This window comes from Oryx dammah, unplaced genomic scaffold (genome assembly GCF_014754425.2).
Source record: "Oryx dammah isolate SB20612 unplaced genomic scaffold, SCBI_Odam_1.1 HiC_scaffold_17, whole genome shotgun sequence".
NCBI lineage: Eukaryota > Metazoa > Chordata > Mammalia > Artiodactyla > Bovidae > Oryx > Oryx dammah.
This window is the reverse complement of record NW_024070201.1, coordinates 76614032-76686120: the sequence shown is the minus strand read 5'-3', so window position 1 is coordinate 76686120 and position 72089 is coordinate 76614032. Positions and strand designations below refer to the sequence as shown.

The 72089-nt window shown below is 37.2% G+C and overlaps 6 protein-coding genes and 1 pseudogene across 6 annotated transcripts; 6 read left to right on the top strand and 1 right to left on the bottom strand.

Moving 5' to 3' along the window:
• Nucleotides 1-3617: 3617 nt before the first annotated feature.
• LOC120877034 (olfactory receptor 8K3-like) lies at nucleotides 3618-4559 on the top strand. Its single transcript, XM_040259337.1, has one exon. The coding sequence runs from the start codon at nucleotides 3618-3620 to the stop codon at nucleotides 4557-4559; it is 942 nt and encodes a 313-aa protein (XP_040115271.1).
• Nucleotides 4560-9589: 5030 nt separating this feature from the next.
• LOC120877033 lies at nucleotides 9590-10498 on the top strand (annotated as a pseudogene).
• Nucleotides 10499-25974: 15476 nt separating this feature from the next.
• LOC120877032 (olfactory receptor 1052) lies at nucleotides 25975-26913 on the bottom strand. The gene has a single exon (XM_040259336.1). The coding sequence runs from the start codon at nucleotides 26911-26913 to the stop codon at nucleotides 25975-25977; it is 939 nt and encodes a 312-aa protein (XP_040115270.1).
• Nucleotides 26914-40290: 13377 nt separating this feature from the next.
• Nucleotides 40291-41234, top strand: LOC120877031 (olfactory receptor 8K5-like). The gene is given in 2 exon segments (XM_040259335.1): nucleotides 40291-40576; nucleotides 40579-41234. Coding segments are annotated over 2 exon segments (939 nt in total). The 5' UTR covers nucleotides 40291-40293.
• Nucleotides 41235-45385: 4151 nt separating this feature from the next.
• Nucleotides 45386-46345, top strand: LOC120875994 (olfactory receptor 8K1). The gene has a single exon (XM_040257723.1). It carries the CDS (start codon nucleotides 45386-45388, stop codon nucleotides 46343-46345), a length of 960 nt encoding a protein of 319 aa, XP_040113657.1.
• A 14756-nt stretch (nucleotides 46346-61101) lies between these two features.
• On the top strand, nucleotides 61102-62025 carry LOC120877030 (olfactory receptor 8J3-like). The gene has a single exon (XM_040259333.1). It carries the CDS (start codon nucleotides 61102-61104, stop codon nucleotides 62023-62025), a length of 924 nt encoding a protein of 307 aa, XP_040115267.1.
• Nucleotides 62026-67591: 5566 nt separating this feature from the next.
• Nucleotides 67592-68524, top strand: LOC120877029 (olfactory receptor 8J1-like). The gene has a single exon (XM_040259332.1). The coding sequence runs from the start codon at nucleotides 67592-67594 to the stop codon at nucleotides 68522-68524; it is 933 nt and encodes a 310-aa protein (XP_040115266.1).
• Nucleotides 68525-72089: the final 3565 nt, after the last annotated feature.

The following is a 72089-nucleotide window of genomic DNA, read 5'->3' as shown; positions in this document are numbered from 1 at the left end:
TTTTATTTTTATCTGTATCATTTCTATTTCTTTAAAGAAACATTCAGGCTCATAATTTTTTTTTAATTTTTTTAAAAATACAAATTTATTTATTTTAATTGGAGGTTAATTACTTTCAGAGAAGGCAATGGCACCCCACTCCAGTACTCTTGCCTGGAAAATACCATGGACGGAGGAGCCTGGTAGGCTGCAGTCTATGAGGTTGCTGAGAGTCAATATTTTAAATTTAATAATTATCTACCTTAATCTGCCATCCACTTCTTACACTGGTATATTCTTGATGTGTGTATTATTAGAGACCTTCAGATATATTTTTATTTGATTATATAAAAATAACTATGCTTTATATTATAGTTTAAAGGAATTTCTTTGGCTTAAGATGTAAAAATTAAAATGATATGCAAGGATCCATGTATAGCAATTCTATAGTGTATTTTATCCCATTACTCTAGTACATTATTACTTAACATAGGAACTTTGAACATTTTTTTATCATACTGTGGCCCATTGTGCTGTTTCAGGTGACTGCGACCCCATGGACTGTAGCCTTCCAGGCTTCTCTGTCCATGGGATTTTCCATGGCAAGAATACTGGAATGTGTTGCTATTTCCTTTCCATGGGATCTTTCTGACCCAGGGATTGAACTCATGTCTCCTGCATTGGCAAGCAAATTCTTTAATCCTGAGTCACCAGGGAAGTCCCCTTTTAAAGTTTAGCATTCCTTTATCCAAAGCAAGTTATTGTGATATTCAAGATATGAGAACAATGCTAATGACTTCTCGTTCTTCCAATTTGCTCAAATTTCCTCATATTGCCTTGGGTTCTTGCATAATAAAGTACATTTGAATTCTTACAAGTCAGTAGAAGTCCATTATAGTGAAACTGCCCCTTGGGTCAGATTAATATTTTAAGGAAATACAGATCAAAATAAAGTTTTATTCACATTTTGCCAAAATAACTAAGAAATTTAGAAGATAAAAAAATCCAAGCACTCTGATGGCCCAATATTATTTCTGCAGAAGGGGCAAGGCTTGGAGTAAATTGCATGTATTCCATTGTACATTATATAATTCTCACCTGTTAATCATATTGCCTTGACAAAGAAGGTATGTCACACTGCAGATGAATTTACATACATAAAGAAGATCTCTTTGAGCTAAGCTATTGACTTCATTATATATATACATATATATATATGTATATATATATCAGAGAAGGCAATGGCACCCCACTCCAGTACTGGAGTACTAGAAAATTCCATAGACGGAGGAGCCTGGAAGGCTGCAGTCCATGGGGTCGCTGAGGGTCGGACATAACTGAGCAACTTCACTTTCACTTTTCACTTTCATGCATTGGAGAAGGAAATGGCAACCCACTCCAGTGTTCTTACCTGGAGAATCCCAGGGACGGGGAGCCTGGTGGGCTGCCGTCTATGGAGTCGCACAGAGTCGGATACGACTGAAGCGACTTAGCAGCAGCAGCAGCAGCATCTTACCTGGAAATAGTTCTCAAATGTCAAATGCATGGTTTTGGGGGGTTTTTTGTTTGTTTGTTTTTTTAATGTTTATTTGTTTCTAATAGTGATAGTAACTTACCTGAAGGAGATTTTCTTCACCATATAAACATATTCTCTGGACTGTGGTTTTATGTCTCTGTCAGGGCTATAGTGATGGGTGAGTGAGGAACTGGTCAAGTAGGATGTAATATATGTAATTTATTTCGGTCCGCTCCCCACCCCTACCCCATAACTAAATGTAGAATGAATGTCATAGAATTAAAGTGGAACTTGGCAAATGTCACTGAAATATTGTGGATGTTGGTAGCATATTGTACCACATGCAATATTATTTTTACCTGTAATGAAGTTTCTGTGTTGACTTCTTCCTGTATTTCTTACACGGCTGTGAGAACAATATATGGATTCCCTTACCTTTGAGACTTTCCCTGAGGAGATGTCAAACCATTTGTTGATTAGCCCTAATGCCTAGGAGAACACAACAAAATGTCTGGAGGTCTTTCAACAATTGTTAAGGACAATTTATATTCACCAGTGAGTAAATTTAGTACTGATTTCACTCCTATTTTTCACTCTCAGTTAACTTCCCACTTTTAGCACATGGGGCTCTAAATTCAAATGATGTATTAATACATTTAGGAAAGGCCCATTTCTACAATGGTCTTCTCAAAGGGGTGACCTGATAGAGAAATGTCAAAGTCACGACAGAAGTGACTTAGCAGCATATACACATATTTATATATTTAAACACACATTTATATATTTAAACCAATATGTACTTGATTTCCAGGTAACATAAAGACATTTAATTATTTAACCCTCATTTTCCCACCCAACAATCCTGTAACCATACTGGCTTTGTGTAAGAAAATAAACTTACAGGTAGGTTGAATTATTTGCCCAAACTAGCCCTTTTTATATACCATAAGGAAATTTAGAACAGAAATTCTATCTATCATCTATCTATCTTTCTATCTAGTTATTATATGTCTTATATGTTTCTTCACAGAAATACAAATAAGTCTCAGTGTGATCTGTTATAGTTTTCTTATTTATACAGCTGTCTAATATGTGTCAAGGGTGTTAACTGTTTTTGGCATATATCAACTGTGCATAGAACAATATAGAACTCTGTGTTGGAGTAGCAAGTTCTACACATTTTCTGAATTCTGGTTTTAAAATTTTATTATGGATAGTATTTAATTGCATCATAATTTATTATATAATTGGCATATGTATTATTAAATTTAATTTATACATGTCACTACATAATTGCAATTATATAAATGACTAGATAGAAATTATAGAAAGTTTATAAGAACAGCACAATAATAGTTTATATATGTAGCCCTCAAATTTATGTCTTAAATTTTTTCTTGTCATATATATGTCTGTATCTATTGTATTTCTTGTCTGTATCTATACATCTCTGTATGTATATATGTATCTGTCTATTTATCTATCATCTATCTATCTATAACATCCTGTTTTTTCAACCTTAGTACTACTGAGATTTTAGACAGATACGGTGATTTATAAGATAAGTTTAGAGGCATCACTGACCTCTAACCATCATATGCCAATAGCTTCCACATTCCAGTTGTAACAATTAACATGTCTTCTCAATTTTGACAAATGTCCTTTGGTTAGTAAAATAATTTCCAGTTGAGAAACAGCAACTATCTCTATCTCTATCACTATTTATATATTTTATTATATGTAGGAAAATTAAAATGTTAGTTGCTCAGACATGTTTGACTCTTTGCAACCCCATGGACTGTAGCCTGCCAGGCTCCTCTGTCCTTGGGATTCTCTGGGCCAGAATACTGGAGTGAGTTGCTATTCCCTTCTCCAGGGGATTTTCCCAATTCAGGGACTGAACCCAGATTTCCTGAACTGCATGCAGATTCTTTACTATCTGAGCCACGAGATGAGTTTATTTTCGAATATCCTAAACTGGTTTATTTTCGAATATCCTAAACTGGAAAGTTTTATCTGTTTATACTAGCTTTGCACAGTGAAACTCTTCCAGATGATGATACATAGAACCTATTGACTATGTTGATGTTTCTACCCAGAACAGGTTCTTTAATAAATCTGAATGGGAACACACAATGGAACAGTGATAAATGAATTCATCCTTATGGGAATTACCGACCACCCTGAGCTGCAGGCTCCATTGTTTGGGCTCTTCCTCATCATCTACGTGACCTCATCGGTGGGCAACTTGGGCATGATCATTCTTACCAAGATGGACTCCAAGTTACAGACACCCATGTACTTCTTTCTTAGACACCTTGCTTTTACAGATCTTGGTTATTCAACAACTGTGGGACCCAAAATGTTAGTAAATTTTGTCGAAGATCAAAATATAATCTCCTATTACTCTTGTGCTATGCAGCTAGCTTTCTTTCTTGTGTTTATTGTTAGTGAAATTTTTATTCTGTCAGCAATGTCTTATGACCGCTATGTGGCCATCTGTAACCCTCTTCTCTACCCAGTCATCATGTCACAAAGAGTGTGCTGGGTGCTGGTAGCCATCCCCTATGTCTACAGCACGTTTGTGTCTCTTCTCGTCACCATAAAATTATTTAATTTATCTTTCTGTGGCTATAGAGTCATCAGTCATTTCTACTGTGAAAGTCTTCCTTTGTTACCTTTGCTCTGCTCAAATACACATGAAGTAGAAATGATTATTCTGATTTTAGCTGGGTTTGATTTGATTTCCTCTCTTCTGATAGTCCTTGTGTCTTACCTTCTCATTCTTGCATCCATTGTCAGGATGAGCTCTGCTGAAGGCAGGCGCAAGGCTTTTTCTACGTGCGGATCCCACTTGACTGTGGTCATAGTGTTCTATGGGACTTTACTATTTATGTATGTGCAACCAGAGTCCAGCCATTCCTTTGACACTGATAAAGTGGCTTCCATATTTTATACTCTCGTTATCCCTATGTTGAATCCCTTAATCTATAGCTTGAGGAATAAAGATGTAAAATGTGCACTACATAGGATGTGGAAAAAATCATGCAACCTTTTTTATTAACATGCAATACAATTTCTATAAACCGGTTATGGACTCTAAATTTTGTTCTATATGCCTCCAAATTAAGTAGTGAATATAAATATGTTCAACAACTATTTATAGATTATATCATATATATTAGGCACTTTCAATTGCTGCAGAGATTAATGAAGAAAATAGTAAAAAAAAAATTGCCTTGAGCACAAAAGACCAATTTTGTATATAAATTAAGTAAATGTTAGGAGAATGTGTTAGGTGGATATAGATAAAGAAATGACTGTCCAGGTTCCTGAATGTTTTCTCATCTTTTAGAATAAAATTATGGCATGTTGTGTGTGCCTCTGAGTTCTTTATTTTCTTTCATTTTTTCCCCAGTATGTTTCATCTGTGTATTTGAAGTCATCAATCACATTTGTTTTCTCAAATACCCTATTCTTTACACTGAGATCCTACATTTTTTATCATCAATTCCTCTAATTTCTTATAAGAACCTATTCACCTATTAACTGAAAATATGTTCCAATTCAGCAATTCATAGGTCCGACTGAAGCCTGATTTTGTCTCAATTCATACATTTTGTTGAAATCAAAGGACATTTAAATCAAGATAAAATTTGGGATCCCTCAGTAGCTCCTAGATTGGTACTTCTTGTTCTCTCAAGTGGTAATTCTTTCTTCATAACTGGTAGTTTCATTGAAGGGATAGTAAAATAATTTTGTCTTTTTGAATAAAAATATTTATTCATGTTTAAAAGTAATGTTCTACTTTTTGCATTTTTGAGTAAGAGAAATGCTAATGAATTAACTGTGTTGGTTGTCTTTCCTTGGATTGATGTTTCCAATTTTTATCAACACTGTTTATGCAGTAAGTTTTAATTGACTTTCAGTATTTAACTGCACAATTCATTATTTTACTTGTGGGAAGCAAATGGAAACAATCTCATTGTTGGCACTATGCCATATTTCTAAGGCCTGATACATGACAGGGATGCAATTATCTTGCTTTTTATAAATGAGTTCTACATTTTCCCATGTGCTACCTTTTACTCTATTTAATAATCCTGCAACTTTTCTGAGGCTATTAGTCTACAATATATGCTTTGTTTAGTATCTTGCAATAAAATTATTTGTTTATCCAATGAATTTTTAATAAAAAATCTTCACTGGAATACAACTTTTAAACAACATGACACAAAACAACCAAGATTTCCTTTACTATGAGTATGGATAAAAAAAAGATGGTATATCCAGAAAATGGATGATAGCCTTTTAAAAACATGTGCTGACATTATTGGGAGTACAGAGACAAAAATAAACAAATTAATAAATAATGCTGACCCGAACCTTATAAAGATGCACTCAAAATGAAAAATAAATTAGGTGTAAAATGCTAAACCATAAAACATTCAGATAAAGCAATAAGGGAAAATCTATATCCAAGACCAAGGGCTAGTGAAAAGTTTGTATGACATCAAAACATAATCTAGATAATCCAATCAAAAATGATCAGAAGACCTAGTCATTTCTCAAAAATAAGGCATACAGATGGCCAAGAGACACATGGAAATATGTTCAGTGTTGCTGATTATTAGAAAAATCCAAATCAAAACTTCAATGAGATATTACCTCACATCAGCTAGAAGGGCTATCCTCAAAATATCCACAGACAGTAAATGTTGGAAAGGGTGTGAAGAGAAAGGAGCCCTCCTAAAATATTGGTGGGAATATAAATTTGGCACAGAAACTATGGAGAACAGTATGGAGGTTACATAAAAGATAAAAATAGAGCTACCATTTGACCCTGGAGTCCCACCCCTAGGCATATATATGGAGAAAAATATGATTCAAAATATATACACAACCAAAGGTCATTGCAGCACTGTTTACAGTAGTCAAGACATGGAAGCAACATAAATGTCCAAAAACAGAGGAATAAATAAAGAAGATAGAGCATTTTCCGGGCAATAGTAAGGCAGTGGATTGCCATTTCCTTCTCCAGGGATCTTCCCGACCCAGGGATCGAACCCAGATCTCCCACATTGTAGACAGATGCTTAACTGTCTGAGCCACCGGGGAAGTCCCTAGAAGATATAGCACATATATACAATGGAATACTACTCGGTCATTAAAAAGATCAAATAAGCCATTTGCAAAAACATGAATGGACTTAGGGATTGTTCAGTTCAGTTCAGTTCAGTCACTCAGTCATGTCCAACTCTTTGTGATCCCATGGACTACAGCATTCCAGGCTTCCCTGTCCATCACCAACTCCTGGAGATTACTCAAACTCATGTCCATCGAGTCAATGATGCCATCCAACCATCTCATTTTCTGTCGTCTCTGTCTCCTGCCTTCAGTCTTTCCCAGCATCACAATCTTTTCCAATGAGTCAGTTCTTCACATCAGGTGGCCAAAATATTGAAGTTTTAGCTTCAGCATCAGTCCTTCCAATGAATATTCAAGATTGATTTCCTTTAAGATTGGTTGGTTTGATCTCCTTGCAGTCCAAGGGACTTTCAAGAGTCTTTTCCAAGACCACAGTTCAAAAGCATCAATTCTTCAGTGCTCAGTTTTCTTTATAGTCCAACTCTCACATCCACACATGACTACTGGAAAAACCACGGCTATAACTAGATGTACATTGTTGACAAAGTCATGTCTTTGCTTTTTAATATGCTGTCTAGGTTGGTTACAGCTTTTCTTCCAAGAAGCAAGTGTCTTTTAATTTCTTGGCTGCATTCATCATCTGCAGTGATTTTGGAGCCCCCAAAATAAAGTTTTGCACTGTTTCCATTGTTTCTCCATCCATTTGCCATGAGTGATGGGTCCGGATGCCATGATCTTAGTTTTCTGAATGTTGAATTTTAAGTAAGCTTTTTCACTCTCCTCTTTCATTTTCATCATGAGGCTCTTTAGTTCCTCTAAATTTTCTGCTATAAGGGTGGTCTCATCTCTGTATCTGAGGTTATTGATATTTATCCTGGCAATCTTGATTCCAGCTTGTACTTCTTCCAGCCCGGCATTTTCCATGATGTACTCTGCATATAAGTTAAATAAGCAGGGTGATATACTCCTTTCCCGATTTAGAACCAGTCTGTTGTTCCATGTCCAGTTCTAACTGTTGCTTCTTGACCTGCATTCAGATTTCTCACGAGGCAGGTCAGGTGGTCTGGTATTCCCATCTTGATAATTTTCCACAGTTTGTTCTGATTTATCCAGTCAAAGGCTTTGGTGAATCAATAAAGCAGAAATAGATGTTTTTCTGGAATTCTCTTGCTTTTTCTATGATCCAGTGGATGTTGATAGTTTGATCTCTGGCTCCTCTGCCTTTTCTAAACCTGGCTTAGCAAAGGTTTAGCAAATTCATGATTCCCATACTGTTGAAGTTTGGCTTGGAGGATTTTGAGCATTACTTTACTAGTGTGTGAGATGAGTGCAATTGTGTGGTAATTTGAACATTTTTTGGCATTATCTTTCTTTGGGAATGGAATGAAAATTGACCTTTTCCAGCCCTGTGGCCACTGTTGAGTTTTCCAAATTTGCTGGCATATTGAGTTCAGCACTTTCACAGCATCATCTTTTAGAATTGAAATAGCTCCACTGGAATTCCATCACCTCCACTAACTTTGTTCGTAGTGATGCTTCCTGAGGCACACTTGACTTCACATTCCAGGATGTCTAGCTCTAGGTGAGTGATCACACCATTGTGGCTATCTGGATCATGAAGATCTTTTTTTTTTGTATAGTTTTTCTGTGTATTTTTGCCACCTCTTCTTAATATCTTCTACTTCTGTTAGGTCCATACTATTTTTGTCCTTCATTGTGCCCATCTTTCAGTATCCTATCATTTTGCCTTTTCATACTGTTCATGGGGTTCTCAAGGCAAGAATACTGAAGTGGCTTGCCATTTCCTTCTCCAGTGGACCACATTGGTATCTCTCGGATCCAAAGTGAAAGTGAAATTCGCTCAGTTGTGTCCAACTCTTTGTGACATGGAATTCTCTAGGCCACAGTACTGGAATAGGTAGCCTTTCCCTATGCCAAGGGATCTTCCCAACCCAGGGCTGGAAACCAGGTCTCCCGCATTGCAGATGGGTTCTTTACCAGCTGAGCCACAGTGGAAACCCAAGCATACTGGAGTAGGTGGAGTGGGTAGCCTATCACTTCTCCAGCGGATCTTTCCAACCCAGGAATTGAACTGGAGTCTCCTGCATTGCAGGCCGATTCTTTACCAACTGAACTATCATGGAAGCCCCAGTAAACATACAATTCTTTCCAGATCCTTTGATCAGGCAAAATGGAATTTCTAACACAGATTGAAATGTGGAAAGAATTAATTGGATAGTAACAGATTTTTAAGTACCCAGTTTTATGGTTTTATTATTATTTAATTGCACAATATAATCTGTTACATAATTGGCATATGCATTAAGTCGTATTAGCAAACATCATTTATACATGCCCCTATGTAATTGCAGTTATGTAAATGGCTAATAGAAAGCTTAGAAGAATAGCACAAAAATAGTTATACATGTGACCCAAAATTTTCGTTTTAGCTTTCTTCCTTTGCATATCTAAGTTTATATATTTGTATCTATATATCTATATTTATCTAGCTCTATCTATTCAACTATGTATGTACCTATTTATCTATCTAACCATCCTGATTTTTCAGTCTTGTAACTCTTCAGATATTGCACTGGTAAAGGGTATTATGAGGTTGAGAAGCATAATTGACCTCTAACCATTGCTGGCAAGTAGCACCAACTCGTAGTTGTGACAACCAACAGGACTCCTAGACATTGACAAATGTTCTTTGGTTAGTAAAATAATTTTCAGTTGAGAACTAATAAATATTCCTGACTCTGTCTCTACCTTTGTATGTATTATTATATGTAGAACATAGGTTTATTTTGAAATATCCTATTTTGAGACATTAATATGCATTTTCTTTAGACCAGCTTTACATTTAAAACTCTTCCAGGTGATAATACACGAAATCTGCTTGCTATGCTCATATCTCTATCCAGAATAAGTTTCTGATAAACGTGGATGAACAAACACAATATAACGGTGCTGAGTGAATTCATCCGCATGGGAATCAGACCGCCCTGAGCTACAGGCTCCATTGTTTGGACTCTTCCTCACCATCTACGTGATCTCAGTGGTGGGCAACTTGGGCATGATCATCCGTACCAAGACAGACTTCAGGCTACAAACCCCATGTAATTTTTTCCCTGACACCTGGCTTTTACTGACCTTGGTTGCTCTATAAATATAGGACCTCATACAATCTCTTATTATTCTTGTGCTCTACAGCTAGCTTTCTTTCTTGTGTTCATTATTGGCAAAAATTTTATTCTGTCAACAATGTCCTATGACCGCTATGTGGCCACATGTAACCCTCTGCTCTACCCAGCTATTATGTCACTAAGGGTATGTAGGGTGTTGGTGACAATCCTGTACCTCTATAGTGCACTTGTATCTCTTCTCATCACTGTAAAGACATTTAGTTTACCATTCTGTGGTTATAATGTCATCAGACATTTCTACTGTGACAGTTTCCCTTTGCTATCTTTGCTCTGCTCAAATACACATGACGTAGAAATAATTATACTAATTATAGCTGGTTTTGATATGATTTCATCCCTTCTGTTAGTTCTTGTGTCTTACCTTCTTATTCTTGCATCCACTCTCAGGATGAGCTCTGCTGAAGGCAAGCACAAGCCTTTTTCTACCTGTGGGTCTCACCTGGCGGTGGTCACAGTGTTCTATGGGGCTTTAATATTCATGTATGTGCAGCCAGAGTCTAACCATTCATTTGACACAGATAAAATGGCATCTACATTTTACACGCTCATTATCCCTATGCTAAATCACTTGATCTACAGTTTGAGGAACAAAGATGTAAAACATGCCCTACAAAGTACATGGAAAAGACTATGCAATTCTCTCTCTTAAGGCTTCTGTACAATATGAATCCTGTAATTTAGGTGGTGGGCTTCATACTGCTCTCTGTGTGTCTCTAAATAGAATAAAAAGTATGGAAATGTTCAGCACATATTTAGGAAATGCCTTCTAAAGTGAAAGTGAAGTCGCTCAGTCGTGTCCAACTATATGCGACCCCATGAACTGTAGCCCACCAGGCTCCTCCACCCATGGGATTCTCCAGGCAAGAATACTGGAGTGGGTTGCCATTTCCTTCTCCAGGGGATCTTCCCAACACAGGGATTGAACCCAGGTCTCCCGCATTGTGGGCAGATGCTTTAACCTCTGAGCCACAGGGCTGGTTATACTTCTATGTGCTATACATACATTAGGACCCAAAGGGGGAAAATATCTGCCTTTCCTGAGGGGAAGTGATGAATTACAAATATAATTAAGTAAATAGCACCATGTCTTAGAATGAGTTAGGACACTGTAAGGGCAAGTAAAGAGAGTCGAGTGAGGAAGAATAGCATATATAAAAGGATTCAAAGGATTATTGTTATTCCCAACTATTAGAATAAATTTCCTAGTGTCTACATGTGTTTGTACATGTACATGTGGTTTTATACAAGTGCATGCTTCTTCTTTTTTATTCACTATATTTTTCTAAGGCATGAATTAAAATTAAACTTGTGGTTTCTAGGAGGCTCAGTGTAGTACAATGATTTGAATTCATCAGTCATCTTAACTGATAGAGATGTTCCCTTGTCACGTGGAAGAATGTAGGATCCTGCTCTGTCCTCATCAGTGAAGTTGCTTTCATATATGAGCCATAGAAAGTCTTTAAACTCAGCACACTTAGCAACTCAGTAACTCACAACATCTTATTTGTCTAAGTCACACCGTTTCTCTGTAAATTCAAGTGCAGTCACTCAGTCATGTCCAACTCTTTGCTATCCCATAGGCTGCAGCAAACCAGGCTTCCCTGTCCTTCACACCAGTGATGCCATCCACCAACCTCATGCTCTGCTGTCCCTTTCTCCTCCTGCCTTCAATCTTTCCCAGCAGGAGGTTCTTTCCAAAGGATCAGTTCTTTGCAACAGGTGGCTAAATATTCTCTGTACCAGATACATTTTAAAAATGTCTTTAACAATATTCTATGCTTGAAAGTTGCTAAAAGAGTTCAGTTCACTTCAGTCACTCAGTCGTGTCCGACTCTTTGTGACCCCATGAATCGCAGCACGCCAGGCCTCCTTGTCCATCACCATCTCCCGGAGTTCACTCAGACTCACATCCATCAAGTCCACGATGCCATCCAACCATCTCATCCTCAGTCGTCCCCTTCTCCTCCTGCCCCCAATCCCTCCCAGCATCAGAGTCTTTTCCAATGAGGCAACTCTTTGCATGAGATGGCCAAAGTACTGGAGCTTCAGCTTTAGCATCATTCCTTCCAAAGTAATCCCAGGGTTGATCTTCAGAATGGACTGGTTGGGTCTCCTTGCAGTCCAAGGGACTCTCAAGAGTCTTCTCCAACACCACAGTTCAAAACCATCAATTCTTCGGCGCTCAGGTTTCTTCACAGTCCAACTCTCACATCCATACATGACCACAGGAAAAACCATAGCCTTGACTAGACGGACCTTAGTTGGCAAAGTAATGTCTCTGCTTTTGAATATGCTATCTAGGTTGGTCATAACTTTTCTTCCAAGGAGTAAGTGTCTTTTAATTTCATGGCTGCAGTCACCATCTGCAGTGATTTCAGAGCCCGGAAAAATAAAGTTTGACACTGTTTCCACTGTTTCCCCATCTATTTCCCATGAAGTGATGGGACCGGATGCCATGATCTTGGTTTTCTGAATGTTGAGCTTTAAGCCAACTTTTTCACTCTCCTCTTTCACTTTCATCAAGAGGCTTTTTAGCTCCTCTTCACTTTCTGCCATAAGGGTGGTGTCATCTGCATATCTGAGGTTATTGATATTTCTCCCGGCAATCTTGATTCCAGCCTCTGTTTCTTCCAGTTCAGCGTTTCTCATGATGTACTCTGCATAGAAGTTAGATAAGCAGGGTGACAATATACAGCCTTGACGTACTCCTTTTCCTATTTGGAACCAGCCTGTTGTTCCATGTCCAGTTCTAACTGTTGCTTCCTGACCTGCATACAGATTTCTCAAGAGGCAGGTTAGGTGGTCTGATATTCCCATCTCTTTCAGAATTTTCCATACTTTATTGTGATCCACACAGTCAAAGGCTTTGGCATAGTCAATAAAGCAGAAATAGATGTTTTTCTGGAACTCTCTTGCTTTTTCCATGATCCAGCGGATGTTGGCAATTTGATCTCTGGTTCCTCTGCCTTTTCTAAAACCAGCTTGAACATTAGGGAGTTCGCCGATCACGTATTGCTGAAGCCTGGCCTGGAGAATTTTGAGCATTACTTTACTAGCATGTAAGATGAGTACAATTGTGTGGTAGTTTGAGCACTCTTTTGCATTGCCTTTCTTTGGATTAGAATGAAAACTGACCTTTTCCAGTCCTATGACCACTGCTGAATTTTCCAAATTTTTTGGCATATTGAGTGCAGCACTTTCACAGCATCATCTTTCAAGATTTGAAACAGCTCAACTGGAATTCCATCACCTCAACTGGAATTCCATCACCTCCACTAGCTTTGTTCGTAGTGATGCTTTCTAAGGCCCACTTGACTTCACATTCCAGGATGTCTGGCTCTAGATGAGTGATCACACCATCATGATTATCTGGGTCGTGAAGATCTTTTTTGTACAGTTCTTCTGTGTATTCTTGCCACCTCTTCTTAATATCTTCTGCTTCTGTTAGGTCCATACCATTTCTGTCCTTTATCAAGCCCATCTTTGCATGAAATGTTCCCTTGGTATCTCTAATTTTCTTAAAGAGATCTCTAGTCTTTCCCATTCTGTTGTTTTCCTCCATTTCTTTGCACTGATCACTGAAGAAGGCTTTGTTATCTCTTCTTGCTATTCTTTGGAACTCTGCATTCAGATGCTTATACCTTTCCTTTTCTCCTTTTGCTTTTCACCTCTCTTCTTTTCACAGCTATTTGTAAGGCCTCCCCAGACAGCCATTTTGCTTTATTGCATTTCTTTTCCATGGGAATGATCTTGATTCCTGTCTCCTGTACAATGTCCCGAACCTCATTCCATAGTTCATCAGGCACTCTATCTATCAGATCTAGGCCCTTAAATCTGTTTCTCACTTCCACTGTATAATCATAAGAGATTTGATTTAGGTCATACCTGAATGGTCTAGCAGTTTTCCCTATTTTCTTCAATTTGAGTCTGAATTTGGTAATAAGGAGTTCATGATCTGAGCCACAGTCAGTTCCTGGTCTTGTTTTTGTTGACTGTATAGAGCTTCTCCATCTTTGGCTGCAAAGAATATAATCAATCTGATTTCGGTGTTGACCATCTGGTGATGTCCATTTGTAGAGTCTTCTCTTTTGTTGGAAGAGGGTGTTTGCTATGACCAGTGCATTTTCTTGGCAAAACTCGATTCGTCTTTGCCCTGCTTCATTCCACATTCCAAGGCCAAATTTGCTTGTTACTCCAGGTGTTTCCTGACTTCCTACTTTTGCATTCCAGTCTCCTATAATGAAAAGCACATCTTTTTTAAGATGTTAGTTCTAAAGGGTCTTGTAGGTCTTCATAAAACCATTCAACTTCAGTTTCTTCAGTGTTACTGGTTGGGGCATAGACTTGGATAACTGATATTGAATGGTTTGCCTTGGAGATGAACAGAGATCATTCTGTCATTTTTGAGATGGCATCCAAGTACTGCATTTCAGACTCTTTTGTTGACCATGATGGCTACTCCATTTCTTCTGACAGATTCCTGTCTGCAGTAGTAGATATAATGGTCATCTGAATTAAATTCACCCATTCTAGTCCATTTTAGTTCGCTGATTCTTAGAATGTCGACGTTCACTCTTGCCACCCCTGTTTGACCACTTCCAATTTGCCTTGATTCATGGACCTGACATTCCAGGTTCCTATGCAATATTGCTCTTTACAGCATCGGATCTTGCTTCTATCACCAGTCACATCCATAACTGGGTATTGTTTTTGCTTTGGATCCATCCCTTCATTCTTTCTGGAGTTATTTCTCCTCTGATATCCAGTAGCATATTGGGCACCTAATGACCTGGGGAGTTCCTCTTTCGGTATCCTATCATTTTGCCTTTTCATGCTGTTCATGGGGTTCTCAAGGCAAAAATACTGAAGTGGCTTGCCATTTCCCTCTCCAGTGGACCGCATTGTGTCAGATCTCTCCACCATGACCCGCCTGTCTTGGGTTGCCCCAAAGGCATGGCTTGGTTTCATTGAATTAGACAAGGCTGTGGTCCTAGTGTGATTAGATTGACTAGTTTTCTGTGAGTATGGTTTCAGTGTGTCTGCCCTCTGATGCCCTCTTGCAACACCTACCATCTTACTTGGGTTTCTCTTACCTTTGGTATGGGGTATCTCTTCACGGCTGCTCCAGCAAAGCATATCCACTGCTCCTTACCTTGGACAAGGGGTATCTCCTTACTGCTGCCGTTCCTGACCTTCAATGTGGGATAGCTCCTCTAGGCCCTCCTGTGCCTGCTCAGCCACTGCTCCTCAGGTTGCTCCTCCTGGCCACTGGCCCTAGCCTTGGGCGTGGGTGGCTCCTCCCAGCTGCTAAAAGAGTGGGCCTTAAATATTCTCACCTCACAAAAAGCAATTATAATTGTGTAATGTGAAAATGTTAAGTAGTGATAAATTGTAGCCATATTAAACTATATAAATGGGTCAAATCAACATGTTGTAGACTTTAAATTTACACCATATTAAATTATTTCATGGGAAATAGATGGTGAAACAGTGGAAACAGTGTCAGACTTTATTTTGGGGGGGCTCCAAAATAAATGCAGATGGTGATTGCAGCCATGAAATTAAAAGATTCTTACTCCTTGGAAGGAAAGTTATGACCAACCTAGATAGCATATTCAAAAGCAGAGACATTACTTTGCCGACAAAGGTCCGTCGAGTCAAGGCTATGGTTTTTCCAGTGGTCATGTATGGATGTTAGAGTTGGACTGTGAAGAAAGCTGAGCGCCGAAGAATTGGTGCTTTTGAACTATGGTGTTGAAGAAGACTCTCGAGAGTCCCTTGTACTGCAAGGAGATCCAACAAGTCCATTCTAAAGATCAGTCCTGAGTGTTCATTGGAAGGAATGATGTTAAAGCTGAAACTCCAGTATTTTGGCCACTTGATGCGAAGAGCTGACTCATTTGTAAAGACCCTGTGTTGGGAAAGATTGAAGGCAGGAGGAAAAGGGAACGACAGAGGATGAGATGATTAGATGGGATCACCGACTCAATGGACGTGAGTTTGGGAGGACTCTGGGAGTTGGTGATGGACAGGGAGGCCTGGCGTGCCTCCCTCATGGAGTCGCAAAGAGTCGGACATGACTGAGTGAGTGAGCTGAACTGAACTGTTAATTTCAATGGCAAAATTTGATGGCAACTCTATCAATTGAATTATATAAGCTATGAATTCAAATAAGATGAATTTTAAGATTAAAATAGTGATAGTGAGGGAAGAATGGAATAGGCCGAGCTGACTCCTTCTTGAAAAAGAAAGAATCTCCATCTTGCACTTTCCGCGAACTTTGGACTATGTGCCCGGTAGCCATGGGGATAGCATACCTACAGCCGAACTGGCATCCTGGACTGATAAGCACCAGATTCCATACCAATATTTCCCATAGCCAAAAGGAATGTAATAGTCCCCTATGTAGTCAATCACCTTTGTAACCTTTGTGGCACCAATTGGTGGAGGCTTCAATGTAAAACCAGCTGACCCTTCTGATTATGAATCATGGCTGTAACCTGATTGCATCTCCCTTTAATACTTCCCAGGCTAGGTTTAAGGAATTTAGGGATGTGGGCTTGAGTGGTACAGTTAAGATATATAAGGTTTTCACAATAGTTGGTTGGGGTCCCTGCCTAAAGTGGAAACTCTGCCTCGGACCCGCTGGTGTCATAAACTGCACTCCACTATCCATGCTGTCCTTCTGAGTGAGTTTGTTTCCTGGAGCATTTGGTTATAACAATAGAACTCTATCATGTTTCAATATTTTAACTATCTGCAATGTAGGCTAAATCTGAAAAGAATAAATAGAAAGACACTAATTTAACTTACCAAAGATAGAAAAGTTTAGGATATCAGTTTATGTAGGATACTCCTGTGTATATTTTCATGGTTTCTTACTGTCTTATTGGACATGAAATCAGTTAGTGTTTTTTTCTGAGAGTCAGATTGATCAATACATTAATGATAGATAACTGAAGATCTTTTCAGGTTAAAAAATGCCCAAATAAAACTTAATACAAAGCAAATATATTGGAAAAAAGAAACAACGGTTTTATGTCTTTAATTCTCTCATCAAAGAGAACAGATTGGAAAGAAAGGGCAGGTACACATATACACATATGCAGGTTTTTGTTTTAATGAGGTCCGTTTCCTGTAGTTGAAATGCTGATTACACTAGAGCAACAAGAAGAACACAACTGCACTTTGTTTATTTATTATTTTTTTCAGATTTTATTTTACTTTTATTTTTTTACTTTACAATATTGTATTGGTTTTGTATGTGAGACACAATTACACTTTGAATTGCATCCTAGTTTCTCAAGGGATCTTCTCAGTGTACCTCAGTGGAACTGTCTTTTCTTTTTCTTTTCTTTTCTTTCTTTTTTTTTTGACGATGTGCAATATAAAAAAATGTTACAAAGGGTGGAAATGGGCAAAGCCAAAGGTTAAAAAATAGTAGAATTATTGATTATAAATAACTTTTGCATAACATGGAAAGAATTTCATTAAGATATAATATGGACTAAACCTAACCTTTGCAAGGAAAAATTGCATGAGTAAAATTAGCTTTACAAGGCTATTGTGTCTAGAACTTCTTAGGAAGTGGCATCTTACCATCTATATCTATACAATTCTGTTTAGAGCCCAATTCTGCATTTGACATCACAGGTAGAATGAACATGTGTTACTCCTATCTGAAGTGATCTTTAGCTTCAATAGTCTCATTTATTTCACAAATATTTATTGAATGAAAAAGTCAAGCTGGACATTGTGTTAGGCACTAATAAGTCAGGGATTATCAAAATCAAAATTAAGCAAACATGGTTGGCTATCCATTACTAACAAATGGAAGACAAGTTATAACTCCATGCTCCTCAAAATTATTTTAAAAGATAACACATTGAAATGCTAAATAAATGTAAAATATTCTATAACATTTGCAGGTTACAAAAAATGAATGAAATGATCAGGCTCAAGAGGAAGAAAAAGAAGTAAATCAGAAGTAAACATAGGTGCTGACATCATGGCTCTCCTACGGGCATTTACAAAACTTTTTAACTTCATAATTGAGACTAAGTTTAAAACATGCAAAGCCTTTGAGAATAAGAGCAACATAATATCCCATTAAAATCTATATATAAATCCATTGCCTTTAAAAACTGACATTTTCATTATCAGTGTTAATTAAATAAATTTGCTTATCCACAAAAATCATAAATAACCTATCTATCATGGTCGGATATCTGGTTAGGAAAAAATCCTCATGTAGAATCAACTGTCACAGCGTTTCCTCACATGGGTTCAAGTTTGGATTTTGCTGTCTGCACAAGTGAGGCTTCTTCAAGCTAGAAATTAACATACAACAGATTGAGTTGGTAGCACTGAGGGATCCCTAAGAGAGGCAGTCTTCCAGGAATATCATAGAGAAGTCCTGTTTAATGTATATTCACCATCCAATTGCAAATCAAAATGAGAAAGAACATCTTCAAATTTCCGAGACACAAACGGAGAGCAAAGTAAAGGGGCTGTTTCTTTTTTTTTTTTTATATTTTTACTTTATTTTGCTTTACAATACTGTATTGGTTTTGCCATACATTGACATGAATCAGCTACAGGTGTACATGAGTTCCCAATCCTGAACCCCCCTCCCACTTCCCACCCCATATCATCTCTCTGGATCATACCCATGCACCAACCCCGAGAATCCTGTATCCTGTATCAAACATAGACTGGCGATTCGATTCTTACATGATAGTATACATGTTTCAATGCCATTCTCCCAAATCATCCCACCCTCTCCCTCTCCCACAGAGTCCAAAAGTCCGTTCTAAACATCTGTGTCTCCTTTGCTGTCTTGCATACAGGGTTATCATTACCATCTTTCTAAATTCCATATATATGTGTTAGTATACTGTATTGGTATTTTTCTTTCTGGCTTACTTCACTCTGTATAATAGGCTCCAGTTTCATCCACCTCATTAGAACTGATTCAAATGTATTCTTTTTAATGGCTGAGTAATACTCCATTGTGTTTATGTACCACAGCTTTCTTATCCATTCATCTGCTGATGGACATCTAGGTTGTTTCCATGTCCTGGCTATTATAAACAGTGCTGCGATGAACACTGGGGTACACGTGTCTCTTTAAATTCTGGTTTCCTTGGTGTGTATGTCCAGCAGTGGGATTGCTGGGTCATAAGGCAGTTTTATTTCCAGTTTTTTAAGGAATCTCCACACTGTTCTCCATAGTGGCTGTACTAGTTTGCATTCCCACCAACAGTATAAGAGGGTTCCCTTTTCTCCATACCCTCTCCAGCATTTATTGCTTGTAGACTTTTGGCTCACTGCCATTCTGACTGGTGTGGCTTTGTAGTAGAACCTGAAGTCAGGCAGGTTGATTCCTCCAGTTCCATTCTTCTTTCTCAAGATTGCTTTGGCTATTCGAGGTTTTTTGTATTTCCATACAAATTGTGAAATTATTTGTTCTAGCTCTGTGAAAAATACCGCTGGTAGTTTGATAGGGATTGCATTGAATCTGTAGATTGCTTTGGGTAGTATACTCATTTTCACTATATTGATTCTTCCGATCCATGAACATGGTATATTTCTCCATCTATTAGTGTCCTCTTTGATTTCTTTCATCAGTGTTTTATAATTTTATATATATAGCTCTTTAGTTTATTTAGGTAGATATATTCCTAAGTATTTTATTCTTTTTGTTGCAATGGTGAATGGAATTGTTTCCTTAATTTCTTTTTCTACTTTCTCATTATTAGTGTACAGGAATGCAAGGGATTTCTGTGTGTTGATTTTATATCCTACAACTTTACTATATTCATTGATTAGCTCTAGTAATTTTCTGGTGGAGTCTTTAGGGTTTTCTATGTAGAGGATCATGTCATCTGCAAACAGTGAGAGTTTTACTTCTTCTTTTCCAATTTGGATTCCTTTTATTTCTTTTTCTGCTCTGATTGCTGTGGTCAAAACTTCTAGAACTTTGTTGAATAGTAGTGGTGAAAGTGAACACCCTTGTCTTGTTCCTGACTTTAGGGGAAATGCTTTCAATTTTTCACCATTGAGGATAATGTTTACTGTGGGTTTGTCATATATAGGTTTTTTATTATGTTGAGGTATGTTCCTTCTATTCCTGCTTTCCTGAGTTTTTATCATAAATGGATGTTGAATTTTTTCAAAGGCCTTCTCTGCCTCTATTGAGATAATCATATGGCTTTTATTTTTCAGTTTGTTAATGTGGTGAATTACATTGATTGATTTGCAGACATTGAAGAATCCTTGCATCCCTGGGATAAAACCCACTTGGTCATGGTGTATGATCTTTTTAATGTGTTGTTGGATTCTGATTGCTAGGATTTTGTTAAGGATTTTTGCATCTATGTTCATCACTGATATTGGCCTGTAGTTTTCTTTTTTTTTGTGGCATCTTTTTCAGGTTTTGGTATTACGGTGATGGTGGTCTATGCACCCAACATAGGAGCACCACAATATGTAAGACAAATGCTAACAAGTATGAAAGGGGAAATTAACAATAACACAATAATAGTGGGAGACTTTAATACCCCACTCACATCTATGGATAGATCAACAAAACAGAAAATTAACAAATAAACTCAAACTTTAAATGATACAATAGACCAGTAAGACCTAATTGATATCTATAGGATGTTTCACCCCAAAACACTGAATTTCACCTTTTTCTCAAGTGCTCACGGAACCTTCTCCAGGATAGATCACATCCTGGGCCATAAATATAACCTTGATAAATTCAAAAAAAAATTGAAATCATTCCAGGCATCTTTTCTGACCATAATGCATTAAGATTAGATCTCAATTACAGAAGAGAAACTATTAAAAATTCCAACATATGGAGGCTGAACAACACGCTTCTGAATAACCAACAAATCACAGAAGAAATCAAAAAAGAAATCAAAATATGTGTAGAAATGAAAATGAAAACACAACAACCCAAAACCTGTGGGACACTATAAAAGCAGTGCTAAGAGGAAAGTTCATAGCAATACAGGCATACCTCAAGAAACAAGAAAAAAGTCAAATAAATAACCTAACTCTACACCTAAAGCAACTAGAAAAGAAAGAAATGGAGAATCCCAGAGTTAGTAGAAGGAAAGAAATCTTAAAAATTAGGGCAGAAATAAATGCAAAAGAAACAAAAGAGACCATAGCAAAAATCAACAAAGCCGAAAGCTGGTTCTTTGAAAGGATAAATAAAATTGACAAACCATTAGCCAGACTCATCAAGAAACAAAGGGAGAAAAATAAAATCAATAAAATTAGAAATGAAAATGGAGAGATCACAACAGACAACACAGAAATACAAAGGATCATAAGAGACTACTGTCAGCAATTATATGCCAATAAAATGGACAACGTGGAAGAAATGGACAAATTCTTAGAAAAGTACAACTTTCCAAAATTGAACCAGGAAGAAATAGAAAATCTTAACAGACCCATCACAAGCACGGAAATTGAAACTGTAATCAGAAATCTTCCAGCAAACAAAAGCCCAGGTCCAGATGGCTTCACAGCTGAATTCTACCAAAAATTTAGAGAAGAGCTAACACCTATCCTACTCAAACCCTTCCAGAAAATTGCAGAGGAAGGGGCTGTTGTTTCAACACACTAAACTTTTGGGTACTTTGTTATGTAGCATCTTTATCAGAAGAATAAAAATTGATTGATGAAAACCATTGATTAAGTTGACTTGATTGAAGGTAATAAATTTGAACTTCTGTTCATCAAGATACAGAAAGAAAATAGATAACAGGGAGAATTTTATTGAAACATGAAACCAATAAAGGACAATATCCAAAATATGCAAAGAACTCCCATTGCTTGCAAAGCCAATATTTTCATTAATATAATCTATACCAAACTATATCAGCTATAAGTTCCACAGGCATGATCAGAACACAGTAATAACCAAGTATTTGAAAATATATCAATCAGTTCAGTTCCAGTTCAGTTCAGTCACTCAGTCATATCCAACTGTTTGTGATTCCATGGACCATAGGACGCCAGGCCTACCTGACCCTCACCGGCTCCTGGAGTTTACCCAAACTCATGTCCATTGAGTGGGTGGTGCCATTCAACCATCTCATCCTCTGTCGTCTGCTTCTCCTCCTGACCTCAGTCTTTCCCAGAATCAGGGTCTTTTCAAATGAGTCAGCTCTTCACATCAGGTGACCAAAGTAGTGGAGTTTCAGCTTCAGCATCAGTCCTTCCAGTGAATATTCAAGACTGATTTCCTTTAGGATGGACTGAATGGATCTCCTTACAGTCAAATGGACTCTCAAGGGTCTTCTCCAACACCACAGTTCAAAAGCATCAATTCTTTGGTGCTCAGCTTTCTTTATAGTCCAATTCTCACATCCATACATGACTACTGGAAAAACCATAGCTTTGACTAGAAGGACCTTTGTTGGCAAATTAATGTCTCTACTTTTCAATATGCTATCTAGGTTGGTCGTAACTTTCCTTCCAAGAGCAAGCGTCTTTTAATTTCATGGTTGCAATCACCATCTGCAGTGATTTTCAAACCCCCCAAAATATAGTCAGCCACTGTTTCCCCATCTATTTGCCAATAAAGATACTAGAGTAACTAAAAAAATACATTAAAATTTTATATGTGAATATTAACATAAATATGAGCTATATGTTAAAGGAATGTAAAGACAAGATAGGAAATGCTGACAGATAATTGTTTGGGGTTGCAAATTAGCCCCCATACATGGAATGCAAATAGAGACAGCAGAAAGAGTCTGACCACTCCAGATGGAAGGTGGCAGGTTTAATAAACAAGGGAAATTAACAAATGAGCTTGTCTTGGGAGACCAAATTTTTGTAAATCACAACTCCTGCCTGTTAGAATCTTAAAATTTTATGGAGAGACCTTAACTGGATTCAGTCTTATATTCAGTCCAGATTATCTCAACAGCACCTTCCTCTCTCAGGGGAGTGTCCCTAAGCAATGCCTGTTATAGGAATGCTGGGTAGAACATATATTCCCAGGGTGAGGGGGTGGTGAAGAACATGTGCTATCTGGGTCCAGCTCACTGTCAATGCACAATCATATCTTCTGGGATAACTCCTCAAAGAAGCTGGAAACTATAAACATCTCTTTAAATGAAATTTCTGCTTCTGTATAGGTAAAGATAAGTTAGTATCCTCACGGTAGAAAGGTAGAAAATGCTAAATTGTTATGGGGCAATTGTCCAACTAACAAACTTTAATGTTACATGATTTTTAGAATCTTAATTTAAGGCTTCAGTGACTATAAAAAAACTTATTTTTATATGAACTCTAATTTCTACTGGAGATTTTTTTCAAAACAATTGAGAAACTCCAGTCATTCTTCCCCACCACTGCCCCAGGGAGTATTTGCCTAATCTGACATATATTACAGGGTCAATTTATCCCGGTTGGGAATCTCTGATGGGAAAGTGAAAAACTATAAAGAATGTGTTGACCAACACTAATATGAAAAATATGAAATTAAAAGAAATTCAAAACTGTGTCAGATTCTTTCCATGAAGCATTTTTGATACTGTAAATGGTTTAGAGGCATAGACTAAACCTGTGAAAGACAAAGTTATTATAGTTCAGTTGCATCTGTGCCTTAGAAATAAAAGAATTCCATCAATATGTATTGATTATAAAACTTATATGAAAAGTATAAAGAGTCAGTCAAGAGTAGCTAAATCCTTCTGAAAAAGAAGACCAAGGGACATGTTCCAATTCACACAAATACTAAGACACAGTGGCTAGAGTGTTTGATAAATTGTAATACTGGCACAGGAATAGATCAATAGAATACCAGAGTAACACTGAATGAGAATTGTTTTCCAGATATGTATGAATCCTTAAATTAGGAAGAATTGATACAAAACAGAAAATAGCTGCTCTTTTTGATAAATGGTGCTGAATATTTGTGTATTTGTATATAAACACAAGGGAAAACATAACCTTTTTAGATGATAATATATCTCATTAGACTCAGGGTAGAAAATACTAACTGTAAAATATATAAATATATATATATTTATATATAAATATATAAAAATATAAATTTATCCTACGCTGAAAGTCTACATGTTTTTGTTGTCAAAATGAGCTTTCCTCATAGCTCAGTTGGTAAAGAATCCTTCTGCAGTGCAAGAGACCCTGGTTCCATTCCTGGGTCAGGAAGATCCCCTGGAGAAGGGGAAGTCTACCTACTCCAGTATTCTGGCCTGGAGAATTCCATGAACTGTATCGTCCACGGGATCGCAAAGAGTCAGACACGACTGCGCGATTATGCAACTTTCACTTGCTGTCAGAAGAGGAAATCAAGACAAGACAAACCTTGATGGGAGAATATATTTCTGATAGATGCAACTAATAAGAAGTTGGGGTTCGATCACATCACTCCATGGCAAATAGATTTGGCAAAAAGTAGAAACAGTGGCAGATTTGTTTTTCTTGGGCCCCAAAATCACTGTGGTATGGGACTGCAGCCACCAAATTAAAAGACACTTGACCCTTGAAAGAAAATCTGTGACAAACCTAGACAGCATATGAAAAAGCATGTAGATGTATGGCAAAACCAATACAATATTGTAAAGTAATTAGCCTCCAATTAAAATAAGTAAATTTATATTAAAAAATAAAAATAAAATATGAGAAAAAGAAAAAAGAAAAAGCAGAGACATTACTTTGCCGACAAAGTTCCATATAGTCAAAGTTACAGTTTTTCCAGTAATCATGTACAGATGTAAGAGTTGGACCATAAAGAAGGCTGGGTGCTGAATAACTGACCCTTTTGAAATGTGGTGCTGGAGAAGACTCTTGAGAGTTCCTTGGATAACAAGGAGATCAAACCAGTGAATCCTAAAGGAAATCAATCCAGATGTGAAGAGCTGACTCATTTTAAAAGGCCCTGATATTGGAAGGATAGCATGCCCCTTGCAAAAAGTATGTGCAAAGACAACTACTTTTACAATATTTTGTTATTATTTTTCATAGGAAAGGTAAAAATTGCTTTTCCTGCTTTAAATCCTGTCATCCTTGCTAGCATATTGACTATGTCTTCATTGTCAAGTATGAACTAGTGAATGTAAGCTTAACTATTTTAAACATTTTCTCATTTGTTTTAAAAATCCCAATCTGTATCTTTCTGATATCAGTAGTTAATAAAGACTCTAAAAATACAGAAAACTGTCCATAATATAACTAATTTTTATTTTCAAAATTTATTACAATATTATTCACAGGACCTTTGGTAACAGATAATCATTTCTAAAATGATGGGGAGTTTTGAAGTTACATAATCAAGTAAACCATCGTTACAGAATAGAAACTCTCATCCAGCAGTAACATCCATCATGTGATTTAAAAATTGCTAGAGATTTTTCGGGGAGGGTGCTGAAAGGGTGCTGAATTATATCTACTCTCAAATTCCAAATATGTATCTATCTTTATACGAGGCTTTTTTTTTAGGAAGAGAACATTACTGCAAACTGAAAATTACAATAGTGTCATTTTCCAACTACCCAACTTTTTTGTTGAGGTCATGGATGTCCAAGAACAGGAAGAAAAGTAAGAAAATCACTACTAGTTAGAAAATCTCATTTGGAATCATAGTCTCCTTTTTTGCTAATATAGGGATTTACCAATATTTAAAATTTTAATACAAGCTTTAAGAGGAAAATAAAGTGCCATGTATAAAATTATCTTAATTTTCTGAGTCAATACATTTAAGTATTTTATAAAAATATTTAATTCTTTATATCTCCAATAGTATACACACATCCACAAACTTTGTTTTCCAAATTTCAGAGAAGATGCATGTAATTCTATGAATTGATAAAATAAATTTATTAAAATCATTTTATTAAAAGTGATTAATACAGATATTAATAACCTGAGTTTTTAGTTTGGCTTTTTAAAAATTGACATGCATAAAATCACTTCTGATTTCTAGTCTCAGCTTCTCATGTGAAAAGGACGATATAGAATGAAATAATTTGTCCTATACTTAGAAGCTCTAGAATTCATTGAATTCGTGTGGATGTTGGTAAGGGAAGAATTGACTGATTGACTGCTATAGGGCTAAATAACGTGAAATTAGCATGACAAATGTTTTATTTCTATGACCCTTCTCACAGCACCCTTTACCTCTTTGTTTCTCAGACTGTAAATCAGTGGGTTTAACATGGGAATCACCAGTGTATAGAACACTGAAGCCACCTTCTCTTGTTCTACAGAATACTGGGAACCTGGCTGAATGTAATTAAAACTCAAGGTGCTGTAGAATATGGTCACAGCGGTCAGGTGAGAGGCACAGGTGGAGAAGGCTTTCTGTCTGCCTGCTGCTGAGTGGATCCTCAGGATAGCAACAGCAATGAAGGTGTAGGAAATGATCACAATCAAGAAGGTGGCCATGGCAATGACTCCAGAGAAGGTTAGGAGCAACAGCTCATTCATGGAGGTATCAGAACACGACAACTTCAGCAGTGGGGGGACATCACAGAAGAAGTGACTGATGACATTGGACCTGCAGAAAGACAATCTCCCAAAGCTTATGGTGTGGGTCAGTGAGTTAATCATTCCACCAACGAGTGATCCAGTGACCATTCCCACAGACTTCCTCTTAGACATGGCTGCAGCGTAAAGCAAAGGGTTTACAATGGCCACATAACGGTCGTAAGCCATCACGGACAGCAAGAAGCCTTCTGTGGTGATGAACACCCCGAAAAACAAATGCTGCACTATGCAGGCAGAGAAGGAGATGGTTTGCCTCACAACTAGGAAGCTAATCAGCAATTTTGGTGCAATAACAGATGAATAACAGGCATCCACAAAGGAAAGGCAGCTGAGGAAAAAGTACATGGGTGTGTGGAGCTTGGGGGTGATTTGGATTAAGAAGATCATGCCAAGATTCCCCACCAAAGTAATAACATAAATCACCAGGAACAATACAAAAAGAATAGCTTTCAGCTCAGCATTGTCTGTCAGTCCCAAAAGAATAAATTCAGTAACAACCGTAAAATTCTTTGCAGCCATTTAATTCCTTAATCTTGAAATCTGTAAGTAAAACAGATGTGGGGATTAGAATGTACACAGGAGAATCTGGTGTTTAATATTAAAGACTCAGAAATATATATAGGCTTCTGTCCTTGGAAAAATAAATTATTTTGCCAAACCAAGCTTGATTAGACTGTTTTATTTATTTTTTTCATTTAGTGGTAGTTATAATTCTACTCCATAAGCAAATATATGAAAATTCATTTTGGCTCTCAAAAATCTAATTCTGTCTCCAAGTGCCTGCCTCTATGAGAAAGTGATACTGGCTTGAGGGATACTGATGGAAAATATAAGGAATTCACAAAATTAAACTTAATCCTTCTTTAAAAGTCTTCATTTTTAAAGGAGTAAATTACAAGAAGATCTTTAGTCAGCTGTACTATTATCTCCATTGTTAATCTATAAAAGCACTATGATATAGCCAGATAAAAGCAAAGCTGTGAGATGGAGTCCTGACCTCCAAAGATGCCATGATGCTCTTTAAGTTGCATAAATCTCTGGCCTCTTATGACACTTCCTTATAAGCATCACAGAGAGAGACCCTCAGTGAAATCACACAAGGGTGAGACTCAGAACATAGAAAATGAGGCCTTGTCTAAATGGAGCAGTTAAAAGATGTTATATATTACATGGGGCTTTTTAGCTCCATCCGTTGTTATATAAATTTCTATACATAATATTTAACTATTTATTATAAACATTCACATATAAACATGTATATATATAAATATACATAGAAAAGATAAAATGTAAAATGTGGAATAACACAATCATTTATTGTTCTGGAATGTTTTTTGTTCATTTAATGTTCTGGAATGCCTTTATATAATTCTATATATAAAATTGAAGTGTGGCTCAGTTGTGTCTGACTCTTTGCGACCCCATGGACTGTAGCCTACCATGTTCTTCCATCCATGGGATTTTTCCAGGTAAGAGTACTGGAGTGGGTTGCCATTTTCTTCTCCAGAGGATCTTCCCGACTCAGGGATCGAACCCGGGTCTCCCGCATTGTAGGCAGATGTATATATTTATATTTATATGTGTGTATGTTGTGCTGTGCTTAGCCTTTAGTTGTCCCCAACCCTGCGAGCTCAGGGACTGTTGCCCACCAGTCTCCTCTGTCCTTGGCCTTCTCCAAGCAAGAATACTGGAGTGGGTAGCCATTCTCTTCTCAACCCAGGGATTGAATCCAGGTCTATCTCTCTCTCTCTCTTTCTCTCTCTCTCTCTCTATATATATATATATATATATGTATAACACTAATATATATATTAGTAAAACAGCACTTTGAAATGAAAGTCACTCAGTCAAGCCTGACTCTTTGCTAGCCCAGGGGATGTATCCTGCCTGTCTCCCCTGTCCTTGGAATTCTCCAGGCAGGAATACTGGAGGGGGTACCCCATTTTCTTCTTGACCAGGGATTGAATCTGGGTCTCCTGCATTGCAGGCAGATTCCTCACAGTCTGAGCCACCAGGGAACACTGTGGTTTTCTCAATCCAGTTTCTATTCTTTAGGTAGTTTCGTTACTTAGACTTTTTAGTCTATTGTACCAGGTTATGCTATGTGAGTGCTCTGCCATTTCCGACACTTTTCAACCCCCTGGACTTTAGCCCACCAGGCTCCTCTGTCCATGGAATTTTCCAGACAAGAATACTGGAGGGAGTTGTCATTTCCTCCTCCAAGGACTCTTATGGATTCAGGGATGGAACCTGTGTTTCTTTTGCCTTCTACATTGACAGGCAGATTCTTTACCACTGTACCACCTAGGAAGCCCAACTATGCTGATATAAGAATCAATACATCCATAAGAGTGTAGGGCTCTCCATATATTTTTAGATATAAAGAAATAAATACAATGATAAAATTTGGTTTATCTATGTCAATTCTTAATTTATTTTAATGAATATTTCAACTGCCACAAAAGCGAAATAGTTGGCATCAGCCCAACCTACAATTAAAATATGTTGCTATCATTTATTGATTTATTGACTTTGGGAAAGTCATTTATCTTCTTTTATACTAGTATAATCACACCTACATCACATGATTACTGAAAATAAGAGATACTATGGGAAAAATGCTAGGTTTTGCTTTGAGTTAATAATAAGTGCACAAATTATAAGATAGATAAATAGGAAGGTGGGGAGATAAGTTAGTAGATAAACAATATATTGACAGAGAATTGCAATGTGAACAAATTTAATGGTCATGCAGATGAGTATAAATCATGAAAAAAGGTACAACAGTGAATGTATTAACATTTCGCAAATTTGAAATCTTTAGTTCATTCTGTTTAAAAATACAAGGAAACAGAAATGCATGTTTTAATATTTTCTTTCATAAATATGTAGCCTAGAAGTTTTCACAATTGCTAATACATTACTCAGAAACTATCAAAACATTTGCCAAAATGCATGAGTTCTTCAAACTGTAATGTTAAATCTAGACATTTCAAAATAAAATATAACATTATTTCATCACATCTGAGCTATCTAATTCAGTAATTAGTAACTTTATGTGAATGTTTAAATAGAAATTAAACATAATAAAAATAGGTAAAATTCTACAGTCTGATTTAGTCTCAAGTGCTCAATAGTCATACATGACTATATAGCCACTATATTGATCAGTGCTAATTACAGAACATTTCAATCACTGCAGAAAGACTTGTATTGATTAGAGCTCTCATCTAACTCTCTAACTCATCTTTCTAAAGTATCAGTTAAACAGCATTGTCTCAAGGAAAGATACTTTACAGATAGTTTTCATTGTAAGCATAATTAAAAAGGATTTCCAAATGGAATTTAGAAATTAAATTATATTACTCATCAGGCATGCCTATCCCTGTAAAACATAAGACAATATTGTGAATAAAACTAGATGATACAGGTGGAGAGGATAGAGTGAAGTTGGTTTAAATGACCTCTAATATTCTTAACATTCATGATTCTATCAGATTTAAAACAATCTAAGTGATCTATTAAAATATGGGAAAAATTTAAAAACAAAAGAAAGAAGTCAATTATTATAAAATAAATTCAACTTACTGAAAGAAAATATTTTAAAATTTCAGCTTTAGAAACTTCATGTTGTTTTCCATGTTTTCTTTTTTACAAAACTTTATTGAAAACAATAATTAAAAGTATATGATGAAGATGATATCTCCAAGTAAAACAACAGAAGGCAAATCATCATTAATACACAATAAATAGAGTAACAAAGTAACAAATGTTTAACATTTTTTATTTTTGCTCTAAAAGAACAAATTTGAATAGAAGGTACAACTAAATATATATATACAGGCACTTTTTAGATCAGCTTCTAATGAGTTCTATTACAGCTTAAATGTTATAAAGTTAACAAATGAAACCTTGGGAAACACAGTTCTTAAGGGACTTAACATTTTCCCCTGATTCATAGATGTCCCTAAAGTGTGTAATTAACTAAAACACTATAAAGAATTTTTAAATCATCAAGCTTGGAGGATTCTTGAATTCAGTAAAATTTAAAAAGAAAAATAATGAAAAGAATTTGCTCCACAGAACAGAGATTTACCTGAATGATAAATGGTCAGGTGTCACTAGGCTTGTTATGCAGATATGCAAGATAAGGAAACTGAAAACACAGTTAATTTTAAAGATTCTTTAAAAGCATCATACACAGAGAGAGAATAAAAAAGTGAATTTTTGGTGGTTAGATTGCCAATCTCTATTTTCAGTTTAACTTGGAAACTGAGTTCAAAAGAGTTCTTCTAGAACTCTTGTGAAAATTCAAGGCTTACATTCATCAAACTACTTACTGAAGAACAACATATTCTAGGCATCATTTACAAACGGAGATAAATGGGTTATCAAAAATGGTTCAATCTTCATTTTTAGAAAGATTGGAGAATAAATATACTCCCAAAGACACTTAGATTATATAAAAATCTATAATTAAAATAGAACATTGAGTTTAAAATTGATAATTTAAATAAAGAAACAGATAATCACCATGGGGAGCAATGAGAGAATGCTCAAATTAGACAAGTAGGAAAATTGGTAGGATGCATTTCCCGAGGGCTTTTATCAATCTCTGTAACAAGAATATTGGATTTTAATATATCTGTTGCTAAAAATAACTGGAAAATCAGAGACAGACATGTAACAAAAGTTTTCAGCTATTTGACAACTGGTGGCCCGTGACAGTAGGATGGTGATGACTGGCCCCTGATATGGAATGATGGTGGGACATATGACAGTCATGTGGAGAGGAAGACACTGAGTGAGGTCAGGAAGGCTACAGTGCCTGGAATATGCAGGGCTGAGCACTGGAGTGGAGACACCGAAGCAAAATAATTTCACATCAGCATGAAGTTGGCTGGCGACATTTCCGATGGCTTCTAAATTGCAGCTATTGAGATTGTATAAAGCCAAGCCAAGAATGGGCTTCCCTCATAGCGCAGTTGGTAAAGAATTGGCCTACAATGCAGGAGACCCGGGTTCGATTCCTGGGTAGGGAAGATCCCCTGAAGAAGGAAACAGCAACCCACTCCAGTATTCTTGCCTGGAGAATCCCATGGGCAGAGGAGCCTGATGGGCTACAGTCCATGGGGTCACAAGAGTAGGACACGATTTGGCGGCTAAAGAGAAATCTAGAACAGCTACTAAGAAAAAAAGGAACTGCAAGGAATTTGTACCTTGAAAACTACCAGTTCTCATAGGGTTAGGATACATTCAAATTTGTCAAATCTTATTGAAGAATGTCATTGAACATCTAGAGCTTTCAATAAAGACAGCTGAAGAGAGAACTTGCCCCAAAAGAAATAATGCACTAAATTCCATCTAACAGAACTCACCATTAACTCTCAACAGGATTATGCAGGTGAGCAAGCAAATAAACTGACTGGCAAAACAAATCCCAGCACTTTGAAGATAGAATTGAAAAAAACAAAAAACAAAACAAAACTATGGACTCAACTGAAAAATGTACTCGATGTCCAGCATCCAAAGAAATATCTGCAAGTTGAAGAGAAAATGTTATCCATAACCATGAGAAATATGTCATCATTTCTAGATCCAGGAATAACAGATGAGAGAATAAGTGGTGAAAGGGTTAGTCACTCAGTCGTGTCTAACTCTTTGCAACCCATAGACTGTAGCCCTCCAGGCTCCTCTGTCCATGGAATTTTCCAGGCAAGAATACTGGAGTGAGTGGCCATTTCCTTCTTCAGGAGACCTTGCCAACCCAGGGATCATGTGTCTCCTGCACTGCAGGGAGATTCTTTACCATCCGAGCCACCAGGGAAGCCCCAGAATAGGAAAACAAAGGCTATAAAAGAAGTAGCAAATATTTTAAGAATTCGAAGGCAAATATAAATATGGAAATTAGAACTGAGAGTTATAATAGGAAACCAAATTGAGTCAGTAGGACTCAGTACAGTATCAAGAATGAACATTTTACTCTGTATTTGTTAAAAGCAGATTAGACATTGAAGAAATAACTTAGTGAAAAAGACACAAAACAATAGAACTCTCTACATTTAAGTACCAAGAGATAAATGGAAATCGCTAAAAAGTTAGACACTTGACAGCCCTAAGTAAAATACATTATATATATATTAAAAAAGAATAATAAACACTGACTTTGTGAAAAATAATGCACACTAAAAGAAAATGAACAAACATTTAACAACACTGGAAAAATAGCAAACACTAATTTTATATCAGACAAAAACATAACCTATAAATTTAAAGAAATACACTTTTTCCTTATCTGCTTCTGGCAATCACCAGGTAAAATTTGATAAGATATCACACCACAGTTAAAAACTTTGAGAAAAAAAAGAAATAGCCAACCTTGAAATTACTGGAGACAGAAAATTAAGCAAGTTATGAAAGGCATTAGACATTCATTAATGGAACAAGTGAATGTTCTCCTTTTACAAATTCTATTTTGAGAAGGGCTTGATCTTGCAACAAATGATTACCCTGTAAATAGCCCACAGTCTTTCTGAGCTGAACAACAAAAGACACAGAATTGGGACAAACATAGTCAAAGGGAAAAAATGAGAGAGCAAGATGAATTCTAGGAAGGAGAGAGCCAGGGAAGGGGAGATTAATGTCCTATGTAAAAACTTTGTCCACTTCGCTGATCCTGAGCCGTGAATGTGTGGTGCAGACTCCATATGCTAGACAGAGCTAAAAATATGAAGTAATATTTGTATTACAACCCATGAGACAGAGTTTGAGTCAAAGCATGTCAGTTTTCTGCTAAAAGAAAAAGGAACAAATAAAATCAACTCTCTTAAGATAAGGACAACAATATTCAGACATAGCAAGGCATTACAATATCCAAGATAAAGTCAAAAAATTTCTTGACACACAAATGTGCAAGAAAATTAGGACAAGCCTTGAAAGAGCAGCAGAAATTGGTTCTTTATTCTTTTTCTCCCTTCTCAGTCTTTAGATATGTATATATACATATGTGTGTATAGTTTAAGTGGAGGTTTTAACTTTCCAGTCTCCCCTTCCCACTTTATTCCTAAATATCTTTTATATTTGAGAGGCTTCCCTGGTAGTTCAGTGGTAAGGAATCTCACCTGCAGGCAGAAGACACAGGAAATTCAGGGGTTTGGGAAGATCCCCTGGAGGAGGGCATGGCAGTCCACTCCAGTTTTGTTGCCTGGAGAATCCCATGGACAGAGGAGGCTGGCCACTACAGTCCATGGGTTGCAAAGAGTCCGAGAGGGCTGAAGCCACTGAGCACACAGGAGCAAAGGTAGGAGAGGGTTTTCTGCCCTCCCTCAGTTCAGTTCAGTCGCTCAGTCGTGTCCGACTCTTTGTGACCCCATGAATCACAGCACTCCAGGCCTCCCTGTCCATCACCATCTCCTGGAGTTCACTCAGACTCAACGTCCATCGAGTCAGTGATGCCATACAGCCATCTCATCCTCTGTCGTCCCCTTCTCCTCCTGCCCCCAATCCCTCCCAGCATCAGAGACTTTTCTAATGAGTCAACTCTTAGCATGAGGTGGCCAAAGTACTGGAGTTTCAGCTTTAGCATCATTCCTTCCAAAGAAATCCCAGGGCTGATCTCCTTCAGAATGGACTGGTTGGATCTCCTTGCAGTCCAAGGGACTCTCAAGAGTCTTCTCCCACACCACAGTTCAAAAGCATCAATTCTTCGGCACTCAGCCTTCTTCACAGTCCAACTCTCACATCCATACATGACCACAGGAAAAACCATAGCCTTGACTAGACGGACCTTCACTGGCAAAGTAATGCCCTCCCTAGTGGTAGTATAATTCTTTGTATCACTGTAAATAACTAATAAAACAGTAAAACGTATAGAAGACAATCTGAATAAGCAGTTTTATCTAGCACAGATATAAAAGTTCAAAAAAATATATTGATCAGAAAGAAAAACAACAAAATTAAAATGAACCAAAGGGTAGATATTTCAAAAGGACATATATGAGACTCATATTTTATACAGAAAAGTGTTTATTATTATTAGTCTTCAAGCAACAAAAAAATCACAATGAAATAATTTTCACTAATTTCTATTTCAAAATTTTAAAACTTCTACATGAAATATTGGCACAGATTGTCAGAAAATGGGACTCTTATGGATATTTGTTGGTAGTGTAAAAGGCTGCAATAAGCTTGGAAGGCTTCAAATTTCTTATAAGCTTAAATATTCATTTATCCTGTGATCCAGTAATTTCACCCTTAAATCTAACCGCAAGAAATTAACTCATCCGTCCACAAACATATTTAAATGGAAATGTTTATACTAAGCTTTTTATAATAACCCAAAACACTAATATTCATCAATGACTAAAGAATGATGGCACATACATGTATTGGGATATAATCTAGCTATAAAAATCACAACATAGATAAATGTCAAAATCACTATATGAAGTGAAAGATACCATATTAACAGTATGTACTGCATTGCTCTATTTACATGAAACTCAGGAACAGGGAAAATAAGTTTATGGAAACAAACCAGAGCAGCAGTTGCTGGAGGTGGGAGGATTTTGTTTGAGGTGTAAAGGGGAGAGGAACATTTCTATATTGGAAATGGTCTAGATAAAAGATATAAAGCATCAGAAAAATTTCTTTGGGACTGAAAGTGTCCCATGTCTTGTTTTAGGGTTAGGAACAAATAAAACAGTTTTTAGAACTTATCCATTTGCACCAGTTAGGTCCATCTTTAACTGAATATGAGTTTCCCTCAATTATTGTATGTGCAGAAGCCATAAAGGAAGATGGCATGGGTAAAATATTATGAGAGGGAATATAATATTTTATGTTAGATTTTATTCTTGATGAGGTTGTACTGAACATTATCCAAGCATGGTTGAATCTCTGCTCAGGCAACACTATGGTTGAGACAATCATCACAGTAAGATACTGCATCTCAGTTTGTTATGGTTGGTTATATGGAAGGACAAGACAAGAATATATTTTCCACTTAAAGATCAGGGTTTAATTTCAAATCGTCTAGTTTTCAATTATATGGCTTTGGTCAAATTACCTGGTTCTCCGAAACTTGATGTCCTCTGAATATGGAAATAATACCTATCTCACATAGATTAAATGATATATTTTTAACCCCGTGTTCACTACATATTTTTACTTGACTAACACATTTAAAGAAAAAAAAAGTATGTGATGATGATAATGCCATTTAAAATTTATCATGGGCTTTGTAATTGTACCAGTTTTACCGGAATAAAGCTGACTGAAGAATTTTTCATTGCTACTTCAATCACTGATTCTGTGTGAGGGGATACGTATTTTTACAGAGCTCTCCAGGAACTGTACAGATCCTTTATGCTGTTTGCTTTCTTTCTTTGAATTATCCCTTACACTTTTTTTTTTCTTCAATTGGGAATATACAGAACATTCTGAATAACTAGCAGTCACCACAGGCAGTTTTTAATAAATGCTCAGATGATTTAGGTGTAATCATCTGAATAAATTATACTACTTCCTCTGGGATCATCACAGAGGAAGAGAAAAGTCATATATTCTCCTTACCCAAACAAAAAGTAATTGTGGAGAAGAAAATCCAATTCTTCATTAAAGGTGAGTGGATAGAAGTGGTCGATTTTGCTTAGCACCTGGGTGTCGGTCATTTCCTGTTTTCTGGCCTCTGGCCATGGACTCTTAGGACTCTTAATGGTCACTGAGTGCTAATTCTTTACACGACAAAAACAGTATTACCTTCCTTTTTATCTGGAGCAGTATGAACTTTTTAGAGTATTAGATCCTATGAATTGACTAGAAGCAATATATCCACTGATACTTGAAATGTGAAAATGTATTTGGATATTTCATGGGAAAAAAAGTTAGAAATATCTGAAAAAATCATCACTGACCTCATCTATTAGAATCTATTAAGATTAAGATTTATCTAGATAAGATATAGGATGCCCAGTTACATCTGAATTTTAGATAAAATATTTTTTAGTAGAATTCTTTTGTACTATTTGATCATTATTATTCATATAAACTATACAATGCAATATTTAAAAAGAATACATTCAATTATGTATTCTATATTATAATATATATATTTAAAATTTGCAATATTTTAAGTGAAAACAATTTTAACATAACGATATAAGTCTTTACGGCACTTCCCTGGTGGTTCATATGGTAAAGAATCTGCCTACAATCCAGGAGGGTTTGATCTCAGAGTTGGGAAGATCCTCTGGAGAAGGGAATGGCTACCCACTCCAGTATTCTTTCCTGGAGAATTCCACAGACAAAGGAGCCTGGCAGCCTATAATCCTTGGGCTCACAAAAAAATCGGACACAACTAAGTGACTAAGAGTTTCAAAGTCCTTATATATAAAGATAAACCATATGTATTTGACATTTTTTAGTTGTCTGCTTTTTCCCCCTACTGGTTGCTTACTACTTGATTTGTGTTTTTTGTTTGCTTGTTTGTTTTCAGGAAAGGCTTTACAAACTGAAAGAAATAGACTGGCAAATCAATAGAATTATTTAGGAGTTACCGAGAAAGCCCTGACCCTCAGATAACTCCTAACTTCTATCATTATGTCTGAAGATTGAAAAGTCAGCCATTCTTCTGCATAAGTTTTGCATTTTGTATGCCTTAATTCCCTAAATGGAAGTGCATGACATGCTGCATCAAAATGACTGGAGATATTCTTTCCTGAAATAGAAGAATGGACAGGATATCAATACCTCCTTAAGATTCTAGCAGCTGCTATTTCTATAAATAGTAGAAGTGAGGTTGTTGAATCATATAGGGAACTTTTAATCAACAAGTATGAAATTACAATTTTGCAAGACGAATAGGATAAAGATATGCTGTATGCCATTGTGTATGCAGTTAATAATACTGTATTGTACACTTCAAAGTATTTTAATGGGGTAAATTCTCATACTAGAATGACCAGGGTAAAAGAATCAAGATATCTTCAGAGGGAGGTAATTGCTGACACTGAAAATGGAGATCAACTCAGTAAACACTAAAATAATTCTTGGCAAACAAGAAGACTTCAAAGGGTACTGGAATTTTGGATTGTCTTAATTTAGTTATGACCAACCTAGACAGCATGTTAAAAACCAGAGATATTACTTTGCCAACAAAGGTCCATCTAGTCAAGGCTATGGTTTTTCCAGTAGTCATGTATGGATGTGAGAGTTGGACTATAAAGAAAGCTGAGCACCGAAGAGTTGATGCTTTTGAATTGTGGTGTTGGAGAATACTCTTTAGAGTCCCTTGGAGTCCCCAGTCCATCCTAAAGGAGACCAGTCCTAAGTGTTCATTGGAAGGACTGATGTTGAAGCTGAAACTCCAATACTTTGGCCACTTGATATGAAGAGCTGACTCATTTGAAAAGACCCTGATGCTGGGAAAGATTGACGGCAGGAGGAGAGGGGGTTGACAGAGGATGAGATGGTTGGATGGCATTCACCGACTCAATGGACATGAGTTTGAGTAAACTCTGGCAGTTGGTAATGTACAGGGAGGCCTGGTGAGCAGCAGTCCATGGGATCACAGATTTGGACAAGACTCAGTGACAGAACTGAACTGAACTCAATGTGTCTCCCATTCTGCAGGAAAGCCTTGAGAGTAGAATCTGAAACATTGGGTTCTTATTTGTAAAATGAGAAGGGGCCTGAAAGCAGAATGGGATTCAATGGGGAATCCACAGACGATAATCTAGGAGAAAGGGGTAGAAATGGCTCACCAATCTCCGGTATGCCATCCCCAGTCTGTGAATCAAACTGGCTAAATCAATACTAAAAACTACAAAGTGCCACTGACTGGCTTCAGACTGCAGCTAACCTTCCGGTCAGCTTTGTAGGGGAGCAATATTTAATCCCTCAGCCCCCCAAAATGTCTCTTTGGCATGTGGATTATTTACAGCTGAAAACAATCAAGATCCAGAAGACTCCAGAGTAATTTTTAATCTTCCCCCTGATTGTCTAAAAAATACTAGATAAAGGGCTTGTTGATATCTGCAGAGAAAGTCGGCTAGGTGCAGGCAGAGCCTAGAGATCCAAGTCCATTCTGTACCACTCTCTATATCAGACCCAGCAGGTATCAGTTTATCAAGCATTTGTTTTTCCATCTCCATGCGAATTCCCTCCTGCTCCTTGGAAGTCCCAAACCACTACCCTCAACATCCTCTTTTGTCTCTAGCTGAAGACAGTATTTAAGGTAAAGACTTTGGCCATTTTGATGAGCTACTCAGTTTTCCTGTGTTGCTTCTGTGTATACATGTTATACAACTTTTATTTGATTTCTTCCTGCAAATGTGTCTGATGGCAATTTAATTCTCAGACTCACCAACCAGCCGAAAGAACTTAGGAAGATGGTAGAAAAGAATTCTTTCCTCTCTGACAGCTCTGATGAAATAAAAATGCACACTCTAAGGCAAGTCAGAGAAATGTGTACATAATTTTTCTTTCTCTTCCTTTGGCATCCTCTCTCCCCTCTGCTGTGCCCTGTGTATCTCTATTATGCCTCAACCAAACTTCCTATCAGCAGAAATGTCTACTGAAAAACAAAGAGACAAATTCTCCTAGCATCAGCAACATAAATCCTTAGGAAATAACCTTCCTTCTTGTAAGGGGCTGGCCAGGATGACCCCTGACCCATCACTAACTGTACATGTAGATCTGGTTTGTTTACACCAGATCAAAAATACATCATCCAATGAACAGCTCTTCACCTCAGAAAATTACTTGACTGTGCTTGGACCTTTAAAAGATAGAACAATTCCAGAACTTTCTGAGAGGCTGTTTCTGGGTTATAATCCTTAGTTTTATTCAAATAAGATCTTCTATTTAATTCTTAGATCAACTGATTAATTTTTTCATCAACTGATTCCAGAAGTTTCACCTGATACAAGTTTCCGCCTTGGCCCATTTGGATTTCTCAGGCAAAAGTTGAGCATTCTATTACTTTTAATACTTCTAGACTATATTTTGTCTGATTGAGATTTTTGAACTCGAATTACTCCTCCAATTAAAAGTCATGCTTACAGAGTTCCAGATTTTGTTGAAGGAGAAACTGAAAGAAAGGGACTCCAGATGGATGAAGCTAAGAGAAGTTCTAATTGTTGTTACTGATGGGTGATTTAGTCACTAAGTATCTGACTCTTTGTGACCCCATGGACTGTAGCCTACCAGGCTCCTCTGTCCATGGGATTTTCCAGGCTAGAATACTGGAGTGGGTTGCCATTTTCTTCTCCAGAGCATCTCCTCCACCCAGGGATCGAACCTGGGTCTTCTGCATTGCAGGCAGATTCTTTACCGACTGAGCCACCAGGGAAGCCCATGTAAGTTTTATGAAATGCAGAAGGCAGCACTTAACACTGAAACATTTTAAAATCATGGTGCTCTGCTTTGTACTGTCTGGTGCTGTGCTTTGTACTGTCTGGTGCTGTGCTTTGTATGGTTCTCTGCTTTGCATTGTACAAGTGTACAGCATATATCCTGTACTGTGTGATTTGAGAAGTCCAAAAGAATTCTCAGATGAAAGTGGAAGTGTACTAAAGGAAAATGTGATATCCTTGTATAGATGAAATAAAGTCTATATTTCTATGTTAATACCTATATGGTAATTTAAATCAATGGATATTTTCCAAATATCACTGACTATTTAATCTATAATAACAGTGCATGTGACTTCCCAGGATTTCCTCATTTTGGAAAGTAGAAGATTCTGTCCTTTATTTTAGTTTCAAAATGAAGTATGGAAATTATTTTTCTATCCCTTGTCATGAAATAAAATATCTACTCTCTCTAAAAATATTATATTTAATTAAATGACATCACAGGAAAACTCACATTTCTTTCCAGAAAAGCTAACTGGACTAAATGGACCAACAGAATCAATCATCATTGACTGAATTCATTCTGATGGGGGTCACAAAGCAGCCTGAGCTTCAGGTTCCCCTTTTTGGGGTCTTCCTCATCATCTACATAATCACAGTGGTGGGAAATCTGGGCATGATCATCTTAACTCAAGTGGATTCCCGGCTACACAAACCTATGTACTTTTTTATCAAACACCTGGCTTTCATTGATCTTGGTAATTCTACTGTCATTTGTCCCAAGATGCTGGTGACTTTTGTTGTGGATCAAAATACCATTTCCTATTATCATGTGCCACACAGTTGTCTTTCTTCCTTCTGTTCATTATCAGTGAATTTTTTATCTTGTCAGCCATGGCCTATGACCGCTACTTGGCTATCTGCAACCCTCTGCTGTACAATGTTATCATGTCCCAGAGACGTTGTTATATACTGGTAGGCATTCCCTACCTCTACAGTACCTTTCAGGCACTCATGTTTACTATTAAGATTTTTACATTGACTTTTTGTGGCTCTAATGTCATCAGTCATTTCTACTGTGATGATGTTCCCTTGTTACTTATGCTCTGCTCAAACGCACAAGAAATAGAACTGTTGATCATACTGTTTTCAGCATTTAATTTGATCTCTTCCCTCATGGTCATCCTAATGTCCTACATACTGATCCTGGTGGCGGTATTTCAAATGCGTTCTGCAGAGAGCAGGAAAAAAGCTTTCTCCACATGTGGTTCTCATCTGATGGTGGTGGTCGTGTTCTATGGGTCTTTATTATTTATGTATATGCAGCCCAACTCCACTCATTCTTTTGATACAGATAAAATGGCCTCTGTGTTTTATACTTTAGTGATTCCCATGCTTAACCCCTTCATCTACAGCTTAAGGAACAAAGAAGTAAAAAGTGCCTTCCAAATGGTCTTAAAGAATAAGTGCAAACTTTGTATCTAATATCCAATAATGAAATAAGAAATAGTATTTTAATAAACTATGATTAAGGCATATGTTACTTGATATTTCTAAAAATATATATATATCATTTTTCTTGGCTCCAGAACAAAAGCTCATTAAAACACACAGAGAAATAGATTGTTTCCTTTGTGTTCAGTCCAGTTAATTTTCATAATTTAAATCTCAGTGAAATCTCACTCGCTTCCCCACATTCCTTGCTGTCGATTCGATGTTTCCTTTAACGGTTCCACAGAACCCTGAATCCATCCCAAAGGAAGTTCTTATTAAACTCTACTTAGTAAACTGTGTGTTTGTTTCTGCCAAGCTTTTTGTTTGTTTTCTAGGAAGGTGTCTTTTCAATCATGTTGCATTGTATTTCCTGAACATAACCAACTGTGTGTAGGTCCAGTGAGTCTCTTACATACAGCAGACATCTGGATCATAATTAAAAAAAAAAATCATTCTACTTATCTCAACCTTTTGGAAATTTAATCCATTTTCATTTAAGGCAATTACATTACAAGATTTCCTTGCATTTGTGACTGAAACTAATTTGGGGATGCCTACAGTGAAAGGCCACAAGTCTGTTAAAATAATGATCATGGGATTGTGAACTAAACAATCCCAGAGATCACACAGAACAGGAAGATATCAGTGTTCCAAAAAGCCAGAGAGTGGAATCCTCGTTCCACACCTGGGCATCCAGTAGAGATCTCAGAGGTATAATAAAAGCTACTTTAGACTCACATAGTTTGAAAACAAGTCTCAAAAGGAGCTAGTTGATCCTTGTTTAAAACACTCAACGTTCTTTTAGGAAGACAACAGGAAATTGCAGCACTCATTATTCTGTATTTCTTCACAGTATTTAGCATCTAGTCACAAACACTAGACAAATGTGAAAGCAGGAACATGTGACCCCCACCGAGGAGATAACTAAAACAGATCCTGAAATGTCAGTGAAGATATAATTAACAGGCAAGGACTTTAAAACGTATTATAAATATGTTCCATATACCAAACCATTTAATAAAAACACTAAACTTAGGAACAAAATATTTATTGAATGAGCTTAACAGCATATTGTGTACTGATAAAGAAATGATGACTACACTTAAACACATCACAATAATGGTACTCAAAGAGAAAAGCTAAAATACTGGATAAACACCACAAAAATAGTTTCAGTGATCTGTAGAACAATAGCAACCTAAATACTGTATATTTAAATGTAGGAAAGTGGAAAGAAGAGATTACATATGATTGAAAAATCAATAAGAGAAATATATTGGCCATAATTTTTTCCAAACATTAAAAAAAGATAATCCTAAGACATAAAGAGCTAAAATAATTCTAAGCAGGATAAACAGAAAGGAAAGGAAATTACACCAAAACATGTCAGGTCAAGTTTCTAAAAACTGAAGATAAAAGCATTAATAAGGTAGAAATGAAAGATATAGGTGAAGATGAACAGATAAATAAAAGTGTTATCACTGATCTTTTTGCAGAAACAATCTGTCATAAAACATTGTTTTGTGTCGACCTACAATTTTATATCCTTCAAAAACATTCTTGGTTAATGAATGCTATGTTATCAAATATTGCATAGTCTTTTTATACAAAGTCATTTTTCATTTACTCATATACTGTGTGCATGTGTAACATATCTAATATGTGCTTTAAATTGTGTAACTGAGATACTGACAAAAGTATATTTATGTTTTCCAATGTTTAGTGATATTGCATAGTTTGTTCAATTAGACCAGGGAATGAAATACTTTTGATTTTTCCTAATGAGACATATGGAGAATAACAGATATCCAAGGCACTCTCCCTAAGGTAATTAGGTTCAATGTTTTTTTTTTTTTTTTAATCTTTGAATCAGATCAAAATTTTAACAAAATGAGTCTCAAAGGGATAGAAAAACACTTAAAAACATTCTGCAATAGACAAGGAGGATTGAAACAGTAGGAAGTCGATGCAAATTCTCCAGTAAGGTAGGTAGAAAACACTGGCCTGCAAGTTTCTCAGGGCATACAGCTCAAACCCAACCATCACCAAAGATCTTGAAGGCATTATGCTCTGCGAAACTGTTTCTTTCCTTTCAGTATACTTTTCTGATCAACAAGATTAATGTATGGGACAGACCTGTTGTATGGTCTCTGATGCAATGCATTTAGACTGTCTTAGCTTTCCAAATGAACTTAAAACTCTCTCACCTATTTTAACAAGGATCTTTCTCTATCCTTGCTTACCGGGTGCCTCTCATTCTCCATTTTTCATTGCCTGTGTACTCAGGATGATCATGATAGAACAGAAGAATGCCATGTTTGTGAGAATATATTCTGAAGAAAGTTAATTTTATTTGAATCCTAATTCTGCCAGTTATTGTCTGGGCGATCTTGATTAAAGCTATTTTATTCTTGACATGTAAATGGATTATGCTCATATAGTTGACCTTTGAACAACACATTTTGGACTATATGGGTCCACTTATATGCAGATTTTTTTTTTTTTCCCTCAGCAACTATACTACTATGTTTACCAATGATGGCTGGCCAGATCTACAGATAGAGTATCCCCAGTGGATAAGGGAGGTGGACTATGGGACTTTATTATTTTTTTTTTTTTTTGACTATGGGACTTTAGCATCTGTAGATTTTGTTATCTTCAGTGGATGCTGGAACCAATTCCCCACAAGTACCAAGGACAACTGTGCTATTTATTTTCTAGAGTTATTGTGTGGATCATGTGAATTAATACATGCAAAGTCCCTGGCAAATTATCAGTTCCATATCAGTGCTTGGTATTCATTTGCATTCTTCTTTCCAGTGGATCTATTTACATGGATATCCATAAATAATCAGAATGATCAACCCATTTTTTTTCAGAAGAGGGATGTGTGATTGGAAGACCATTAGAAGTGATTCAATTGTCAGAAATAATCAATATGGCAAATGAGGATTAAGATATTAATAGCAAAATTTGAAAATTAAGACATTATAGCATTGGATTTTGTATTGGATAAACAAGCTGAACTTATAGTAAATGAGAAACATTGAAATTTATGTTTAATTATCAGGTTTTCTACTCACCACATCATTCATCAGTCTACCAACAGAGAATCTTTTTATTATTCCTTGCAACTTTGAACAGATAAGATGATTGTCAATAATATAAGCTTTATTGTTTGAGTGTAGATGTTTGTTTTAAAAATTATCTGAACATTTTTTAAAAGTTCAAATATAATAGACAGATTTTTTGATATATTTAAAAAGACCATGTGAAAACAAGTAGGCCATAGAAGCTGTATTAAAGCAATCATTTTAAAATGTCTTGTCCCTTTAAAGCAAAATTTTCCAAAGTTTCAATGAATGTGTTTTGTGTTGGTCTCAGCCTGTTGATAGTGATTCTATCAATGAGGACTGCCTGTGGGCACTCAAGTGTGCCCTATTATTTGTGGTGAGCTGCACAGACATTTCCCTGGTCAGAGCCAGTGCTGTGGCTGGAAGAGCACTTGTGATTCTTTATGATTGCAAGATGCATCTCAGCAACAAGTATCAGGTAACTTTGAAAAACAACTCTTGTTACATTCTGGAGGGTACATGGCACACCCAAGGCCACACAGAGAGGTTAAGGGGAGAAAGAAAGGAAGAAGGAAAGTAAGAGAGGACAGCATGGTTCTGCCTTGGTTGTGAACAAGGATGGATGCCTACATTAAATTTTTATTGGTTAATTTAAAACATAAGAGCAGGAGTTATAAAATTCAGAAGGGGAAAAGTAGGGTCAATCAAGCTGGCAGTTACTTATATCATTCAGGGTTTTCTAAAAGGGAAATTTCATGGATAGGACAGCCCAGCTATTTATCTAAGTGTTTACCTAGAAATATGTTTACTTGAGATGTATATCTTTGAAATCTATTGTCTCCACAATGAAAAGGTTAATATCCGAACTTATATAGCAATTTAAAAAGCTGATCCTTATGCACGTACATTGCACTGTGAGTATAGGTAGGTGTAGTCTTGACCTGAAGGGAAGATGAATCTGTATTTATAACTTTAGACAAAGAAAATGACTCATATATCATATATTAAATTCTCCTAGATGATAGCATTGCAAATACAAAGTACTGATTTTATACCCAGGTAATCAGGATGGACCCCATGGAGAAACACAACCATACTGCCATGCACAAGGTGACTGCATTTGTTCTTACGGGGATCACAGACAGTCCTGAGCTGCAGGCGCCTCTCTTTGGAATCTTCCTGGTCATCTACTTGGTCACAGTGACGGGAAATCTGGGTATGGTGATCCTGACCCATTTGGACTCCAAGCTACATACTCCCATGTACTTTTTCCTTAGACATTTGTCAATTACTGATCTTGGTTACTCCACTGTCATTGGCCCAAAAATGATGGTCAACTTTGTGGTGCACAAAAATACTATTTCCTACAATTGGTGTGCCACCCAACTGGCGTTCTTTGAGACTTTTATTATCAGTGAACTCTTCATTCTATCAGCAATGGCCTATGACCGCTATGTAGCCATCTGCAAACCTCTTCTCTACGTGGTCATCATGGCACAGAAAGTGCGTTGGGGGCTGGTACTCACTCCCTACCTCTACAGCACCTTCGTGTCTCTATTTCTCACCATTAAGTTATTTAAATTGTCCTTTTGTGGCTCTAATGTCATCAGTCATTTTTACTGTGACTGTGTCCCTCTGATGTCTCTGCTCTGTTCTGACACACACGAGTTAGAATTGATCATCTTAATCTTTTCAGGCTGCAATTTGCTCTGTTCCCTCTTTATTGTTCTTGTATCCTACATGTTCATTCTTGTGGCCGTTCTCAGAATGAGCTCAAGCAAGGGAAGATACAAAGCCTTCTCCACCTGTAGTTCCCATCTGACAGCGGTGGTCGTGTTCTATGGAACATTGCTATTTATGTATCTGCAACCCAAGTCCAGTCACACTTTTGCTGTTGATAAAATGGCCTCTGTGTTTTACACTCTGGTGATCCCTATGCTCAATCCATTGATCTATGGTCTAAGGAACAAAGAAGTAAAAGATGCTCTGAGGAGAACTTTAACTAATCGATGCAAAATTCCCAACTAATATCTTAATACAAGTTGCAACTGTGGGTCCAAAATCTTTGCAGAATGCTCTATCAGTCCAATGAAAGCATCAAAAATAAAATTGTCTTACCACATTGTTTCACCTTTTTCAGGATAAAATGCTTCCTTTCATCTCTCCCAGTACTCTTCTCCACTTCACCTAAATAGACATCGTGTCAGATGACTAAGCCTCAAGTGATTTTCAAGATCATATTGGAACCTATGTTATTTAGAAATAAGGCAAATCATGCCAAATTTTGGGTCAAATTCAGACATGCAGAGATTTAAAAAGCATTTATTAGTCAAAATAGAGTACAATGGACCAAAAATGAGTGATATATATGTGAAAGCAGGCACCATACTAAAGGTAAAGAATATTAAACCATGAATAATGTGTAAAGTAGACAAGAGGCAAGAAAGTGAACAAGTTTATGATTATAACTGAACAAGTTATTTCAAGAACATATGCAATATAGAAAATAAAGTATGCCTCTCAGAATTAAACTTTCAGTCAGATTGAGTTAATATTTTCCATCTCAGGGATACACTGGGGATTTTGGAAGATATTTAAATCAAGAAACATGAGAAGCCTACTTGCTAACTCTGAGTCTCCCTTGACAGAGTCACATGCTATTGTTAGTTTTGGTTTATGCTAGCTTCCTGATAAATAAGTTTATTTAGCATGGCAGATTCAAGAAAAATGAGTTATCTGGTCACTTTCTTGTTGTTGTTGTTGTTTTTCAGTCACTAAGTTGTCTCTGACTCTTTGACACTCCATGGACTGCAACACACCATACCACCCTATCCCTCACTAGCCCCCAGAGTTTGCCCAAGTTCATGTCCATTGAGTCAGTAATGCTATCCTACCATCTCATCCTCTCCTACACTCTTCTCTTTTTGCCCTCAGTCTTTCCCAGCATCAGGGTCTTTTCCATTGAGTCTGCTCTTCACATTCAGTTCAGTTCAGTTCAGTTCAGTCGCTCAGTCATGTCTGACTCTTTGCCACCCCATGAATCGCAGCACGCCAGGCCTCCCTGTCCATCACCATCTCCCAGAGTTCACTCAGACTCACGTCCATCGAGTCAGTGATGCCATCCAGCCATCTCATCCTCGGTCGTCCCCTTCTCCTCCTGCCCCCAATCTCTCCCAGCATCAGAGTCTTTTCCAATGAGGCAACTCTTCGCATGAGGTGGCCAAAGTACTGGAGCTTCAGCTTTAGCATCATTCCTTCCAAAGAAATCCCAGGGTTGATCTCCTTCAGAATAGACTGGTTACATCTCCTTGCAGTCCAAGGGACTCTAAAGAGTCTTCTCCAACACCACAGTTCGAAAGCATCAATTCTTCAGGGCTCAGCCTTCTTCCCAGTCCAACTCTCACATCCATACATGACCACAAGAAAAACCATAGCCTTGACTAGACGGACCTTAGGCAGCAAAGTAATGTCTCTGCTTTTGAATATACTATCTAGGTTGGTCATAACTTTTCTTCCAAGGAGTAAGCGTCTTTTAATTTCATGGCTGTAGTCACCATCTGCAGTGATTTTGGAGTCTAAAAAGAAATAAAGTCTGACACAGTTTCTACTGTTTCCCCATCTATTTCCCATGAAGTGATGGGACCAGATGCCATGATCTTCGTTTTCTGAATGTTGAGCTTTAAGTCAACTTTTTCGCTCTCCTCTTTCACTTTCATCAAGAGGCTTTTTAGCTTCTCTTCACTTTCTGCCATAAGGGTGGTGTCATCTGCATATCTGAGGTTATTGATATTTCTCCCAGCAATCTTGATTCCAGCTTGTGCTTCTTCCAGCCCAGCGTTTCTCATGATGTACTCTGCATAGAAGTTAAATAAGCAGGGTGACAATATACAGCCTTGACGCACTCCTTTTCCTATTTGGAACCAGTCTGTTGTTCCATGTCCAGTTCTAACTGTTGCTTCCTGACCTGCATACAGATTTCTCAAGAGGCAGGTTAGGTGGTCTGGTATTCCCATCTCTTTCGGAGTTTTCCACAGTTTATTGTGATCCACACAGTCAAAGGCTTTGGAATAGTCAAGAAAGCAGAAATAGAGGCTTTTCTGGAACTCTCTTGCTTTTTCCATGACCCAGTGGATATTGGCAATTTGATCTCTGGTTCCTCTGCCTTTTCTAAAACCAGCTTGAACATCAAGGAGTTCACGGTTCACGTATTGCTGAAGCCTGGCCTGGAGAATTTTGAACATTACTTTACTAGCGTGTGAGATGAGTGCAATTGTGCGGTAGTTTGAGCACTCGTTTGCATTTCCTTTCTTTGGAATTGGAATGAAAACTGACCTTTTCCAGTCCTGTGGCCACTGCTGAGTTTTCCAAACTTGCTGGCATATTGATTGCAGCACTTTCACAGCATCATCTTTCAGGATTTGAAACAGCTCAACTGGAATTCCATCACCTCCACTAGCTTTGTTCGTAGTGATGCTTTCTAAGGCCCACTTGACTTCCCTTTCCAAGATGTCTGGCTCTAGATTAGTGATCACATCATCATGATTATCTGGGTGAAGATCTTTCTTGTACAGTTCTTCCATGTATTCTTGCCACCTCTTCAAGCTTCAGCCTCAGCGTCAATTCTTCCACTGAATATTCAGGGTTGATTTCCTTTAGGATTGACTGGTTTGATCTCCTTGCAGACCAAGGGACACTCAAAAGTCTTTTCCAGCACTACAATCTGAAAGAATCAATTCTTTGGTGCTCATCCTTCTTTATGGTCCAACTCTCACCGTCATGTATGACTACTAGAAAAACCACAGCTTTGACTATACAGGTTTTTATCACTACAGTGACATCTTTGATTTTTAATACACTATCTAGGTTTGTCATAGTTTTTCTTCCAAGAAACAAACATCTTTTAATTTCATGGCTGAAGTCACTGTCTGCAGTTATTCTGGAGCCCAACAAGAGAAAAATCTATCACTGTTTTTACTTTTTCTTCTAGTTTCCATGAAATGATGGGACTGGATGTCATGATCTTTGTTTTTTGAATATTGAGTTTTAAACCAGCATATTCACTCTCCTCTTTCACCTTCGTCAAGAGGCTCTTTAATTCTTTGCTTTCTGCCATTAGAGTGATGTCATCTGCTTATCTTATCTGAGGTTGTTGATATTTCTCCCAGCAATCTTGATTCCAGCTTGTAACATCCAGCTTGGCGTTTCACGTGATGTGCTCTGCATATAAGTTAAACAAAGAGGATGACAATATGCAGCTTTATCGTACTTTTCCCCCAACATTGATCCAGTCAGTTGTTCCATGTAAGGTTCTAACTGTTGCTTGTTAAATCTTATACAGGTTTCTAAGGAGACTGGTCAGGTGGTCTGGCATTATCATCTCTTTTTTCAAGGTATTCAATAAAAATATGGGCCTTGGTTATAAAAAAATAAACAAATAGATCATTTCTAAAATAAATAAATACATAAATAAAAAATTTCCACAGTTTGTTGCGATCCACACAAAGGCTCTATTATTTACTCTTTCTTCCAATCTGTTGTGGGCAGAATCGTGTCCCACCAAAATTGGTATGTTGAAGGCTCAATCCACAATATCTCAGAATCTAAGTGTATTCAGAGATAAGGCTTTTTAAAGAAGTAATTAGTTAAAACAAGTTATTAAAGTGAGCCATAATCCAATATCATAGGTGTCCTTATAAGAAGAGGCTAGAGCACATAGAGAGACACCAGACACTTCGATGTAGCCAAACCGTGACAATCAAGAAGATACAGCAAGAAGGGGGCCATCTATATGCAAGCCGAGGAGAAAGGCCCCAGAAGAAATCAAATCTGTTAACCTCTTTTTCATAGACTTTACTTATTTGTTTAAGATTTTTTGATATGCATGCTTATTTGCTCAGTTGTGTCTGACTCTTTGTGACCCTTCCGATGGTAGCCCTCCAGGCTCTTCTGTCCGTGGGATGTTTTAGGCAAGAGTTCTGCAGTGAGTTGCCATTTTCCTCCTCCAAGAATCTTCTGACCGAGAGAATGAACTCATATTGGCAAGAGATTCTTTGCCTGCTGAACCATCGCAGAAGCCCTTTTTGATATGACCTGCTTTTAAAGTCTTCACTGAATTCGTTACAGCATTGCTTCTGGTTCATGTTTTGCTTTTTTTGGACCATAGGCATGTGGGAATCTCAGCTTTCTGACCATGCATCAAACCCACAGCCCCTGTGTGAAGCCTTAACCAGTGGACCACTAGGGAAGTCCCTTGATCATGGGCTTTTAGACTCCGGAACTGAGAACACATATTTCTTTTATTTAAACAAACCTGTTTTTGGTATTTCTGTTATAGCTGCTCAAGTAAATGAATACATTTTTCATCTTTATTCATTTACCCCACGAGGTGGCTTCCCAGTGGCTCAATTGTAAAGAATCCGCCTGTAGTACAGGAGACACAAGTTTGATCCCTAGGTTGGGAAGATCCCCTGGAGAAGGAAATGGCAACCCAACCCACTCCAGTATTCTTTCTTGGGAAACCCCATGGACAGAGGAGCCTGGAAGGTTACAGTCCATGGGGTTGCAAAAAAGTTAGACATGACTTAGTAACTAAACAACAACAAAACCTTACTAGATGACCATCCCAATGTATTTAATGTGAATCTACTCCAACTTTTAGCTTTAAATTTAAGGCCTAAAGGGCAAAATAATATGACCAAAAAAAAAAATGTTGTTGCAAATAGAACTTAAGCCCCAAAGCTGACAATTTCTCCAGGGCACTTTTCTTTCTACATGATTCTCTTAGTCTTTAAATGCATGAAAATATATGTCAAAAATATTTAGTGTTTAAAAAAATTATGTGATAGGAAATTTATATTAAAGCTTTAAATAAAAGCATTAGTTTCAAATATTATATTTGATCCTTGCCTAGAATTTATCTTCTACATTTTTTTTCACCTGAAATACAATTATAAAGGAAGGATAAAAATAATATTTTTAATATAGAATATTTTTTGGAGGACATAACTTCACCTTTAATATGCAAATTGTCCTATTCTTGAAATAATGACTGTGCTAAATTGCATTCTTTGAAGTAAAAGTAGGAAACAAACAGAAATAGTGTCATATAAAAACGAAATGTGTAGATGGAATTTGTTTTTATTTCATTGTTAGTCCATTGGTTTCTAGCTCTTCAGTTTGCATTTTTGCGGTAATGAGTCGCTGAATGCAACGAAGTTACTTTGATAGATACACTTTAATCAGATGTCATGGAGTTGGACTTATTTCAGTAATATAGGTCATACTGCCACCAAAAAAAAAAAAAAGAAGAAGAAGACTGAAGAGATGTCTGGTTGAACTCCTAGGGGGAGATCTTATTAAAGAGCAAATCTCAAATGGCATCTTCCCAAAGGATGCAAAAGACAATTTGTGGATATTAGAATCACCTGGGTTTTAGTTAGGTTCTCAAAGGTTTATAGAGCCGCACCAACTCTCACTGACATAGCCACGTAGAAATTCTCACTCAGAGGCTGAAACAGATGTGCCTTAGAGGTGGGTAGAAAATATTTATCTTATTTTGGTATAATGGCCTTCAAAGGATTGAAATCTACACCTCAAAGTGCATCACTTCACTTTCATTTTGGAAGGTATCAGACATCATGTATGATCAAATATTACAATACTTAAGTAAAGGCTATTTCCAAGATTTATAACATTTTTGGAGAAAACAAGTTATTAAAAACTATCTAGCTATTATATTTCAAACTTACAACTGGTATCATTAGATATTATATACTTATACCACTATTGAAACAATAGATTTTTGCTCACTGAAATTATTTATATCATAGTTTTGTTTCTGCAATACTAACTAGAATGAAAAATTCATCTTTCACACAAATATGCAAAAACACTTGTGAAGGAAAACTGAGTACAGAATCACCCAAACTTTAAATGACGATTCTTTTTGAGAATACAATGATATACCATCAATTTTCTCAAGAAAATCTCTGGTAATACATTCAATACAATATATATATACACACACACATATACATATATACACACATATATAAACATAATATATAACCAATGCTATAATAACATATATTTAGATAAATCATCTATGAACAATAAAATTAATCTGACAACATTTTACTCAAGAAGTTTTCAGAAAGAAGACTCAGTTTGAAGAGACAGTGTGTAAACAGGACTGAGACATTAAGAACTGCAGACCCTGAATTTCTGGTTTGATAGGACAAGGCTTTCTGTAACATTCTCAAGGAGGAAATAAAACCCAGAAGAAAGAGGATGCTCATTTACTGGGATGCTTTTAGTTAAAGTAACCCAAAATAAAATATCTGAAATAAATTTACTTTAAAAAATACTGGCCTTATAATTTTATAATAAAATAAATTTCTAAGTACATGGAGAAAATTATTATACATATATATATATAATTACTCCTCCTTATTCATAAGCATCTTTGCTGATTTAAAGATAATTCCCCTCTCTTTTAGCCTTCCTGTTACTCATTGGTGCTCATATGAAGATTGAAAATGCCTAGAGTATGATCAGGAATGACATTTTTCAATACTACAAGTTCAAGTTTTGTAGCCTCATTTGAGGTTACATTCATTTGCAGTTTTTGGTAGCATAAGGCAACTGTTGCAAATGATGAGCAATCTTTTTTCAGACAATAAGGTACCTTTCGGGCTTCCCTGGTGGCTCAGAGGTTAAAGCGTCTGCCTGCAATGTGGGAGACGTGGGTTCGATCCCTGGGTCGGGAAGATCCCCTGGAGAAGGAAATGGCACCCCACTCCAGTATTCTTGCCTGGAGACTCCCATGGACAGAGGAGCCTGGTGGGCTACAGTCCACGGGGTCGCAAAGTGTTGGACACGACTGAGCGACTTCACTTTCTTTTCACTTTCAAGGTACCTCTCACCAATCTATGTATTTGAAGAATCAATATGAATGTGGACACAAAAGGCCAGAGATACTAATAAAATCCAAATTCCCTGCTTTGACGCATTATCTTCGGCCAGAAATACTGTAACACTGCTTAACTTATTCTTAAAATGTTACTTCTCCCTTCCAATTTCTACTCCTTCCAATCAATTTCTATCCTTTCCCATCATATAATTCATTATCTTTATAACAGCAAGAATAATCTTCATTTTTAAATTTAAAGCTGATGTTATTATTCACCTACATTAAAAACTATCAGTTTTACAATTTACTAGAAAAAATTTCAAATATTTATTGTGACCTAAATTATCTGATTTTATTTTCAGATTTAAAATGTATCCTGGTATAAGGTAGTAAGACAAGAAAAATAATATGAACCTGATTGTGAAATATATTGAAAATGAAGCTAAAGATACTTTAATTATTCTAAAAAGCAAAGCTTAGATTGCATGAATTAATAAATCAAAAAGCTGTGGTACTGCCATTTGCCTACCAGCTAATCTGAGAATCATGACACAGAGACCATTAAGGTTAACAGTCAATGACCGTGTTAATGACCCAGGGAAGTCTAGACCTAAGAAAGAAAAAGAAGGGGTGCCTAGGATGGAAAGTATTACATAAATTGCCAAATACTTCAATGTGGAACCTTGAATAAGAAAATTAGAGGATGAATAGAATGTTTGTGATCTAAAATAGTTGTTTTTTGAAATGTAATTTTACAATTTAAGATAAAGTATATAACCAGTGAGGCATTAGACTTCAGCAGAAACACAGGAGCTGATATAACTTGGAAGTGTTTGGGCTGATAGTTGATATGTTTGCCAAGGGAGATGATGGAGAAACTGACAATTGCAGACAAAACATTAAAAATTGTAAACATGGAGAAGACAAGACCAAAAAAGAAAAAAAAAAAAGAGGCATGGTAGGGATGGGGGGAACACAGAAGCAATATTCTGTAGCTCAGTGTCTGAGGGCAAAACAAAGTTGGAATCCTAAAATAGAGGGTTGTCTGCAGTGTAAAAGGATGGAGGTTGATTGAGGAACATATTAGGAATTTTTCTTACAACCTTTAACAAATAATTTTGAAATAAATGAAAAAAATATAGTGTACCTATCAAGATTGGCATTTTCTTAAGAGCCTGTAAGACTAATCACATGAAATGTGTCCCAGACTTAAATATTAACTTGCCTGAATGTTTTATGTCTCATAAATACCTAAAACTTAATATGTTTAAAATATCACTTTGATCACTTATTTTAAATTATATCTTTTAATATTTGAAAAATGTCATGGCCAATGGCCTAACTGTGAAAAGATCACAAAAGTCTTTCCTATTCCTTCAGTTCAGTTCAGTTCAGTTCATTCACTCAGTCATGTCTGACTCTTTGTCCTTTGATCCCAAGGACTGCAGCATGCCAGGCCTCCCTGTCCATCATCGACTCCCGGAGTTTAGCCAAACTCATGTCCATTGAGTCAGTGATGCCATCCAACCATCTCATGCTCTGTCATCCCCTTCTCTGGCTTTCCCAGCATCAGGATCTTTTCCAATGAGCCAATTCTTCCCATCAGATGGCTAAAGTATTGGAGTTTAAGTTTCAGCACCAGTCCTTCCAATGAATATTCAGGACTGATTTCCTTTAGGATGGACTGGTTGGATCTCCTTGCAGTACAAGGAACTCTCAAGTGTCTTCTCCATCACCACAGTTCAAAAACATAATTCTTTGAAACTCAGCTTTCTTCACAGTCAACTCTCACATCCATACATGACTACTGGAAAAACTGTAGCCTTGACTAGATGGACCTTTGTTGGCAAAGTAATGTCTCTGCTTTTCAATATGCTGTCTAGGTTGGTCATAACTTTCCTTCCAAGGAGTAAATGTCTTTTAATTTCATGGCTGATGTCACCATCTGCAGTGATTTTGGAGCCCAAAAAATAAAGTCAGCCACTGTTTCCACTAGTTCCACATCTATTTGCCATGAAGTGATGGGACCAGATGCCATGATCTTCGTTTTCTCAATGTTGAGCTTTAAGCCAACTGTTTCATTCTCCTCTTTGACTTTATCAAGAGGCTCTTTAGTTCTTCTTCACTTTCTGCCATAAGGGTGGTGTCATCTGCATATCTGAGGTTATTGATATTTCTCCTGGCAATCATGATTCCAGCTTGTGCTTCATCCAGCCCAGCATTTCTCATGATGTACTCTGCATCTAAGTTAAATAAACAGGGTGACAATATACAACTTTGACGTACTCCTTTTCCTATTTGGAAACAGTCTGTTGTTCCATGTCCAGTTCTAACTGTTTCTTTCTGACCTGCATACAGATTTCTCAAGAGGCAGGTCAGGTGGTCTGATATTCCCATCTCTTTCAGAATTTTCCACAGTTTGTTGTGATCCACACAGTAAAAGGTTTTGGCATAGGCAAAAAGCAGAAGTAAATATTTTTTTTGAAGTCTCTTGCTTTTTTGATGATCCAGGGGATGTTGGTAATGTGATCTCTGGTTTCTGTCTTTACTAAAACCAGCTTGAACATCTGGAAGTACACGATTCTGGTACTGTTGAACTTTCCAGCTGCAGCATTGGAATGGCAGCTGCATGGCATGGAGCAGCCCTGAGGACATACCCCACGTCCAAGGTCAGAGAAACTCCAGAAAGATGGTAGGAGGGGCGAGTTAATGTTTGGAATCAAACTCCATTCCCTCCAGAGATTCTCAGAATGCTTAAACAAACATCGTGAGCACCAGGACCCAGAGACCCCACAGAGACTGGGACAGAACCGTGTTTGAGCATCTCCTGCGGAGGTACGGGTTGGCAGTGGACTGGCGCAGGGACAGGGGCTCTGGGTGCGGCAGACCTAGGTATGGCATGAGCCCTTTTGGAGGAGGTCACCAGTAACCCTATCAGAGAGCTGCCAGAACTTACACAGGACTGGGAAAAAGACTCGTGGTGGGCACACACAGAACCTTGTCCACCAGGACCCAGGAGAAAGGAGCAGTGACCCCACAAGAGACTGACCCTGACTTGCCTGTGCGTGTCCAGGAGTCTCCAGCAGAGGCATGGGTCAGTGGTGGCCAGCTGAAGGGTTGGGGGCACTGAGTGTAGCGGTGTCTGCATGGGCTCTTTTGGAGGAGGTCACCATTATATTCATTACCTACAGCACAGTTTCAGGGTTCTTGCCTGGAGAATCCCAGGGACGGGGGAGACTGGTGGGGTCTCAGAAAGTCAGGTACAACTGAAGCGACTTAGCAGCAGCAGCAAATAGCAGGGACAGAACACAGCTGTACCTATCAACAGAAAATTGGATTAAAGATTTACTGAGCATGGCCCCACCCATCAGAACAAGACCCAGTTTCCCCCTCAGTCAGTTTCTCCCTTCAGGAAGCTTCCATAAGCCTCTTATCCGTCTCCATTATAGGGCAGACAGGCTGAAAACCACAATCACAGAAACTAACCAATATAATCACATGGACCACAGTCTTGTCTAACTCAGTGAACCTATGAGCCATGCCCTGTAGGGCCACCCAAGACCGACGGGTCATGGTGAAGAGTTCTGACAAAACGTGGTCCACTGGAGAAAGTGAAAGAAAGAAAGTGAAGTCGCTCAGTCATGCCCGACTCTTTGCGACCCCTTGGACAGTAGCCTGCACCAAGCTCCTCTATCCATGGGATTTATCAGGCAAGAGTACTGGAGTGTGTTGCCATTTCCTTCTCCAGGGATGGTAAACCGCTTCATTATTCTTGCCTTGAGAACCCCATGAACATTATGAAAAGGCAAAAAGATAGGACACTGAAAGATGAAAGCCCCAAGTCAGTAGGTGTCCAATATGCTACTGGAGATCAGTGGAGAAATAACTCCAGAAAGAATGAAGGGATGGAGCCAAAGCAAAAACAATATCCAGTTGTGGATGTGACAGGTGATGGAAGTAAACCCTGATGCTGTAAAGAGCAATATAGCATAGGAATCTGGAATGTCAGGTCCATGAATCACGGGAAATTGGAAGTGGTCAGACAAGAGATGGCAAGACTGAATATCGACATTTTAGGAGTGAGTAAAGTGAAATGGACTGGAATGGGTGAATTTAACTCAGATGAGCATTACATCTACTACTGTGGGCAAGAATCCCTTAGAAGAAATGGAGTAGCCATCATAGTCAACAAAAGAGTCTGAAATGCAGTACCTGGATGCAATCTTAAAAATGACAGAATAGTCTCTGTTCATTTCTAAGGCAAACCATTCAATATCAAGGTAATCCAAGTCTATGCCCCAACCAGTAATGCTGAAGAAGCTGAAGTTGAATGGTTCTATTTAGACCTACAAAAACTTTTATAACTAACACCCAAAAAAGATGTCCTTTTCGTTATAGGGGACTGGAATGCAAAAGTAGGAAGTCAAGAAACACCTGGAGTAACAGGCAAATTTGGCCTTGGAGTACAAAATGAAGCAAGGCAAAGGCTAATAGAGTTTTGCCAAGAGAACACACTGGTCATAGCAAACACCCTCTTCCAACAACACAAGGGAAGACTCTACACATGGACATCACCAGATGGCCAACACTGAAATCAGATTGATTATATTCTTTGCAGCCAAAGATGGAGAAGCTCTATACAGTCAGCACAAAGAACCGCAGAGCCGACTGTGCCTCAGATCATGAACTCCTTCTTGCCAAATTCAGACTTCAGTTGAAGAAAGTAGGGAAAACCACTAGACCATTCAGATATGACCTAAAGCAAATCCCTTTCCTGTTCCTAATGTAACATAGATTATGTCTCAGATATTATCTTTTTTCTTCTTCCAATTGTTAAATTTACCTCTGCTCTCTATTTCCAAGTTTTCTACTTTGGCTCATTGTCTTCTGCCAGAAATCCCATAACACTGCTTAACTCATTGTTAAAATTTTATGCCCCTGTTCGATTTTCTACTCCCTTCCCACATATATTTTCTACCCCCTTCCAATCTATAATTTCTACCCCTTTCTAATCACATAGTTCATTATCTTTGAAACTGCAAGAGTAATCTTTTTCTGTAAATGTAAAGCTGACCTTGTTACCCACCTACCCAAAAACCTATTTTACAATTTACTTAGAAAAAAATCCAAATATTTATTGTGACCTACATTATCTGATTTTACTAATACTCACTATTATTCAGTGACTCTGGCATTAAAGGAAACACTAGTCTCTATTAAGTTCCCATGACACAAACAAACAAAAACAAAAAAGATTTTCTATCTCAGGACAGCAAGTTTAGGAAATACAGTCTATACTATAATCATGAATGTATCTCTTAAAGATGCCTGGAATCCTGGGATATTCTTCTTGTGATTTATTCAGTACTTGATTACTTCTCATTCTTTAGGTTTTAGTTGAAACTTCACCCTCAGAAAGGAATTCTCTTAACAACATCTAAGAAGCAATTCTCCCAGGTTATCTTGATACATCATTTTTGTGTAATTTACTTATGGCACTTAAAACTATCTACAGTTATCTTGTTTATGTGTTTTATTCTATCCCTTTTGTTTCTTTCTCATTATTGGAATAGTAGGTCCAGAGGTACACAGGCCTTCAGACTGGGACTGAATTATACCACTGGCTTTCCTGGCTTTATACACTGTAGGCAGAAGATTGTGGAATTTCTCAGCCTCCATAAAAAGGGAACTAAACTCCTCAAGATAAACCTCCTTTATATATATATATAGGTTTGATTCCTGGGTCAGGAAGATTCCCTGGAGAAGGAAATGGCAACCCACTCCAATATTCTTGCCTGGAGAATCCCATGGGCAAAGGAGCCCGGCAGGCTAAAGTCCATGGGGTCGCAAGAGTCGGACACGACATAGTGACTAAACCAACCAACAAACCAGGTCCAGAGGTAAGGGGCAAATAAAGTAACTGAAACTTTAATATCTCTTGGAACAAGTAGGAAACAAATAAGATTATATTGTTGTTGTCCAGCTCTTTGTGACCCCATGAACTGCAGCATGCCAGGCTTCCCTCTCCTTCACTATCTCCCAGAATTTGCTTAAACCCATGTCCACTGAGTCGGTGATGTCATCCAACCATCTCATCCTCTGTCACCCCCTCCACCTCCTTCTCTCAATCCTTCCCAGCGTCAGGTTCTTTACCAATGAGTCATCTCTTTGCATCAGATGGCCAAAGTATTGGAGCTTCAGCATGAGGCCTTTCAATGAATATGCAGAGTTGATTTCTTTTAAGATCGACTGGTTTGATCTCCTTGCTGTCCAAGGGACTCTTACAAGTCTTCTCCAGCACCACAGTTTGAAAGCATCAATTCTTGGGCACTCAGCCTTCTAGTATGACTCAAAGTGTTAAGAGAAAGGATGATTTGGAGTCAAAAACAACTAATATCAAATACTCAAAAATGTTTGGTGCTATTACCACCTTATTTCTTCAATTGTTTTATATCACTGCTTCATTTTTTTATTTCATTGCAGAATTTTTTTTTAAATCATCTTTAGGAGAAGAGATATCAAATATCTTCTTTAGGAGAAGAGATATCAAATCTCTTCTTTAGGAGAAGAGATATCAATAACTTTTACTGGTCAGGCAATTATGATATGTATCTTTTAAAAATCACTTTACTGAGTTGTGTTTGACATAAAAGAGCTGTATGTGGTTAATGTATACAATTTGATGAATTTGAAGATAAGTATATATTAGTGATACAGTTACCAAAAATCTATGCTGTAAACATACCCACCATTCCCCAAAGTATCATCTTGCCTATTTTATTATTATGATTATTTTATACACATACATAATTAACTTTTTGTTAAAGGGTAGATCTTATATTAAATGATGAAATAGTATTGATTCTCTGGATCTAAATTTTACCTTTTCATATAAGAGACTCTGATAGAATATTTAAGGCCACAGACCATTACTGAGATCAATTAAAAGTGAGAAGGGTCTATAATTGGCTTAGTTAGTAACAGGAAGCCATTTTCAAGCAGATATTTCTAGGAAAATATTATAATTCCATGCTGATTCTTTGGCAAATATATACAATGTAATTTTCAGAGAAGCCTTATGAAAATGAAATGTTTAGCATTATTACATCAATAAAAATTATCAAAAGTGTAAAAATGACAGAATTTGCAATTTCACCCTACACTGAATAAATGTTAGTACAAGGATGGACTAAAGAAAAGAGGGCAGAATAGTGATTGGATCAGTGGTACAGTGGTGACGAATCCACCTGCCAACGCAAGAGACGTTGGTTTGATCCGTGGATCAGGAAGATCCTCTGGAGGAGGAAATAGCAACCCAGTCTAGTATTCTCGCCTGGAAAATGACAGAGACAGAGTAGCCTGACAATCTACAGTCCATGGGGCCACTAAAAAAGAGATGAATGTGATTTAGCAACTAAATAATATCTAAAAATGACTAGATCATGCATTATTCAGAAGAAGCAAATATTTTCAAATTAGATCACAAGGAACACTGAATTATTTGGAGGCATACAATTACTCAAGAGTTTCTCACACTCAGTGCAGAAGATATCAATATGATGCCATGATATGAATCATGGCTTTAAATATTTTCAAGCTAATAAGATATCCATAACTTAATAAAATTCAATGGATTGGATCTTTGAAATATTCATAATGTTGGATCATCTATTTAATTTGCCACACTTGAATATTCTCTTTAATAGATGATTTCAAATTTGATTTAATAGACCAGAAACATGAGTTCAATAAATTCTTAGGAAATCTCATCCAAGGGATGCTTTTGCCATGTATTGACAGTCCTAGAAGATAATTCCTTAATTTCTAACCAAGTAACTTTTCCTTTCATATAGATGACTTTCCAAACTCATACATGGCTAATGGAAATTTCACCCGCGTCACTGAGTTTATTCTCACAGGAGTCTCAGAACGCCCAGACCTCCAGATCCCACTCTTCTTTGTCTTCCTGGTCATCTATGGACTGACCGTGACAGGGAACCTAAGCATCATCACCCTCTCCAGCGTGGACTCTCGGCTTCAGACCCCCATGTATTTCTTCCTCAGGCACTTGGCCATCATCAATCTCGGCAATTCAACTGTCATAGCCCCTAAAATGCTGGTCAACCTTTTAGTAAAAAAGCATACCACCTCCTTTTATGAATGTGCCACTCAACTGGGAGGGTTTTTGGTTTTCATTGTAGCTGAAATTTTCATGTTAGCTGTGATGGCCTTTGACCGCTATGTGGCCATTTGTAATCCTCTGCGCTACATGGTTGTGGTATCTCAACAGGCCTGCTTTCTGCTAGTTTCCCTTACATACCTCTATAGCTTTTCCACAGCTGTTGTGGTTTCATGCTGTGTATTTTCTGTGTCTTATTGCTCTCCTAATGTAATCAATCATTTTTACTGTGATACCGTCCCTCTGTTAGCCTTGTCCTGCTCTGATACTTCCTTTCCAGAAACAGTAGTCTTCGTATCTGCATCTACAAACTTGATATTTTCCATAACTGTAGTGGTAGCATCTTATTTCAACATCATTTTGTCCATTCTAAGGATACGTTCATCAGAAGGAAGGAAAAGAGCCTTCTCCACATGCGCCTCACATATGACGGCAGTGTCAGTCTTCTATGGAACTCTGCTTTTCATGTATTTGCAGCCTCGAAATAACCATTCACTGGATACTGATAAAATGGCTTCAGTGTTTTATACACTGCTGATTCCCATGCTGAATCCCATGATTTACAGCCTGAGGAACAAGGACATGAAGGTTGCCTTGAGGAAATTTCTGACCAATTAGTAATGTAGCGTTAGAACTCTATGCTCTATGGGTCACTAAAGAGATGGTTAAGATAGGCTACCACTGTGTGGGATAGAGTCTGAACAACATTAGAACCTAAAGGAATGGATGATTTTCCAATTTTACAATTTCTGTTTTGAAAAAAGGTCCACATCTTTCAAACAGAAATCTTAAATGCAAGCCCTTTTTTCTAATCTAAAAAGTGAAAAATGTGAGACAACAACAGCCACAGAAATTTTGGGGAGAAACAGCTAGTGAAAGTTAGATCCATATTATTTGTACAAAATCTGTGCAATTCACTGGTCTCGAGGCACATAGGTGTGGAGATTTCAGTATCCCAGGAAAGGGTGTGTGTGTGTGTGTGTGTGTGTGTGTGTGTGTGTGCCCAGTCATGTCTGACACTTTGAGACCCCATGGACTGTAGCCCGCCAGGCTCCTCTGTCCATTGAATTTTCCAGGCAAGAATATTCAAATGGGTTGCCATTTCTTCCTCCAGGAGATCTTCTTGATCCAGGGATAAAACTTGCATCTCCTGAGTCCCCTGCAGGTGCATTCTTTACCACTGAGCTACCTGGGACTCCCAGACAAGGCTAAAAATATAAAGAAATATTTATGTAACCACTCATGAGACAGAGTTTGTAGTCTGACACAACCTTGTTAATTTTTTCTAAAATAAAAAAGGAAAAGAACAAATAAAATCAACTCTCTTAAGATTATAACAATATTTATAAATCTTCACAGTACGATGTCCCCATGTCCAACATGGACTCCAAGTCCCCTGAACATCACTGTTTTCAAGAAAATTAGTGTAATCCTCGAAGTGACAGCAGAGAGTGACTCTGTTCTCCTGGTCCCTTCTCAGCCTTCAGTGTCAGTCTTCCCTTAGGTTGGGGATTTTCCAGCTTTATGTCCTCTCCTACCCACTTCCTCTTCTTCATCCCAATCTGTTTTGTACACATGGAACTGTTTGGTGGGAGAAACTGTTCTGTCTTCTTCAGTGGTAGCAAAACTCTTCTTTGTAAAAGTGCAGGATCGTGGGTCAAGGTGCTAAAGAGAAAAATCAAAAAATAAAACTTCTCGAACAAAATTTGAAAAAGTAACTTTATCTATCACACTTATAAAAATTTTAAATATCAATGAAAAGAAAAATCTGAATTAAAATGAACAAAACTTAGACATTTAAGATGGAGATGTTGAATGAACAGCAAGTATATAGAAAAGTGTTCAGTATTATTAATCATCAAGTAAGTGAAAATCAAACTCATAATATTATTTTTATCCCAGTTTCAATTTATAAATCTTTTTTTTTTAAATTTTGACTTCAAATATTGGCAAGTATGTGGAGAAAGTATGAATTCTCATACATGGTTTTAGGTAATGAAAATGCAACAGTTAGCTTAGAAATCTGCAGTTTGTTATAAAGTTAAGTATATAGTTTTCTATGTTCCAGTAATTTCCCTCATAGACCTATTGCTAGGGAAATGAATACATCTATACACATGCATGCTAAGTCACTTTAGTTTCACCCGACTCTTTGCGACACTATGGACTCCTCTGTCCATAGAATTCACTAGGCAAGAATACTGGAGCGGTTGGCATGCCCTCTGCCAGAGGATCTTTCCAACCCAGGGATGGAAACTGCCTCTCATCTCTTATGTCTCCTTCATTGGCAGGCAGGCTCTTTACCGCCTGGGAAGCCCCACATATATGCACATATACAGTTATATAGGAGTGTTAACACTAGCCTTATTACAACAAGCCAAAATTCAAACACCCATCAATAAGAGGATGGTTAACAATGGGATATAGGCATGTAGTCAATTATTATGTATCTGTATAAATGCAGCACAGATAAATTTCAATATCACTATGCTGAGTGAAAGACTGCTTATTTGAGACTGTTTATCATGTGATTCCACTTATATGAAATTCAGAAACAGGGAAAATAAGCTTATAGCAGCAGTAAGTGGAAGTTGGAGGCCGTTGTTCATCATTATAATGGGAGTAGCCTAGGGTGTAGGGATATTTTGGGGGCATTTAAAGTATCAGGGGCCATTTTTGGTGTTAATGATGTTCTATATCTTGATTTAGGTATTAGGAACAGATGGCACATTTATTAAAACATACCCATTTTTACATTTTAGATCCATTTTTAACTATATAGAATTCCCCTCCAGTCTACATGAGGAAGAAATAGAGGAAGAGAGCATGGGTAAATGTTATGAGAGGGAATACATTGTGTTCTATTCTAATGTCTATGAAGTTGTGCTGAACATTATGCAAGAATGATGAAACAGCTCAGAAAACACTACCATTTAGACTGTTATTATTGTAACACATTTCACTGCAAGAATTATGTGTTTGTCATATTAAAGGCCAATGTATGTATATCACTCACAGATGAAGTTTTAATTTCAAACCTTCTAGTCACCAATTACATGTTTTGATCAAATGAAATAGTTTGTCTTAGCTCGGTGTCCTCTGGATGTGGGGATAGTAATATCTATATCATATAGGTCAAATGCTATATTTTTAACCCAGGGCCTACTACTTATTTTACTGGGAAAAACAAAACAAAACAAAACAAAACTCTACACAGTGATGATGATTCATTTACAGTTTTATCATGACTTTTCAAACTGTTCCAATTTTGCTGAAATAGAACTCATACCGTAATGCTTTTATTGTTATTTAAATCATTGACTCTGTGCATAAGTACTTTATGACATGTAGGTCTCCATGGGACTCTGCAGATCATTTATGCTGCTTTCTTCCTTTCCTTAAATTATTCTTTACAATTTTTCCACTAGAGAATATGCAAAATATCCTGGAGAATTACAGGCACTATAGGCAATTTCTTTTCTAAATCTTGTGGATGATTTAAATTCCATACTACTTCCTCAGGGACATTACAAAGAACGAGGAAAAGCATATATTCTCTCTACCTAAAGAAATATCAGGAAAACATAAGAGCAGAAAATCCAGTTCTTCATAAAGGTGAGCACATAAAAAATATTGATTTTGGTGACAACTCTGGTGTTGGTAATTTCCTTTGATTCTTAGATTCTGACTAAGGACACTATCATGGTCACTGACTGCTTATTCTTTACATGATAAAAATTTCATTATTTCCTTTGCTAACTGATTTCCCTGGAATAGGATGGTAGTTTTAAAGGCATTAATCACATGACTTGACTACATGTAAGATATCCTTTGATTTGTGAAAGTCAAAAGTGGTATTCGGATATTGCAAGTGAAGAAGTTACAGGTACCTGAAAATAATCATCACCAATTTAATCAAAGACAATCCATTTATGTTAGGATTTCCAGATAAAATACAGGCTGCTCAGTGGCATTTAAATTTTAGATCAATAACAAATACTTTTTAGTATTTGTTTAATATAATATTTAGTTTTTGTAAATATACTCAATGCAATATTTGAAAAATAATAATTCATGTATTATTCATGAAACATTGTATATACCTAAAATAATTTTATTTATTCTAAAATTGACTCTGAAGTTAGGTGAAGTGAAAGTTGTTCAGTCGTGTCTGCCTCTTTGTGACCCCATGGACTGAATTCTCCAGGCCAGAATATTGTGGGTATAACGGAGTGAGTAGCTGTTCCCATTTCCAGGGGATCGTCCCAACCCAGGGATTGAACCCAGGTCTCCCACATTGCAGGGGAATTCTCTACCAGCTAAACCACCAGGGAAGCCCCCAAATAATTTTGATATATAGATATGCATGCTCTTCAGTATGAAAATAACTCCCATGCATAAACTTGGATGATTTTTACTTGTTTGTTTTTCTTGCTGGTTTCTTAGCACTTGTTTGTTTGTTTTTCAGGAAAGATTTAACAAACTTAGTGAGCAGACTGGTAAAAAAAAGTATAATGATTTATTAAGAGCTATAAGAAAGCCATGAACCCCATATAACTCCTAACTACTATCACCAGGACTGAAGACTGAAAAATCAGTCTTCTCACTGCACACTTTCTGTATTCTGTCTACTCTAAATATTAGTCCTCAATGGAAGGACATAAAATATTGCACTGGGATATTAAAACATGACCAGAGATACCTTTTCCCAAAGAAGAAGAACTGGCAGGGTATCCCTATCTATTTAAGATACTGAAGCAGTTATTTTGGATAAATAACCAGAAGTAGTAAGTTGAATTACATGGGGAATTGCTAATCAACAAACATAGTTTCCTTTACACAAGATTGAATAAGATATAGAGATCCACTGTAGAGTATAGTAACTTTAATTAACAATACTGTACAACTGACCCATAAATCATTTAATGGGGCAGATCACATGCTATATATTCTTAAAGCAGAAAATTAAAATCAAAATTAAGAAAAGAATGGGCAAGGTAAAAGAATCTGGAATTTCAGAAAGAGCTAATTACTGACACTGAACATGGAGATACCCTCAGTAAGCATTTGAATAATCCTAGCACAGCTGAAGACTTCAGAGTTGCAGGACTGATGCTAGAAATCTGAATTCCTGGGCTTAATCCAGTGTGTCTCTCTTTGCACAAGGAAAGCCGTGAGAGCAGGCCAGGCAACACCTGGTTCTTATCTGTGTGTGAGGACGGAAACTGAAAGCAGAGTGGGGCTCCGTAGAAGAGCAGTCATCTCCTCCTCCAGGGGATCTCCAGGGATCTAGCCTGGGCCTCCTGCATTGCGTGCAGATTCTTTACCACATGCGCCACCACGGAAGCCCAGAGAAACAGCAGAAAATACTGTCTAGGAAAGAGGAAAAGAACTGGCTTAGCAATCTTTACTATTGCCTTTCTTTCTCAACCCCACTCCTTGGGTTGGACTAGATTCCTGGTTTGATAAATCAGAACCTCTGCAGCATAGGAGAAAATAACAGTTAAGAATAAAAGTTTTATATTCTAGGTTGTCTGCTCTTGGTTCAACTGGTACTTTTGAATGTCAGTAGGGAAACAGAAAGACTGAGATGAAAATTTAGAGTTCAAAAAGCATGGTCCGATGTGATATGAATAGAAAAAATGATATGTATCTGATTGTGGAATGCATTGAAAACAAGGCTAAAAATTTTTTCAATTATTCTAAAAATATCTCAGATTACATGCAATCCAAAAGTATTAATGACTACTATCTGCCTATCAGCTAATATGAATCATGACGTGGAGACCAGAAGGATACAACAGTCCATGACAGTGTTAATACAGCTTGACCTCAGGAGGTAGGTGAAGGGATGCTTAGGATGACAAATATCATGAAAATTGGTTAAAAAAAATACAATGTGGAAGTCTGACAGAGAAAATTAGAGGATGGATACAATGTTTGTGCTTTACAGTGGTTGCTTTTTCACATTTATTTTTTTCCATTTAGGCAAACTATATAAGCTGGAGTACACTAGATTTCAGCAGAAGTAGAGGAGCTGATATAATTTGGAAACATGATTTCAGGAAACCCCACCCCAAGAATTGCCCTTGTCATCTAATGACAGTCCGTGAAAATAATTACTTGGAAGTTTGTAACCATATTTTCTTTTCTTCCCCAAATAGATTAATTTCCAAACTGTTACATGGCTAATGGAAATTTCACCCGCGTCACTGAGTTTATTCTCACAGGAGTCTCAGAATGCCCAGACCTCCAGATCCCTCTCTTCTTTGTCTTCCTGGTCATCTATGGACTGACCGTGACAGGGAACCTAAGCATCATCACCCTCTCCAGCGTGGACTCTCGGCTTCAGACCCCCATGTATTTCTTCCTCAGGCACTTGGCCATCATCAATCTTGGCAATTCAACTGTCATTGCCCCTAAAATGCTGATCAACTTCTTAGTAAAGAAACACACCACCTCCTTCTATGAATGTGCCATTCAGCTAGGTGGGTTCTTGGTTTTCATCGTAGCTGAAATTTTCATGTTAGCTGTGATGGCCTTTGACCGCTATGTGGCCATTTGTAGCCCCCTGCTCTACATGGTGGTGGTGTCTCGACAGGCCTGCTTTCTGCTAGTTTCCCTTACATACCTCTATAGCTTTTCCACATCGATTGTGACTTCCTTTTCTGTATTTTCAATGGCTTATTGCTCTTCCAATGTAATCAATCATTTTTACTGCGATATTGTCCCCCTCTTAGCCTTGTCCTGCTCCGATACTTCCTTTCCAGAAACAGTAGTCTTCGTATCTGCATCTACAAACTTGATGCTTTCCATAACTGTAGTGGTAGCATCTTATTTCAACATCATTTTGTCTATTCTAAGGATACGTTCATCAGAAGGAAGGAAAAGAGCCTTCTCCACATGCACCTCACATGTGACGGCAGTGTCAGTCTTCTATGGAACTCTGCTTTTCATGTATTTACAGCCTCGAAATAACCATTCATTAGAAACTGATAAAATGGCTTCAGTGTTTTATACGCTGGTGATTCCCATGCTGAACCCCATGATCTACAGCCTGAGGAACAAGGACGTGAAGGCTGCCTTGAAGAGATTTCTGACAAATTCGTGCTGTTGATGTCTTTTTGAACTCTACAGGTCAATGAAGAGATGGTTAAGATAGGCTGCCCTTGTGTGGAGGAGATTCTTACAACATTAAAAGCCAAAGGAATGGGTTATTTTCCCATTTTGCAATTTCTGTTTTGAGAAAAGGTCCTAGTTTGCACCATTCAAATAGAAATCTTGAATACAACCCAGGTTTTCCGATCTAAAGAATAAAAATGTTTGAGTCAATAGTCACAGAATTTGGGGGCTGAATTGAAGAAAAAAAAAAAAAGAGCCAGTGAAATTCAGATCCTTATTCTTTGTGTAAATTTTCCAGTTCCCTTATCCTGATGCATGTGGCTGTGGGGGACAAGTCCAGTACCCCAGACAAGGCTAAACTATGAGCTAGTGTTTATGAAATCACCCACGAGGCAGAGTCCGTAGTTTAACACAAACCTTGTTAATTTTAAAAAAGAAAAAGAACAAATAAAACCAACTCACTTAAGAAGATGACAATATTCAGATATCTTCAGAGCAAAGTGTCACCATGTCCAAAATAGACTCCAGATTTCCTAACACACCAGTATATTCAATGCAACAAAATTAGAGTAATGTTTGAAGTGATAGGGCTTCCCTGGTGCTTCGATGGTAAAGAATCTGCCTGCAATGTGAGAGATCTGAGTATGATCCCTGGGTTGGGAAGATCCCTTGGAGGAGGGCAGGGCAATCCACTCCAGTATTCTTGGGGCTTCCCTGGTGTCTCAGAGGGTAAAGCGTCTGCCTGCAATGTGGGAGACCCGGGTTCGATCTCTGGGTCAGGAAGCTCCCCTGGAGATGGAAATGGCACCCCACTCCGGTCCTCTTGCCTGGAGAATCCCATGGGCAGAAGAGCCAGGCAGGCTACAGTCCACAGGATCGCAAAGAGTTGGACACGACTGAGCGGCTTCACTTTCTTTTCTTTCTTTCTTTTGAAGTGATAACAGAGAGAGATTCTCAGTTTTCCTGCTTCCTTTCCTGTCTTCAGAATGTTCCTCTATGTGCCTTGGCTTGCAGTTTTATCAGTTTTATGGCCTCTCCTACCCACTTCATCTCCTGTGTCCCAAACTGCTTTGTTTGGAACTTTTTGGTGTGTGAGGGTTTTCTGCCCTTCCTATTGGCCGCACAACTCTGTGCTGTATCACTGCAGCAATTTGAGACAGAACTAAACAGAAGCATCAGAAACAGGAGAGTCTAGGAAAAAAACAAACCAGAAAAAGTAGATTTATCTAGCAAAATTTTAGTATTCAAAAAATCAATAAAAAGAAGAAAACAATTAAAATGGGCAAATTTTAGAACTGTAAGAGGTGAGTATATGAATAACCAAGTACATAGAAAGCTGTCCACTTTCACTAGCCACCAAGTAAATGAAAATTCAACTCACAATGAGATTATTTTATCCCAATTCCATTTATAAGTTATTTTTAAAATGTCTACATCAAATATTCCCAAGGAGATGGGGCAAATAGAATTCTCACACATGGCTTTTGGTAATGTAAAATGTTACCATAAGTTCATAAAGTTAGCAGGTTCTTATAAAGTAAAAAATGCAGATGTTTATGTTACAGTAATTACCTCTTAGATCTATAACGAGTAAAATAATACATATATACACACATATGCTTTTATAAGGGTGTTTATACAAGATATTTTATAATAAACCAAAACTCAAATATCTGTTGGTAAGAGAATGAGTAAGATGGGATATATGTGGTAGAAGGCTATATGCATCCATATAAACTCAGCACAGCCGAATTTCAACACAATTAAGCTGAGTGCAAGATACAGACTAAGAACATTTATTGTGTGGTTTCACTTATGCGAAATTCAGAAACAGGGAAAATGAGATTAGGGATAGAAACCAGAGCAGCATTTGCTCTAGGTGAGAGCGAGCTCTTTGGGAAGTTAAGGTCTGATGGAAATTGCCTTTATGATGGGAGTAGCCAAGAAGTGGGGTTATAAAGTATCAGGGAAATGTCTGTGGTGTTGAAATGTTATCTTGATTCAGGTATTAGGAACAAATGGCACATTTTCCAAATTTACCCATTTGTACAATTTAATGCCATCTTTTACTGTATGCAAATTTTCCTCAATTCTAAAGCAAAAGAAATTCATAGAAGAAGAGAACATAGCTTAAATGTTATGCGAGGGAATGTATTTCCTTATATTAGGTTTTATCTTCTGTGAGACTATGTGAACATCATTCAAAAATGGTAGATTGCAGCTCAGGGAACACTATGATTTAGACAACTATTATTGCAACACACTGCATTACAATAATTATCATGTGTTTGCCATATGAAAAGAAAACGCATGTATATCACTCATTTAAAGACAAGGCTTTAATTTCAAATCTTCTAGTCATCAATTACACATCTTTGGTCAAATCACATAGTTTATCTGAGCTTAGTGTCCTCTGAATCTGGGACTAGTAATATCCACCTCATTTAGGTTAAATGGTATATTTTTAATGCAGCGCCTATGACATATTTTTACTGGAATAATAAACAAATAAAAAAGTATATGCAATGGTGGTGATTAATTTGCAATTTTATCATGACTATTGAAACTGTTCCAATTTTGCTGCAATAAAGCACTTTAGTCTTTTTCATCGTTGTTCTGATCATTGACTCTGTGTCAGTGATTGAGTACTTTCATGTCCTGTGGGTCTCGGTGGAACTGTAAAGATCATTATGCTGTTTTCGTCCTTTCTTTAAATTATTCCTTATAACTGTTCACTAGAGTCTAGGCCAGATATCCCGGAGGGTAGGTAGGCACACAGGCAATCGTTTTTAAATCTCTCAGAAGATTTAAGAGAAATGATTTGAATAACTCACCTGCTATTAATACTTTCTCAGGAAACATCACAAACATCACAAAGCATAAATTCTCCCTACTCAAAGAAAAGTCAGAGAAATGTGAGAGGAGAAAATCCAATTCTTCATTAATGTGAGTAGACAGAAATTGTTGATTTTGATTATCACCCTGACATTGGTAGTTTCCCTTGTTCCTTAGATTCTGACTATGAACACTTTTATGGACACTGACAGATATTCTTTAACCACAAAAACTCCATTATTATTTTTTGTTCTTGTTAACTTGTTTCCCTGGAATACTGTGGTAGTGTCAGGGCATTACCTATGAATTGACTAGATGTTATACAGCTATTTTATTTATGAAAGCTGAAAGTCAGATGTGGATATTGTAAGTGCAGAGGGAGTTAGATATATCTGAAAAAATCATGAGCAATCTAATCTATTAAAATCCAGTAAGATTAGAATTTCCAGATAAAATATAAGATGTTCAGTTGCATTTAAATTTCAGATCAATGACAAATACTTTTTAGTATCTGCCTCAAATAACATTTGAATTTTCTATAAATATATCCAATGCACTATTTGAAAAAGACTTTAAGATATGTATTACCCATGAAACATTTTATAAACTGAAAATGATCTTAATATAAGGATATGTTTATTCTTCTATATGAGAATCAATTCCCACATATGAACTTGGAGAGTTTTCAGTTGTTTGTTTTCCCTAACAGTTGCTTACTTTTTTTT

Bases quoted from the DNA above. Each gene is read 5' to 3' on its own strand.
- LOC120877034 (XM_040259337.1), top strand. From the start codon at position 3,618: ATGGGAACACACAATGGAACAGTGATAAATGAATTCATCCTTATGGGA.
- LOC120877032 (XM_040259336.1), bottom strand. From the start codon at position 26,913: ATGGCTGCAAAGAATTTTACGGTTGTTACTGAATTTATTCTTTTGGGA.
- LOC120875994 (XM_040257723.1), top strand. From the start codon at position 45,386: ATGGACCCCATGGAGAAACACAACCATACTGCCATGCACAAGGTGACT.
- LOC120877030 (XM_040259333.1), top strand. From the start codon at position 61,102: ATGGCTAATGGAAATTTCACCCGCGTCACTGAGTTTATTCTCACAGGA.
- LOC120877029 (XM_040259332.1), top strand. From the start codon at position 67,592: ATGGCTAATGGAAATTTCACCCGCGTCACTGAGTTTATTCTCACAGGA.